The 56695-nt window shown below is 40.3% G+C and overlaps 2 protein-coding genes across 3 annotated transcripts; one reads left to right on the forward strand and one right to left on the reverse strand.

Annotated features, from left to right (window-relative positions):
• Positions 1 to 1610: 1610 nt before the first annotated feature.
• Positions 1611 to 16402, forward strand: LOC143294780 (S-phase kinase-associated protein 2-like). Its single transcript, XM_076606255.1, has 10 exons — positions 1611 to 1752; positions 2339 to 2678; positions 4557 to 4701; positions 5362 to 5470; positions 6290 to 6404; positions 7187 to 7239; positions 8187 to 8321; positions 9119 to 9217; positions 10293 to 10420; positions 11025 to 16402. The coding sequence occupies exons 1-10, from the start codon at positions 1679 to 1681 to the stop codon at positions 11372 to 11374; spliced, it is 1548 nt and encodes a 515-aa protein (XP_076462370.1). The 5' UTR covers positions 1611 to 1678; the 3' UTR covers positions 11375 to 16402.
• A 4324-nt stretch (positions 16403 to 20726) lies between these two features.
• LOC143294782 (protein KRI1 homolog) lies at positions 20727 to 47615 on the reverse strand. Of its 2 annotated transcripts, none has more exons than XM_076606257.1 (18): positions 47456 to 47615; positions 44690 to 44748; positions 43684 to 43783; positions 41860 to 42037; positions 41007 to 41096; positions 39113 to 39197; positions 38334 to 38426; positions 37188 to 37303; positions 32589 to 32691; positions 31742 to 31837; positions 30016 to 30183; positions 28664 to 28763; positions 27959 to 28092; positions 26559 to 26682; positions 25935 to 26068; positions 25304 to 25368; positions 23462 to 23563; positions 20727 to 22175 (listed from the first exon to the last, which is right to left on the reverse strand). In XM_076606257.1, exons 1-18 carry the CDS (start codon positions 47583 to 47585, stop codon positions 21407 to 21409), a joined length of 2646 nt encoding a protein of 881 aa, XP_076462372.1. In that variant the 5' UTR covers positions 47586 to 47615; the 3' UTR covers positions 20727 to 21406. The 2 variants fall into 2 exon arrangements, with proteins under 2 accessions (XP_076462372.1, XP_076462371.1); XM_076606256.1 differs by having other exon boundaries at positions 26559 to 26709.
• Positions 47616 to 56695: the final 9080 nt, after the last annotated feature.

A 56695-nucleotide genomic window follows, 5' to 3' on the forward strand; every position in this document is an offset into this window, starting at 1 on the left:
CAAGATCATACCCGGCGGGATACAGTGAACAACCCCGGCCACCCCCAGCGCCGAAAACGGAGCTGATTTGACTGACTGCGGCCTACATACGTGGCGGGGTTACAGTAAAAACGGTCATACACAAAAAAGCACACTCGTGTATAATTTACAGAGTAGAGTGAACGTGTGCTTGAGTTACGGCAGTCGCAGCCCAGGAATCGGAAGGAGAAGAACATGAGAAGAAGAAACTCAAATTACTCCCTTGCGGGATGTGCCGCGGGGACAAACCCGATGGCATTCGCAGTATGTGTAATAGGAGAAAGTTATGGACCGTGTAGCTAAGGCCACTGGAAGGCCTAAACACTCATTTTCAGTCAAGTTCAAGTTCGAGTTCAAGTAACGACTGACCGTCCACTCGTCACCTCCGTCCCACCCAGGCCCTGATGAGTCCCCACCCTGTCACTCCGTGATCATTTACTGTTTTCTGTTTCAGTGAAACCGGCCGCGGCCACAACTGATTGCCACGGTTAGTTGCCAGTCACTGGCACGGTCACTACTGTAATGCACCGCAGGACCAATTCAGTCAAGTGTTAACTTGACAAATGTGCACGGGCTCCCGCGGAGACAATTCTTCAACTGGGCCATGAACCGTTGAAGTTGCCACTGGCACTGAGTCAACACGATCAACACTTAGCCCTATAGCTGTTCGTCTGTATTAGTGCATCTCTGAATATATACTGATCAACGGCTGACTCCGACCGCGCCCCAGCCTCCATTCGGCTTCAGTGTAATGTTTTGTTTGCCGTTCAGTGCTTCCCACTTCACTGACTGACTGACTAGTTTGCTTCATTGCTTCAAGTTTTTCGTCTGGTGGAAACTTGATAGCTGAACTGACCTCAGTCCTCAGCTCGTACTAGTTGTTTCCGACGTGACAAGACTGATAACCCAAGACCTAAATATTCAAGTCAGTTGAAGCTGCCATATAGAACAAGTAGCCTACTGTGTAGTGTCCACCAGTTACACCCCACCCCCCACCTCCCCATTTATACGGTTCGCCTGCCGGGTTCAGTTTGGCGGCCGGGTAAAAACTCTCTCTCTCTCTCTCGGCTCTGTGTGTGTGTGTGTGTGTGTGTGTGTGTGTGTGTGTGTGTGTGTGTGTGTAAATTACTAGTAAATTACTCCTTGTAAACGCCCGGCCACTCAGCGACCGTCCGGGGACCAGTCCGGGACCCCACTGAGTCAGTCCGTCCAACTTTAGTTGACTTAAACAATCTTCAACAGTCTTAAACAATCCGAGTCAGTGATGATTCAGTTTGCTATTCAGATGTGATCGTCAGTGTTGCCAGTTTACACCGTAGAGGTTTTATTCTAACGAACAGAATCCGGCCGGCCGCGGTGGCCTCAGTCATGACGAGATATCGACTGATACTGCCACTCGGCTTTTCCCTTCAGATCAGAACCCTCAAATAGTGACAGAATAATCGACATTTGATTGTGGTCACTGTCCGGAGAGAAGAAAGGAAGGCCAAGGGGCAGACCAAGTGGGGGATAAAAAGCTTGAAGCTGCGCACGGCGCACACAAAGGCAAGGACCAAGATGACAACTGTACCAATACCGATTTGGGACGGGCCTACTTCCGATTCTGCGCCTATCGTGAACTCCCGCGAGTGAGAATGGCGATATTGTGGAGGCGCAAATTATGAACATGGGGAAAGCAAAAGGCTCTAAAAAATGGGCGAAGGAAGTTAGGAAGGAGAACAGACCTTATCACGGGTGTGTTGCATTATGCAGCTGTTCCTTCTGACTATTTAGATGGAACTTTTTGGCTTTATTTCACAAGTTTTGTTTTATTTTTGTGCCGAGGAATGAATTGACAAATTTGAACTGAACCGCTGAATGGCAGTTTTGACAACAACAAAAATTTCGTCAATATATTTTCTTTCGGTACTTTTTATGCTGAAGTGGAAGCGGACAGTTGCAAGTGAATAGTTACAGATAATACAGAATTACTCATCATATTTTATAGGCCTAATGATTGGGGCTTGTGATCTTATATCTGATCTAAGTCATTGGATGATTATTTAGTGAGGGTCTTTTTCCGGTTCCAGCAATTGATTTTATGTATGTGACTATGGTGAATACTAATTAGTACCTTTTAAATTGTTTACTTGAATGATTGTTTTGACTATTTGTTAAAGTAACTAACTGATTTTATTCTAGTTTGAAACTGTGTTAAGCAAGTACAAATGTTCCATCTGATGAGCCCTCAACATATAAGTGCTGTCTTTTCTTTGTTTCTCATCTCCCACAGAATCTCTCTGCACCCTCAGGGTGACTCTTAAGTTTGCTCTGTTTTCAGTGAGAGGACAAATGCACTCCAGCACCTACCAGGTCCTTCCCATTCCAGGTATGTTGTGGAGTGCCGTTTGGCAGATAGCTCTGAGGAGGAGGCAGGTCTGGTCTCTAGCTCAGATGATCTGCCATTGGCCTCCTGCCCTTCATGGACCCTGAACAGCAACAGCGTCACCAGCGATGAATATGGGGTGGTTCCTCTGCCAACAGAAGATAAGGGTTCTGTGGTTGTGAGCAAGGCTTCAAATGACAGGCCCGAAGCTGTGCCTTTGAGAACTCTGTCTGGGAATAAACAGTATTTGGTGACCCCAGCGCTGCCGACAAGAGCTGCTCCTGCTGCCCCAATGGTATGTAGCATCACTGGAACACAACTTAAATCTAAGTAAATTCATAAAACTTGGAAAGGGTGTGTAACTTTTGTTACATCTAAAACATACTTGTCAGTATGTTTGATTTGTTGCAAATCATTACCATTAGTGCGTGTGTGTGTGCGTGCGTGGTGTGTGCGTTTTTGCATGTTTTGGAGACATTGGACTGAAGTTGTGATTCATTGAGTATGTATTGTATCCTCCACATCTCAAAAGGGGCAAAAGGATTAAATTTCTTCAAATCTTTTGATGTGTTTGTGGTGATATCCACAATTTTTCCCCTCAAGAGTTAGTAGTGTTCACACGGTGTGGACGTTGACTCCATCAGTCACACAGAGTGGAGGTGAAGAAATGTGGATACTGCCGTGTTTGTTACTTGTATTGGATTTGTTGCTTTTTGTTTTGGGAGGATTTTGTCAGATTTTTTTTTTTTTTTTTTTTTTTTTTTTCAATTTTGCTTTCAGTTTCTCTCAAGGAGGCGTCACTGCATTCAGACAAATCCACATCTCGGCAGATGCCTGACCAGCATCATAACCCAATGCACTTAATCAGGCTTTCTTTGAGTGCGCACTTATATTTTTGTGTACCTATCAGAATGGATTTCTTCTACAGAACATTGCCAGAGGACAACACTCGTTGCCATGGATTTTTTTCAGTGCGCCAAGTGTGTGATCTCACAGGACCTCTGTTTATCATCTCTTCCAAATGACTAGACTCTCAATCTCAGTCTCAGTTGATTTTTAGTTGAACTTGGAGAAAAGGTGAGAGCATGATTCGAACCCACACCCTCAATGACCGTCTGTATTGGCAGCTGAGTGTCTTAACCATTCTTCCTTTGCTTACAGTTTATTGGCAGTCACATGTTGCATTATTATTAAGATCTTGTGTTTTTCTTCTTTTGTTTCTTTTTATGAACAAAATGACTACAGAATACTTAAAAAAAATAATATAATATAAAAACACGCACACGAACAAACACTACCCCTTGTAAATGGAAGAATATAGGATCCCCAAAAAGGGACATTTATTTCCAAACATTTCAAGCTTAGCAGTTAGCTCTTCATCAGTGGTGTGGCTGGTGACAGTAGGCTTGCGTCTTAGAATTGGCAAGGTTTGTGATGAAAATTAACTGTTGAGATGGAGTGGACACAGGGATAGACGAGGGAGAAATGGTCACAAGTGTGAGAGGGAAAGGTGTGCAGGATGAGGATCAGATGATATTCTTTTCCCATGAAAATAAGCATGGATACATAAAGAATAGCCATGACTTTCAGGACATCTTCAGTCTAATTACATTATGATTATTTGGGCCCAACTATGAAAGTCAGTAAGAAGTGCTCCAAAAGTAGAATAAACAAGGTGGCAAATAAACTTGTGTTTTTGTTGTTTTTTTAATTATTGTAATGAACTGAATTGTTTACAGTTGTTTGTCTAAGGAGCACTTCTATCCAGCTTTCATGATCAGGTCCAAAGTGGTTGGAATACGATTTAAAAGATTGATGTAGTTAAGTCCCAGAATCTTATTCTTAGCATCAGCAATCAGTATTGAGATCAGAAAGGTTTTTGTCCAGTGAATGCCCATTTCTTGTTATGTGATTTTAAATGTTCTGTCTGACAGCACTCTGATTCAGTTTCTAAGGAACGGCGCATTGATTTTACAGTCTTCAGGACATGATACTTTATCCCTCATGCCACAAGCAGCTGCTGGAGGGATACGTTTGTGGGTTAAGCCTGAATGTTTCTAAACTCTCATCAAGATGATATGAAAATATGAAGTATTTGACATGCACATGATTGAAAGCTATTTTTTGTGAAATACAAATGATGCACTTCAAGTTCATGTGATGTGATTTCCAGGCTCCTCGTGTGCTTGGCAACCGCCAGCGGGAGAACTGCTTCCAGAACATGCCAGACGAAGACTCTATGGCCAGTTTCTTTGGTCTGCTCACTCCACCTCGCAAAGATGATCTGTGCCACATCCCTCGCATTCCAGAAGTTCCGGGTGAGTCATGCTGTGGGGCATTGTGCGGCAAAGTCATCTATAGACATTTGCAGGGTTTTTGATGCATACTTTGCCTGGACAAAGCAATAGTAAATTAACTTATTTCTTGCTGTTCACAGCTTTTGAAAATAGGCGGTGTGGGGGGGATGCATTGTGTAGTGATGAACTTGAACTGTGTTTCAGAATCTTATGTTTTGTTCTGTTTGATGTAGGTTTTTGTCATAACTTTTTTCTTTTTATAAATAGTTTGAAGACTATTGAACATAGTTTGTCATGACAGAATAGATAAAAATTTGCCATGGTGTGAAAGCACCAAAATAAAAGTGTTCAGGGGCCAGTGTAAACATGTTCCTGTCAAAATAATACTTTATGTTCAATGCATATGATTAGTAATTCTTTCGTTGAAAATAACAGTTGTTTTTTTTCATCTTGTATGTAAAAGAATTGAAAAAATCAGACTCTGAATCAAATTCTGGACTTCATTTATTTTGATTGTCAGGTAACTTGATTGTCAGGAAGGCATAGGTTTCTATGAATAAAATGTTTATACTCACATGGTTTGAACATTTACTGCTCTTTTTTTTTTCTTTAATTACAAGGTAAGATTGTTTTCAAAAATGTTTAACTTAATTTGTTGACATTGTTGTCCTTTTCTTTCAGATTACTTTGAACATGTACCAGATGAAGTTATACTACACATATTTTACTTCCTGACACGACGGAACCTCGTGAGGTGCATGAGAGTGTGCAAAAAGTGGAGTCGAATTGCGTAAGTGTCACAGATATTTTGTAACTGTACAATTCTGAACAAAACTGTAGTCTTTGTGTTTGACTAAGAATTTAAGACTGGGTAATGACTCAGTAATATCTTAGTCATGAGGAGGTAGTTGTATGGATGTGATAAACAGTCTTGATGACTTCTTTTCTTTCAAATTTACATCAGATGATCAACACAGTATGGTTAAAACATGAAAAGAGAAAAGCAAACATCAATCTGTTAGTATTTGTGTTTAGGGGTGGGGAGAACCCGAGAAGTACCTTTTCTGTTACGCCCTTTGGCATGCAGGACAGCAATGAAGAACCACCATTCTTGTCTAAATGGTACCCTAGTATGCTTCAGGGTCTGGAGTTTTCCTTGAACTGTTCTGCGCCAGGTGTTCTTTGCCCTTCCTCTCTTGCGTCTACCTTCTGGAGCCCAGTGAAGGGCTGTCCGGGTGATGTGACCTTGCTCCCTTCACATATGTCCAATCCATTTTCACCACCCTCTCATGATGATGATCCCCATGTTCTCTTGACTGCGCTTGGCAAGTAGTAGTTGATTCAATACAGTTCTGGGACAGAAGATTCGCAGGATTCCTTGGGGTTTTGTAAGTTGGGTTGGGAAGATCTGGGTAATGCAACAAAAAATGTCACAATAGTTTCCCATCAAAAATTTAAATTAAAATTTTTGCATAAAGAAGAATCACTTATTGAGTTATTGGCAAACAACCACAACCAGCTTCATATAGTTGCTTATTATGCAAACGAAAATGTCATGAAAGCGACACATGTTCTAAAGAGTTGATCTGCCCATCTTGCGTTGACACAGGTGTGATGAGTTGTTGTGGAGGCGAGTGGACATTGGCCATCGGAAAGTGCATTCAAAGACAGTGGGGCTGCTTTTCAACAGAGGCACCACACATTTGAGATTGGCGAAAAGTGAGGTAAGGATGAATTTTCTGACAGCATTAACTTCTGTTTGCTTCTTGGTATGTCTTTGTTTCTTTCTTTTCCTTGACATGTTTAATCAAATTAATGGTTTAGTGGGGTCATTTTGAGTCATTGTTCACCATGTCATGGTAGATGTTTTATTATTTATACTGTAGAGGACCCTAGATAAAAAATGATTTCTTCCTTGGCTCATTTTTGTGTTGTGATCAGTATCTGTTATTTATCCATAAGGTGAGTATGCTGTTAAGTATTTTCCTTTTTCTTTTTTCTTTTTTTTTTACGACAGAATGAGAATAGCTTTTTTCCTAACATGCATTGTACCCAAACAGCATTTTTACTGTTTGGAAAGGTTACAGAGTTCTTTGTATGTATAGATCTATCAGTGAATAGTTTTTGCATATATCGGTTTATGCCTCTGTGTGTGTGTGTGTGTGTGTGTGTGTGCCCTTCTTCGCTCTGTTTCTCCCTCCCTCTCTCCCCCCCTCTCTCTCTCTCTCTCTCTCTCTCTCTCTGTCTCTCCTCCCCCCTCTGTCTCTTCCCTCCCCGTGTCTCTTCTGTCTCTCTCTCCCTCTCTCTCTCTCTCTCTCTCTCTCTCTCTGTCTTTCTTCCCCCCCTCCCACCAACACTGAGATATTCTACAGTACCAGCCCAATAATCAAGAAATCATGGATTGGTAAATCTGAGTACATTTTTTTTTTAAATTACATGAAAACTGACAGGAGGAATAAGTACTATAATCAAGCCTGTGTCTAAATTGTGGTTTGGTCTTTTACAGATCAAGGGAAATTTGATAGGAAATCTTAACAACAGCTTCAGTGAAGAGCCAAGGTAAGTTTGCATTGGATGTTGGTGTGGATTTCTGAGTTAATGGGAAATTTTTTTTTTTCTCCGTGAACAAAATGAAGTTGTATTGGAAGGAAGTCATAGTAGAGACAGATGTAAAGTTCCTACAAGTAATATGTTTCATGAGCCGAGAGATATTTAAACCTGTAGTATGGTTGTACAGTATTGAAAACTCATGCTGTTTTTTGCTCGATACACATTTATGCAAAATGATGTTAAAAATGTGACTGGATGCTGAAAGCTGAGCAACAGAATGTGACATATTTGAAATAGAAAATATCATTAACCTGCCATGGGTTCTCTTCACAGAATATATATATATATATCTTAGTTTTTTTTATCTATATATCTATCTCTCTCTCTCTCTCTATATATATATATATATATATATATAGGAATAACCTGTCAGTTTGAAAAGTTGCTTCTTTTTAACAGAAATGCTACTAAATTATTGTGACATTGTCATATTAGCATTGAAAACTCGCAACCATCTTACATTTTTGGTTCCTTTTTCATAAACTAAACACAGTGGATTGATGAGAGAACTCTGAAACTGTCAACCATTACACTTAAAGATGCTTTCTGTTTGTTTGTTTTTTGTTTGTTTTTTTTTGGGGGGGAGGGGGGGGTTAATTCAGTTTGGTTTTGTTTCACACTCGGTACTTTTTGTTTTTTTCTAATTTTTGTTTGTTATTCTTGTTTGTTTTGTTTTGTTTAACTCATTTTGTTTTTGTTTTGCATTACATTTATATTGAAATCATTAATTTCATGTGTCAGTTTTTTTGTGTTTTTTTTAGTGGATCATGTGAGATGTGGGAAGAAACGTCAGCATATGCACATTGTGTCAGTCATGTGCCCTTGATTCCTGTTGTTTGCGTTTCAGTTGTCACATCAGTTTTCTGCACATGTCTTTTGTGTGTGTATGTGTTCAGTGCGAGTCGCCTGCAGTACCTGGACCTGAGCATGGCTACTATTAGTGAGAAAGCGCTTGCCGACATTCTGTCCCATTGCCGACAGCTGAGGAAAGTCAGCCTGGAGCACGTGGGGGTCAACGAAACCATTCTGCAGTCAGTACACCCCCGCTGCCTGGTTTATTAGCTGGAGGGATGGAGGTTTTAGGTTAAAGCACCCTTCTGGCTAGTTTGTAACTGGAGGAATTTTTAGGTTAACACCCCACTGCCCAGTTACTAACTGCTGCCTAGTTATTAACCAGAGGGAATTTAGTTTATTAGTGCCCTTAGCTGGAGAGATGGCGGTTTAGGTTAAAACATTCTGCTGCCTAGTTATCGAATGGAGGGATTTTAGGTTATTGAAACACTTTGCTGTCTAGTTATCAACTGATGGGATTTTTAGGTTAAAACAGAGTTTCAAAAGAGTTGATCTGAAGATGCTTGGAATAAGGAAAGGCACTGGAGTGGTTATGTATAAGTGAAATGATGTTCAGAGTGAATTTATTGATGCATATTAAATTGATAATTGGTTAATGCAAATGAAATTGACTTAGTTTGCAGAGCTGCTCGGTCTGTCTCAGGTTTTTATTTAGCTTGTTTGAGTTGTTTTTATTGTCTGTCTTCTCTATATTTTGGGCAGATAGTGGAAGGAATTTCAGGGTGAACTGGGCATGTTTATCCACTTTCTCTTGTTGATTAAAACCAATTAACATTTTACTGAAACTGTCAAAGCAATGCAGTTAAAAATCAGGGTGGGTGTCATTATTTGACTTAAACATAGAGCTGTTATGGGTTCTGCAAGTGATAATATCAGAAAGGATTTGATGAGTTATATGTGTGGCATGTCTTTTCTTTCTTAAGTTTTTATATATTTAAAAAAAACAACAACAAAAAAACGTGTTGCGTGTATTCAGCCTGTTGTCGGAGAACCCTAAGCTGGATACACTGAATCTGGCCATGAGTCGGGGAGTAACCTCATCTGGACTGATGCCACTCTTCGCTCATTGCTCCAAGTAAGTTCATGATGTCTGTATGTCATTTCTGCACCCTTTTCTGTCAGAGATATTCCTTTGTGATTTGGTTGTTGGGAGGTGGTGGTGGTGGTGGTTTGTTTTTTTTTTGCCAGACATACATTCTGTTCTTACTTTGTGTGTGGTTTTGTACATTACAGAGCAGTCTACTGTTCAGTTTGAGTACAGTTTTATAACACTGAGATATGGTTGTTTAAACTATTGCTTGAAATACTACATGCATACTTCTATTTTTTAGATATGAAATCTGGTGACCACACAGTCGACCAGTTGTAATTACTAACCACTTTGGTTGGCTTATGTCGTGATGAAATGCCAACTTGTATTGATGACCTAAAGTTCTGATCATGTTGCATCACTTCAAGAAATAAAAGGGGGGAAATTATCCATTCAACATGAGTTGTCACCAACCAGAAAGAGAAAGTCTGTTCAAACCCACTCTGTAGTGATAGTATTGAAAGCAGGAGAGGTCCCTGTGACTGAATAGATGTGGTTCTGGTGATAGATAAGAAGCAATTTTGCTTTGTGGAAAAGACCATAAGTCAGGTGATAGTGGTTGGGAGAACACACACACCCAGCATCCCCATCACAACAGGAGGCTGGTGGTCGCATGAATGATGAATATGACTGAAGATCTCATGTGAGTCCAAATCATTTGTCCACAAAATATTAAATATGAAGTTTTTAGTATTTTAGTATTATTAAGAGTGAAATGCTGAACAGTCTTCATTTGAAACATGCATGCATGTCACTCAGTTGAAAGCAGTTGGTGAAGTTTTTGTGAGCATCTTGACTGTGAAGATAATTTCTCCTGTGTGAACATGGTAGTCAAAAAACACCTGTGTGTTCAGGAATTTATATTCATTTGAAACTTGTTCTTTGTTTTTTCCATCTAAAGACTGGACCTGTCACTGTGTCTGCCATGAACATGTTTATTGAAATACTTGACATTCTTTGATCTTACCAAATCAGGTTAACATCCTTTGATTATCTTACAAATCAGGTTATGAGTGTTTTATAGTTCCTTTCCATGATTGTGACTCTGATTGACTTTTAGGCTGACACAGCTGAATTTGGCGTGGACTGGCATGGCGCAGAAGACTGTCTCCTACGTGTGTGGGGCTGTTCCAGAAAATATTCTGCACCTCAATATCAGTGGATGTCGGGAGGTCATCTCTGATGAGGGTGAGTGTGTGCACATATACTTGTGTGTTCTTGTGCACACAGATGTAAATGTATCTGTGATTGTGTGCGTAGAGTTTAAACCCCATGTTTTTCTTGTTTCTAGAGGATTTAGATAAGTCCTTGAGAGAAAAAAGAACATTAAGTGCTGTTTTGCATTGTGTATCAATGTATGTGTCAACACATGTGCATGTGAGTGTGAAGTGATGGATGAATGTTCAACAGTTTGGACTTGGAACAGCACAGTATTTGAACATAGTTGACTTAGGCGGAGCATTGGAAGATGGTTGGTGTTAGTGTGCATGCTGTTTGAAAGTAAGCAGGTTTGTTCCCCCACTGTGATCAATATTATGGATCATGGAGTATTGCATTGCCTTTGTGCAGCTATTTTTGAATGGCCACTTTAATTACATATGATATACAATGTTTCTTTCAACCAGTGAAGCATTCAGCTTTTTGACAGGGACAGGTTTATGTAACATGTTACATGGTGTTTCTGATATTAAAAAAAAAAACAACCAAAAAAAACACCCACAGGGACATGTTTGTGTGACATGTAAAATGAAGTGTATAAGAGCAAGAAGAAGAAGAAAACCATTCTTTCCAGATGTGGAGCGCCTGTGCTCACGGTGCAAGTCTTTGGTAGAGCTGGACCTGAGCGACTCTCTGGGCCTGTCGGGCATGGCCGTGGCGTCCATCTGCACCCACCTGGCCCACGTGCAGCAGCTGTCGCTGAACCGCTGCTACAACATTCCGCCCACCTACTTCCACGAGCTGGGCTCCATGCCCAGCCTGCAGATGCTCAACGTGATCGGGATGCTCGCCCGGGGCTTCTTTGAGAACCTCAAGCAGGAGCTGCCCAAGATCCAGCTCAACACAACCCTCATCTCCACCATTGCCCGCCCCACCACAGGCCAGCGCCGCACCAGCATCTGGGAGCAGCGTGTGCGGGAGTAGCTAGCTGTGTGGCTCCAGTGGTCTGGTGGTGGTGGCCTGGGGGGAGGGACACACTCAGTATTTATTGCTCTCCAGCAGCTGGATTTGAAGGTCTCTGAAAGCCACAGGAAAAACTGATGGATGGGTTGTTCTCATGAAAATCGGGGTGGGTTTTTTGTTGTTGTTTGTTTGGGGTTTTTTAGCAATCAGGCACAGCAAAATTTTTAGGGTTGCAGAAGAGATTTAGGGTTTGCGATTTTATTTCATTTTTTAACTGAAGAGTTTTTAATTGTTGACTGTATTCTCGTCGTGTTGTCATTGAAAAGCAAATCCTCCTAACACAGCCTTCAGTCATGGGGCCTGCAAGCATGATCATGACGTTAAATTACCATGACAAAGATCTGGTAGCTGTAATACAGAGAGAGACTTCACAGACTTCGTGGAGCCAGTTGATGTGATTTGCATCAAGTTTTTAGCAAGTTCGTGTGTTGTGTGTCAACCCACCACTGAGATGCAATAGTTGAAAAATCTTCCAAACATGTGTGGGTGTTTTACCAGTAAACGTGAGTAACCCAGTTCAAGTCTTGGCTGTTGAGGCAAGTATGCAGTGTGCTGATGGTTTAAATAGTTGTGCTGTATTTCTTATAAATACAATATATATATATATTTTTTTTTATTAGATATAAGATAAAACAAAAGGAATTGAACAGCCAAAGTTTAGCATGGGGTCTTGCATTGAAATGGTCACAACTTTCGTCTCTTTCTGAAGATGACAAAATGAGATTATTGCTTGCATGAAGTTACTGTTCAGATCAGTATGGGGACAGTTTCAAGGCTGGGAATTATTTGATGCTATACAAAATGAACATGATGTTAAAAACCCAAAATAGACAAGTTCCATGCATGTAACTACCACCACACATGCACAGTCACTCATTCTGTCATGCATACATCACATCCACACTCACAGAGACGCACACTGCTTTGATCGAGGGTAGGAACTGGTATCTCATGATAATAGCAAATCACTAAAAACAACTTTCTTTGAACCTTGTCTGTAGCAGTACAAATTGAACTCGTTTTGTCAGAGAATTTGCTGTTGATTTTCAGCTCAAAAGATGAATTGATTGGGTTTACACCAAATTTCCCTACAAGCATGTAGCAAGAAGTGGGTTGCTAAATGTCAGTATGATTTGAGTATTAATACTTTCAATTAAGAAAAGTGATTGATCATCAACTTTTGATTGATTTATAGCCCTTGACTCTTCTTGAAGCAACATCAGCTTTTAACAGATTGGACAAGCCCATTTATCTTGATGAAACAACATATTTACTATAGTAACAATTATAATGCTGAATCTTTTAAAATGAGTAGATAATTTTACTGTACTTAATCTGTTGTAAGGAACAGTCCGGCTTTGCTCCACCCTAATGAACAAACGCTAAATATTTTTTCGCCAAACATTTTGTTGCATATTGATAAGAGGAATATGGTTTACAAATTAAAGTCACTAGCTTTTCATATAATCTGTCACATGCAAGACTAGCATATACTTTTGCTAGTAAAGTACACAGCATGCAAAAATTTCCATTGAAAACAAAAATAGTCAAAACCACCCCATGCATTATTAGATGGATAATAGATAGGACCATGTTGACAGCACCACTGGATGACAACAGACATCCACATGGCAGGTATGCAGGATATCGGGAAGCAAGACGAGTAACGTGACATTCATGGCGCGTTGTAGGTCTGGCTGGATCATGAGTTCATCTGCAGTTGTGTGAAACATTTATCACTGGGTCTGAATATGCATAGTATCTGTTATTTGTCAGGATGTTGACAAGTTACAGATAACGTGTGGATCATCTGCATGCTTTGACACCCTCTTGAATCTGAAGTTATCAGGATACTGTTTAAGCAGTGGTTAACAATACGCTTCGCTGTTTTTCGCAAACCGTGTTACTATTGTTCCACTGAGAAAACTTGTCTCTCCAGTAAACTGGGGGGGAAAAAAGGGGGTGATAATCAAAGGGTGTTTTAGTGTTATTATATTTTTCTTTGTGGTGCTCCAGTATTTAAAATTGTTTTTAAAGGTTGAAGTCCCCGTGTGTAGGGGTTGTGAATATGAGCATCCTATTTTACAAGAGAAAGAAATTGTACATAAAATTCAACTTGCGAACAAGCTAACACACACACTTAATGAACCAATGTTGACAGTCAGAAAATAATGAAACAATATAAACATTGAAGAAATAACAATTTATTATTTTAAGTCCTTTTTTATAAGTAGACAACCTGATTCCCAGTTATATATTGATTTATGTAAGGTGCATCTTCTGTTCTTTTAACTCACTCCGTATGTTGGAACGCTATTGCATTCCTGATGTAAGGTGCAGTTCCGGACAACGGAACGCAATAGCGGTTTCAACAATGAAAAAAACTTTCCACACTTTCCTCGTGAGGTAGCATAACAATTGCAGCTACACGGAGCATTGTGAAATTGTCAAGGGTCAAATGGAAAGTTTCATAGATTCCGTATTAATACAAGTGTCTGCGAGCAATTGACTCTGGTGCACCACATGACAAGCTAATCTGCATACGTATCGAAAATGGCATCACAGGCGAAACAAGTGGAAATTTTTGGAGCAAAATAGATAACAACAGCAGTTTTTACTGCTGCTGAAGTGATTGAAATGCTTCAAAATGAAGGTTCTGACATCGATGAGGATGATGAAGACGTTGATTAAAGTATCTGTAGTGAAGAAAACTACCAGCAAGAAAGTACTGACAATGACTCAGCTTCAGAGGGCAGTGAAGAGGGAGGGAGGTGGGCGTACATACGATGAAAGGAGAGGGGTTAAGTACAGCAAGTTTTATTCAGGTACTTTATATGTTTTGTATTTTTTGTTATTTTTTTCCCTAACCCTAACAAATGGGCTGTCTGTAGGGAAAAGCAAGGGAGAAAACTATCCATCCCCAGTGAGTTAACATTTGATGAGGTGTAACAGAACACAGATAGTTGCTTTTTTTTGTTTTGTTTTTGTATAGTGTTTACAATGATGATGTGACAGTCACAGATTATTTGCCACTGGTACTCCATGCAAAATGCCACCAGTATGTCTTCAGGGTTTGGCAAGCCTGTATAGAGCAGAAACACTTCTTGTTCTGGAACATCAATCAGATGCATAGACAAAAACAAAGAGAAAAAAAAATCAAGGCTTCTGCCAGCCTAACCATGAGTATTGACAAAGCATAATGTTTGGGCACATAAACATTTAAGGAATATTCACAGTACTGTGATCTGTTTTTAGCATTAGTTATGTTGATGAACCAAAAGTAAGTTTAATACAATTGTGAGCTGAATCAAAAGTTCATTTTAACATTACATTTGATCTTTCAAAACTGATTGAACCAAAACTTAAAATTAACAACAAACATCACATCATATACAAATTACAAGCTCTAATCTTGCATTGAAAAATGCATTGCCGACAATTTGTACAGTGTTCCTGTCAATAAGCTCATGTCCTTGAAAAATCAAATAATTAGATATTCAGACAAAAGTTCTACTTCAAATGTCATTGTCAATGGGTTGGGATTTTTTTGTGGTTTTTTTTTTTTTTTTTTTTTTACATATATACATGCAAAAAAAGATTAATATTCACTGGTAGAAAAATATTTTGCAAAGGAGCACACCATCATGCACTTTATTTTGCTGGTAGCATATACTGTTCAGGGCACACAGTAACATGAATGCAATGTGTGTTCCATCCAGTGGCACACTGACATGCAGGGGGAGCTTGACACACACTGAAAGATGAAACTAGGGAGTCTTCTATTTTCGCACAGTGTTCGTACAGTCATGGAAGTCTTGGTGGGAAAAAATACCTGACCATTTCCAGGGCTGATAAAGTCTTAAGAAGATATGTTTTCTCCTTCAGTGTCTGGAAAAATGTTGGAATTCTAATGATAAACCATGACCAGTTCCATTCAAAACACACACACACACACACACGGAAACAAAAAGTGAGGAAAATGATACCAGGATATCTGTCAATCTTTTTGTCAGTGGTGTTGTAAACAAATTGTTTGGCTTTTGTGTTTGGCATGGGAAATATGCAGTCTGGTTTGGAATAGGTCTGAAAAGCAGCATGGAATTTTGATTGGTCACACCTGCAGGAAGGAACCTTATTAACACATACTGAAAAATGTTACTGAGGAGTCTTCCGCTTTGGTGTCACTACTTCTGATTCCACATTAACAAAAGCAGTAGAGAGAGAGGGTATTGCGAAGGCCACTCTTAAAGATGCTTTGTTATCATGTTCAATGAAAACAAAAATTAACACAAAAATACACATGGTGTTACTGTTTGTTTCTGTATTCTGTGCATGTACTGTTGACCAAAAAAAAAAAAAAAAATTGCATGATAACGCTGAAAACATTGTGACGGAGGGACACTGATCTTCATCTTAAACCCTTGGTTTACACTGATACAGTAGAAAGCTGGTGCGTCATGAGAATGAATCCTGATGAAAAAATTTGCACCAGAACATGGTGTACATGAAAGTACAAAAGGAAAGAAACATTGGGAATGAAATGAATATCAGTAGACTTGTCACTAAAAAATAAATAAAGATTAGTTTTGATACAGCCAGATCCTGATGCAATATGAAAGCATCCATCGGTTTATATGAGAAATCGTTTTTGTAATGGGGTAGAGAGAGAACATGTAATTGTGTGTGTGTGTTTATGTGGGAAATGTGTCGAAGGGTACAGAGAGAATATGTAATTTGCATGTGGATGAAGTTCAAGAAAGAAGCAAAAGTAGTTAGCACATGTATTTGCTGATTGTTTAAGATCTGTGTATATGTGTTTCTTGTGTGTGTGTGATGTTTTTGATTTTTTTTTTTTTTTTTTTTTTTTTTTTTTTTTTTTTTTTTTTTTTTTTTACTGTTTTAGCTTTAGACAGCTGAAATGCTCAGGTATGTTGGTTGACATTACATGTATGTCTGTGCATTACTTTGATTGCGTGGAATTAAAGCTGCAGTGAATGTTACTACTAAAAACATGTTTGGTTGCCCAATGTTCATTTCAAGAAGAAAAAAAAGAGAGAGAGAGAGATGGTGGGTTGTGTTGAAACTGCAGTGTGTGTGTGTATATGTGTGTGCAAACAAGAACATGGGTTGAAGCAGAATCAGTTTTTGATACTTTTCCTAAACCCAGTATTCCACAAACAAGTGATCTGATTTTTTTTTCTTTTTTTGGGAGGGTTGGGGGGGGTGCTGCTGCTGTGTGTCAAATCAAATCAAATTATGGTGCTTAGAGCCTCGCCGACCACTTAGGCCATCTGCTGTGTGTCAGCTTTTCTTTGTTTTCAATGGGAGGCATGAGTGAAATTACAGGCATGAGAAAAAATATGTTCCTGTCCCTGGTTCATAGCAGGATGTACTGAACTAATACTTGCTGTTGAATCTCTTTAGTCTTCTTGTCAGCAGCTATTATTTTTGAAATTTCTTTTTGATTTCATAAAGTTTGAAAACATTTCAGATCCGCTCTGAGTCACCAGTAGACATTATTTCAAGTTATTGGGAAAATTATATGTTTATTTAAAATGCTGGTGCTGATATCCATGTTAGCATTGATAATTTGATGGGGGCTAAAAAAAAAACAACTTGCAGCAAACTTGATACAATCATGAGGTGCCCTGTTCCCACCTCACAATTCATGTACTGCCTCTTTTTTTTCTTCTTTTTTTTAAACTGTATCATGCAGTTCTTCCCAAACCACAAATGCCCTGGCTTTTGTCCAGTACCAGCAGTGGATGAAGAATTCATTTTTCATTTTGAGGCCACCTATCGGAGGAGCAACTGCTGGTGACTGTGATCGAACTGTAAAGTTGTCTGCAAAATGCAAGCTGTCAAGCTGGTTCCAAAGGGTATATTGTGTACCATTTGAATTTCTATTCCACTTGGCAAGTCTTTGCAATCCTGTCTGCAGCTGAAATGAACAAGTACGGTGACATTTTTCAAATTACCCCCTGCACCCCTACAGACAACCAGGACTTTCCACTTGGATGAACAGCCAGGATTCACCCTCAGATTGACCTGAGCCCTTGACACTAACACCCACACAGAATTAGTCTTAAATGAACAGCCACGACACGAACACCTGTACAGAATTCAACCTAGAATGAAGAGCCACAAGCCCTTAACACTAACACCCGACAGAATTCAGCCTTGAATGAACAGCCACAAGCCCTTGACACTTAACGCCCACAAATTCAGCCTTAAATGAACAAACACAAGTCCTTGACACCAACACCCACAAATTCAGCCTTAAATGAACAAACAAGTTCTTGACACCAACACCCACACAGAATTCAGCCTAACAAATGAGCAGCCACAAGTCCTTGACACCAACACCCCCACAGAATTCAGCCTAATAAATGAGCAGCCACAAGTCCTTGACACCAACACCCCCACAGAATTCAGTCTTAAATGAGCAGCTGCAAGCCCTTGACAATAACACCCACAAAGAATTCAGCCTTGAATGAAAAAAGTACTTGACCGAAACACCGGCACAGAATTCAGCCTTAAATGAACCGCCACAAGCCCTTGACACCAACACCCACAAAGAATTCAGCCTTGAACAAACACAAGTACTTGACCTAAACACTCCAAAATTCAGCCTTGAAGAGCAAAAAGCCCTTGACATCAACACCAACATGGAATTCAGCCTCAAGTGAACAGTCACAAGTCCTTGACACCAACACCCACACAGAATTCAGCCTCAAGTGAACAAACACAAGTACTTGACCTAAACACCTGCACAGAATTCAGCCTTGAATGAACAGCCACAAGCCCTTGACACTAACACCCACGCAGAATTCAGCCTTAAATGAACAGTCACAAGCCCTTGACACTAACACCCGCACAGAATTCAGTCTTAAGTGAACAATCACAAGCCCTTGACACTAACACCCACACAGAATTCAGCCTTAAGTGAACAGTCACAAGCCCTTGACACCAACACCCACACAGAATTCAGCCTTGAATGAACAAACAAGTCCTTGACACCAACACCCACACAGAATTCAGCCTTGAATGAACAGCCACAAGCCCTTGACCTTAACACACACACAATTCAGCCTTAAATGAAGAGTCACAAACCCTTGACACTAACACCCACACAGAATTCAGCCTTAAATGAACAGTCACAAGCCCTTGACACTAACACCCAAACAGAATTCAGCCTTAAATGAACAGTCACAAGCCCTTGACACTAACACCCACACAGAATTCAGCCTTAGATGAACAGTCACAAGCCCTTGACACTAACACCCACACAGAATTCAGCCTTAGATGAACAGTCACAAGCCCTTGACACTAACACCCACACAGAATTCAGCCTTAAATGAACAGTCACAAGCCATCGACACTAACACCCACAAAGAATTTGGCCTCGAATGAACAAACACAAGCCGTTGACACTGACACCCACACAGAATTCAGCCTTAAATGAACAGTCACAAGTCATTGACACCAACACCCACACAGAATTCAGCCTTGAATGAACAGTCACAAGCCCTTGACACTAACACCCACACAGAATTCAGCCTTGAATGAAAAAACATAAGTACTTGACCTAAACACCCACACAGAATTCAGCCTTAAATGAACCGTCACAAGTCCTGACACTAACATCCGCACAGAATTCAGCCTTAAATGAACAGTCACAAGCCATCGACACTGACACCCACACAGAATTCAGCCTCAAATGAACAGTCACAAACCCTTGACACCAACATCAGCATAGAATTCAGCCTTGAATGAACAGCCACAAGCCCTTGACCTTAACACACAGAATTTGGCCTTAAATGAAGAGCCAAAAGCCCTTGACACTAACACCCACACAGAATTCAGCCTTGAATGAACAGCCACAAGTCACAGAATTCTGCCTTAAACGAACAGCCAAAAATGTTTGTGAATGGCCCAAATGGTACACTGTATTTCCCCAAAAATAACACAGCTTATCATATTAAAATACAAAATTTTGTTAGGTTCACTGACATCAGTTAACCCCTCGACTTCTTGGTCCTTGGTAAAATGTGTCCAGTGTGGCATAAGATGGAATGTTAAGTGGTGTACTTTGTTAAGTGGTGTCATTGAGTTTTGCTGAATAAAAGTCAAAGGTAATGCAATTCACAGGAAGAAGTCCAGATCAAAAATGGAGATTGATATCCTGACCTGTGAGCTGGATTTTATTTCAGTGAGCTGATAGCCCTTTCCTGATACTGTGATAAACAGCAGTCACAGGGTTAATGTTATAAAGCACTTAGTTAAGAATTGAACAGACAGATGACTAGGAAGCTGTTCTCTGCTATGCGTCATTTTCCTTCATGCCATCACTGTATTTTATTGAGGTCTGTTAAAACTGAAGGGAAGGCCGAAACATGATTGGTTCAGTGTTAAGAGTTATAGACCCCATTTCTGAAGTGGTGTGTCCTTGGGGGAAAGCACATTCCTCCAATTTTCCTTACTCCACCCAGGTGTAAATGGGTACCTGACCAGTCCAGGAAGGTTAAACATCAAATGGAAAGAACTGGGTCTCACCTTCCAGTGCCGAGCCCTGGTGACATGTGAATATGAATTCACTGCCCTGCCCCTGTGGCCGTAAAAGGCTATGGGACATTTAACCTTTCTGATACTGATGAGTGAATACAGCAGTCCTTGTTTATGTCATTGCCCCAAGTTCAGATGAGATCAGATACCACTAAATTTCAGTCATTGCTCAGAGAGCTCAATCTATTGGTGTGACATATATGAATACATATAATCTTACAGTTCAATCCACTATATATTAGTAGCCAGTTTAAAATGGTACCATGAAATAAATTCACCAAAATTGTATTGTTAATGGAATTAAGACATTCTAAGAATTAGAACTGACATGAAAATCATGCATGTCAGTAGTGTAAGTCATTGAATGAAGTTGGATGATTACCATAGATTTTTTTTCTTAACAAATTTGTGCATCCAGTGAAAACACTGTGTTTTCCCCAACATGCAAAACACGACCATGCCATAATGATGGAAGCAGGTTTGCAGTATTGTTGAGAGAAGAAAAAAAGGAACAGAGTATTATGTGTCTCCATAATGAATACATGTTACTGTTATGAACATAGTTGTATGTGAGTACTGCATGTAATTGGCAAAGTATGGATTAAACGTAATTATATTGAGACAACTGTCTTCACATTTGTGGTGTGTGATCTGAATGGAAATATTTGACAACAGTCAGACCAATACTCCAAAACCATATCTAAGCACTGGAACAGTGACCATGATGACACACAACAGACATGTTTTTCATACATCGTTTATTTCATGGCTGCTTTTCCTCTTATTTTCAGCTCTTCAGATGTCTTTTTTACCCACCGACTATTACAAATAACGCTACAAAAACTCTGAAGTAAAACATGATAATTTGAAGCTAAAATGAGCTGTGGTAATTTGATATAATAAAGAGCTTTTCTCTATTGAATTCTAGTTCTACACAGTCCTCTCAATAGATGAGAGCAATATACAACTGGTAAAACCAACAATGATCAAACATGAGTTTTGTATTCTTATGATGACAAAGCACTTGTAAGAAACATGTACGTGATGTACAAAATTTTTCTTGGGGACAAAAATGACTTGTGCAGAACTCACTAAGGGAGGCATTAACACCACACAATATTATCATACATTCTATACAACACTGTGCCAAACAGGTTTTCATAAAATACACAAAAGCATGCATACACACAGTCATGCACTTGCACTCTTCACAAGTAACAGTATGCACCACATTCTTGTCGTCCGATATCCACACAGTAACTGTGCTGCTGACACAATGCTGTAAAGTATCACATAGTCCTAAACTCAGCACAAGTGTCTGTGAGTTCAATCATGTTCTGGAGGAAAAAAAAAAAGTGACTGCACTGTAAATACACTGCTGTAGCGAAGCGTCACACTGTCCACAACCCAGTACAAGTATATGAGCATTCAGTCTTGCTCTGACTTCAAGGGCACAATTCTGTCCTTGGTGTACTTGAATTTCCGGGGATCAATGTGAAAGGCTGCCAGTCGCGACTCCTGAATTCTGTCTTTGGCGATGTAGCCTCTGACTTTGGGTGTCCCATCACCCCCTTTCTTTTGCTTTTTCTTCCCTTTGAACTTTTTCTTCTCTCTCTTTTGGGGTGTCTGTGACTGATCCCCCTCTGCAGACTTCTGCTGCTTCTTGTTCTTCTTCTTTTTCTTACCTGTGTCTTGTCTGCCTGAACTTTCAGGTGATGCTTTCAACCCCTCCCTCTCCTCTTTCATTCCTACTTTTTGGTTGTCTGACTTGGTCTTCTTTTTCTTTTTCATTGTCTGAAGATGATCAGCATCATTTACCTTTCCTTCCTTCACTGCTAATTTCTTATTCTTCTTTTTCTTTTTCTTCTGTCCCTCATCTCCCTGACCTTTCACGTCAAGTGTCACATCTGTCCCCTCACTGCTCAACAACTGACTGCTGCCTGCTTTCAGCTTTTTCTTCTTTTTGGGAGAGGGAGCGGCGTCTTGGTCGGCTGGTTCACTGAGGATGGCTTTCCGTTTCTTTTTCTTTGGAGAGGGTCGGGAGTCATCATTGGTCTGCAGTCTGGTGCCAAAGTCTTCCTCTGCAGGTCGCTCCGATTCCGACATGTCATCAGAGTCACTGTCATGTTCAGCTGCTCGCTGGGCCAACCTCTGCTGGCGCAGCACACTGGGCCGGATGTCTTCATACTTGGATTCTCTGCAGCACACACACACACACACACACACACACACAGAGGGGCTGAGCATCTATTGGTCTTCAAGGAGTATCATGGGGAATTCCAAAGCTCATGTACAGACCTTCCAATCCAACGACCCAGTTTTTTTTGTTTTTTTAAAAATACGTTTGACTTTCTTTCCCTGTCATTTGTGAATATCTTACAAGCAAAAATTACCCTCTTTTTTTTTTGTAGGGAAAGGACGGAAGTGTGATATGGGATAAAAATATTGTAAATCATTTTAACAAACATGCTTGATATATTTTTGCTTTTAAGAAGAATTGTGCATTTTAAGAATACTACAGTGATATGGCATGAGAAAATGCAATCAGTTCTGCTGGCCAGCTCACCGGAAAGAGGCCATTTCAGGCTTAAATACCTGTCAGTTTTTATAACCTATCAAACAGAAACAGAATAATGATCAAAGGTCAATTCAAAGCAAAAAAAAAAAAAAAAACCACCTCTCAAAAGACCATTTCACCTGTGGCTTGTTCTGTCCAGTAAATTTTAAATCAAAGTAAGTTAAACAAAAAAGTATTTCCTTCAGAAACTGGGAAAGTTAAAAAGAATCCAGAGGGGCATCCCTGAACAAGGTCTTCATAGGGCTAGCTGTAAAACTGTGTGATATGCAGATCCCAGCAAGTCAATCACATGTTTTACACCGAGAGACTGGCTGCAGAGCATGGGAAATGGAAGTGGGTGGATGATTTTTTTCTGATTTTTTTCCAAGCCAGTATGTGATTACATTGTTGTGCACAGTCAAGACCCATTTGCTGTATTAGTGGACAGTTCATATTTTCAAACCACATGTCATTGCTCCAGTGCTGAACTCCACCAAAAGAAACATTTGCTTTCAATGTGAAGAGTGAGAAGATACTGTTGGTACTTGAAAGTAAAGTTATAGAGTGGCAGCAAGCGTTTGCCTGATTTAAAACCATCTGTGTTCAGTGGATGAGAGAAACAGATGCTAAAAAAAAAAAGATAAAAAAAATAAACAAAAATGTTTTTAACCTGAAATTTTCGCAGATTCCTAAAAATGTTTAAAATTTGTGCAGTTTTGGGAGCCATTTTGAATCAAAGATCTTACCTTCGGGTATGAATTACAAACCAGATTAAAAAATAAAAACAGTGCATCAGTTAAGTGTTTTATATTCACAAAATATAAGTCACATACTTGCATACACATACCCACACACACACACATACACGCATGCATGCATGTACGCATGAACACACACACACATACATGCACACAAAACAAACTTACTCATCCTCTATCTTCTTCAAGGACGGCATCACATTCAGCATCTTCCTCTGCATTTTGGTGGACTGGTACTTGCGCTGTTCATACTGCTCTTCTGATTCAGGTCTGCACATGCACAACATCAATTCATGAGTTAAGGGAGGACACGGCAGTGCACAAGAGACCAAAATGATGATTTTTCATGATTTGGGGTTTTGATGGATTTTGATTCTTGAACATCTCTTCTATCATATGCATACATTTTTCCAATGTAAAGATGTCTTTAACAATGAAAAAATTGCCTATAAAAATTGCTTGCTGAATCATGGAAGTGTTTATTTTGTTCAATTTTGATGCAAGTTGTCAAGTTTCTGGCCTTGACAACATACCTTTGACTTGCTCAATGATGAGTAAACTTCAACCATGAGACTTTGCATGATTGTTTTATAACATGTTATTGAAGTTTTGTCGTGAGTATGTATGAAAATATTCTCTGGGTTTTAATTCATAGCAGTTCCAATCGTTTTACCCATTGTAAATTTTGAGTATTTCGCAATACCCAAAGTTTCAAATTGAAGAAGCAACACAACCTCATGTGAAAATGAAGATAATGTCATTGTGTATCAAGTCCACATAACAAAAAATGTTTGCATGCACCACATGGACCACAAACCCGATTTCTTTGATATATTGTTTGGCGGCCATTTTGATTTGTTTCCAAAGCAACGGGTATTCACAGAAATCTAAGATAAGTTTTTCTGTGATCCACAAGTGATGATAAACCTAGTAGACAAAAAAAAAGAGAGATATTGTTGGAGAGAAAAAAAGTCATTATTTGACTGTAGTGTCTGGCCTTAAAGAACTGCATGAGAGCCAAGGCACATCGCAATCACCAAACACACAATAAAAGAACAAGCAAGTTACCAGAAGTTCAGTTTGTGCCAGTGTGACTTGACAGTTTCCATCCTGCCATCTAGATCGCTGTACACTTTTTCAGTGTCATTCTTTTTATGTTTAGTAACTTCATAAACCAACATTTTCAATGCATGACTATGGAATCATTCTACTGCATGCCTTTTGTGTCAACAGATAAGTGTGGTCAGTTGGAAAAAAGTGCGCTTGTTTGCGCGTGTGTTTATGTAAGTTTGTGCCTGCCTATGTGTGCGTATGTGTTAGGGTAGCTGTTAGATACACATGTATGTTAAAATGTATGTATGCAGTGTGTGTGTGTGTGTGTGTGTGTGTGTGTGTGTGTGTGTGTAGTCACATTTTGGTGCGTGTATGTAACATTGATGTAATGTTTTATGTTAACAAAAGCGTTTTTGTAAAGCACCTAGAGCAGATTTCTGGATAGTGTGCTATATAAGTATCCATTATTATTATTATTATTATTATACAATAACATCAGTCTGCATCCAGGGAAATGTGTTTTGGGTGAAAAAGTCTTGGGGCACATCTGGAATTTCGCTTGCTTTGATTAGCACGAACCTTGAACTTGTTTCCAAACACAGGACAATGAATACTGAGGAATGAATAAACAAAATGTTTTTTTAAAGACTCAAGACTGGTTTATTGTCTATACATGAGTCAAGAAATTCAGTATTCAACATTTGCAAAGAATAAAATCAAATTAAAATGAGCTAAAGCTGAGTAAGTCACAAGTAAGTCAACAAAGTATGTGCATTAAAATGTATTCACACAAACATGCAGTTCTCCTCCTCCTTCCCATCTCTGACCCACAAAACTCCTCCACGTCTCCCCCTCCCTTCCCTCAGAACCCTCTCCACCTCCACCCTCCCTCCCATCTCCCCCACACCCCCTTCACTGCACAAGGTCCCATACCAGCCACTGTGCATTGCCACTCACTTCTGTTCCACCACTGTTTTCATGGACACCCAGGCATTCAGCTCCCGAGCAGGCAGCCACAGTATCTGGAAAACAAAAAACAACATGGGGTAATTTAAACAAAACCAAGACATTCAAACGATCGCCATCAGTCAAAAAAACAAACAAAAAAAAAAAAAAAAAGAATGTTCTGAGAGAGCAAGATTGATACAGTAAATAATGTACATTAAACCAAGGTCCCATGTGCAGCATGCACTTAGCGTGAGTAAAAGAACCCATGGCAACTAAAGGGTTTTTCCTGGCTAAATTCTGAAGAAAAATCCACTTCGATAAAAAAAAAACAAATAGTAGGCAGAAAAAAAACACCAAAAAAATGGGTGGTGCTGTAGTGTAGCGACATGCTCTCCCTGGGGAGAGCAGCCCGAATTTCACACAGAGAAATGTTGTGACAAAAAAAGAGTAATACAATACAACACAACACAATACAACCAAATACAGTACAACACAATACAGTACAATACGATACAATATAAGACAATGCAATACGCTGTGACAAAAAAAAGAGTAATACAACACGACACAACACAACAGAACACAATACAATATGATACAATACAAGACAATGCAATACAATACAATACAATACACTGACCTCTCCGGGGTGCAGACCGTAGTTGTTGGGCACAACATTGCGGTAGTGGAAGCCATGCTCCTTGTAGTTCAGGCTGTAGTACTCCTGCACGTAGTCTTCCCACGGCGTCTCGCTGTTCTTGTACTTTCCACACACTGAAACCAACAGCACAGGCCGAGGAACTTATGTCAACATCATCAGGCTGTTAAAAAAACAAAACAAACAAACAAATAAATAAAAACCAACAAAACTTTTTCTCTTGAGTTTGTTGTGTGTTGCGCTGCTCCTACATTCACTTAAATGTGTGAGTGGCTTCCACATATCTACAGGTATCTATAAGTGGCCTTCTACATATATCTATAGGTGGGCTTTTACATATCTACACATATCTGCAAGTGGGTTCCTACTCAACATATCTGCAAGTAGGCTTTTATATATCTACAGGTATCTGCAAGTAGGCATCTACAAGAATCTACGAGTGGGCTTTTACATCCATGAGTGGACTTCTACTTATGTACAAACAGGTTTCTACACACTTGTCAGAACAACTTTGGCACTGGGAGCAACATCAGAACAAACTGTGATCAATCACAACAAAACACAATGAAACCAGGACAAGATGGCATCGCGGAGACCCGACCCCACCTTCTGAGAACAGGGGTTTCTCTGCGTCCAGAGCCTGCTGGAACTTGGACTTCCTCCTCCTGCGCCCTTTCTTGGAGGTCCGGGACATGTCTGGCAACCAGGATGGGTCAAAGCCTGCGTCGACCTGGTTTGTAAAGGGGACATGATTTCTCTGTTGACACACAGCTCCTTGTCTCAACGAACATGCAGTTTTCTCTCTCAAGTATTTGTTTGGTTTTTTTTTAGCCTCTGATTCTCCACTCATTGACAAATGCGCACACACACATGCACGTATGCACACAAACACACACATGTTCACTGCAATGTGATGAAGTCTACAACCGCAAAATGTCACTGGAGAGACTGAAGAGTAACCGTTGTAGGATAAAACATACACCAATTCATTCTCTTTCTCTCACAAAGAGTTTTCAACCCAAATCAAACCAAAGTCATTCGGATGAGACGATAAAACCAAGGTCCCATGTGCAGCATGCACTTAGCACATGTAAAAGAACCCACGGCAACAAAAGGGTTGTTCCTGGCAAAATTCTGTAGAAAAATACACTTCGAAAGGAAAAACAAATAAAACTGCATGCAGGAATAAAAATATTAAAAAATGGGTGGTGCTGTAGTGTAGCGACGCGCTCTCCCTAGGGAGAGCAGCCCGAATTTCACACAGAGAGATCTGTTGTGATAAAATTAAATACAAATACAAATACAAAGGCCCTAAAAGTAAACATCTGTCAACAATTACAACCTTAAGACTTATTCTCTTGCTTTCCACAGAAAACTTTGACTCCTTGACTTCCCCACTGACTTCAGACTCGTTCTCTTGCTTTCCACACTGACTTTAGACTCGTTCTCTTGCTTTCCCCACTGACTTTAGACTCGTTCTCTTGCTTTCCCCACTGACTTTAGACTCGTTCCCTTGCTTTCCCCACTGACTTTAGACTCGTTCCCTTGCTTTCCCCACTGACTTTAGACTCGTTCCCTTGCTTTCCCCACTGAAAGTCTCATTCCCTTGCTTTCCCCACTGACTTTAGACTCATTCCCTTGCTTTCCCCGCTGACTTTAGACTCATTCTCTTGCTTTCCCCACTGACTTTAGACTCATTCCCTTGCTTTCCCCGCTGACTTTAGACTCGTTCTCTTGCTTTCCCCACTGACTTTAGACTCATTCCCTTGCTTTCCCCGCTGACTTTAGACTCGTTCTCTTGCTTTCCACACTGACTTTAGACTCATTCTCTTGTTTCCACACTGATTTTAGACTCATTCTCTTGCTTTCCACACTGACTTTAGACTCATTCTCTTGTTTCCAAAACTAACCTCAGACTTATTCGCTTGCTTTCTACTCTGACTTTGTACTCAATGCCCTGCTTTCAACACTGATCACTGACTCGTTCTCTCGCTTTCCACACAGACCTTTGAGTCATTCTCTTGCTTTTCCTGCAGTCTGTCATTGCCAGAGGTCCCTTCTTCTTCCTCTTCTTCCTCCTCCTCCTCTTCCTCCTGCGCAGTGTCTGCCATGGACTTGTTCCCCTCTTCAAAGATGTCCTCTGCAACCACCAACGCTTGACATCAGGGACACGAAATGCATACACGCCGATTTGAACCAACTCCCTCTGTGGATCACACACTCTTCTGCTTTCACTTTGTTCAGGGAAGTGTACAAGTCTTTCCCTGAATACACACCTGATCAAATTACTGTAGAACACCACTGAGCCATTTCATAGTTCTCGCTGTAGTCTTCCCCTTAGTAAGTGAGTGAGTGTGAGTTAGTGTGTGAGTAAGTGAGCTGGCGTGCGTGCATGCGTGTGTGGTGTGGTGCGGTGTAGTGTAGTGTAGTGTAGTGTAGTGTGTGTGTGTGTGTGTGTGTGTGTGTGTGTGTGTGTGTGTGTGTGCGCGTGTGTGCGTGTGTGTGCGTATGTGCGCGCGCACGCATGCATGTATTCTTACAGATAAACAAACATGGCAGTTGTAGTATATAAAAGTAAAAGCTTAGGAGCAAAAAAAATACGCAGTTTAAAACTGAAAAACACTTTTTATGGGGGTGGAGTGGGGTGGGGAGGGGGTGTTTGCATATCTGGTCCTTCATCTACTGGTAAGGCAGGCCGTATAAGGACTCACCATAACTGTCAAGGCTGATGACATCTTCCAGATCAGCCATATCTGGCTTTTCTTCATCGTCATCTTCGTCATCCTCTTCATTCATTTTGTCAAACTTTTCCTGAAAAAATAACAATACACTGTGATTAGCATGCATGCCTCTGTGTCTGTGTCGAGTCAAGTCAAAATGATCTTTTTTGAGGGTAAGTGTGTGTGTGGGGGGAGAGGGGTGTTGTGTGTGAGTGTATGTGCATATGTATGTGTGTGTGTATGCGCGCGCGTGCGTGTTCCAACAGATGTGACCAAACAAAATTTGACACTTTTCCCAAAATGAAAAAAAGAATCATATGCAACATTGGGAAAGAGGAAGACATCAGTACAGATCCCAGTATCAATGTTCCATTTTCAGTTGTTGTTTTCCTTCTTCTCAATATTGCTTGTCTTTCAAATGCATTAAGCCTCAACAGTGAATTTCTGTACCAGAGTATATAGACAATAAATCAAGTCTTGAGTCTCTTTGCTATATAGTACCGGTCAAGGATTTATTAAAATTCCAAGACTTTTCCAGTCCTGAAAATGGTTCTCTCACTCATCATTGTTCCAAGACTTTTAACTCACTTGGGACGGTGAATTTTCTCCCTTGCTTTTCCCCACAGATGGTCCATTTGTTAGGGTTAGAAAAAATTAAAAAAAATCACAAAAAATACAAAACATAAAGTAAATGAATGAAACTCGCTGTACTTGACCCACTGACCACTCTCCTCTCACCGTGTGTACACCCACCTCCCTCTCTCTTCACTGTCCTCCTAATCTTGAGTCACTGTCAGTACCTTCTTGCTGGTAGCTTTCTTTTCTCCAGATACTTTATTCAAAGTCTTCATCATCCTTGTCAGTGTTGGAACCTTCAGTTTGAAGCATTTCAATCGCTTCAGCAGCAGTAAAAGCCACTGTCGTGATCTATTTTGCTCAAAAAATTTCCATTTGTATCACCTGCGACGCCATTTTCGATACATATGCAGATTAGCTTGTCATGTGGGGCGCCCAAGTCAATGGGTCGCCGGCAAGTGTGTTGTTACGGAATCTCAAGATGAAACTTTCCATTCAACATTTCATTCAATACGTTTGTAATGCACGGTGTAGTTACGGTTGTTATGCTACCTCATGAGGAAAACATGGAAAAAATTTTTTAATTGTCAAAACTGCTATAGCGTTCCGTTGTCTGGAACTGTGCCTTACATTTATAGCGTTCCATCGTCCAGAGGGAGTTAAAGACTTCCTTGACTCTGTGCAAAACCCTGGTAAGGATTCTGAAGGAATCAGTCAAAGTCAAGTCAAGTCAAGTCAAGTGCAGACACACGGTCAGATCAGCTCACCTGCATCATCTTATCATAGAGCTTGGGGTCAAAGTCCCCCTTCAGTTCGTCCTGGGTAAAGTCCACACCCGAGGGGCACTCCTTCATCAGCAGCCGCAGCCGGCTCTCCAGTTCCTTCTGCTTCAGCTTCTTCAGGCGACGGATCTCCTCACGCCGCTCGGCCATCGCCTGGAAACCACCGGCTATACGTACAGCGCATGCGCGTTTGTGAGTGCAGCATGTGTGTGACTGTGCGAGCAGGTGTGTGTGCGCGCACACACAAGTGTGAGTTCTTGTGTGCTTTGTGTGCGAGTGACGAGTTATTACAGAGTGCTTTGCGAGGTTTGACAGCACTACATAAATGCATCATTATTATTATTATTATCATTATTATTATTGAATTTCCTTTATTATTATTATCATTATTGTTGAATCTTCTTTTCTTTAATTTACAGAAAGGATGGGATCATGAACTGTATTTGTTTGTCTATATCTCTCTGTCTTTTCACAGTTTTTCACAGTTGCTGATGATGGGGTTGTTTATTTGTTTTTCGTTCTGTTTGACAGGATGGGAGGTGTTGGTGGTTAGGGGGCTGAGGGCAAGGATATGAGGGTAAAGAAAAGGGGGTACTAGACAGTGGAATGGTTAACTACACAGTTTTCTGAATCTTTGGAACTTCACCACATTTTTTCTTCTTCTTCTTGCTCTCGGTATTAAAAGCCTCAGAAACAAGAAAGCCCCACGCCTCATGATTCCTGAGACAGGCCAGAAAATAGACAACAAGCAGAACAATGAAAGGCAGAGAATGTAGGTATGAAGCAAAAACTTTTACTTTTGAGTTCCATCCAAATTTGGTCATGCCAGGTTCAAATTTTTAGCATACCTTTCAGCTGGACCAATTCGCTACAAAGAGTCCAGGAGGAAAAGTATATTTTATAGTAATAATTTCGAGTATTTCTTTTTGTCACAAACACACACACACACACACACTCCATTAACACACTGTACCGCCCCCACCACCCATCTATTAAAAAACTCTGAGTGTTATGCGACCTCTCTCTACACATTACCCTCAGGTCTAGATATCATGTCTGCCTTACACATTTTGATGAGTCCCAGTTGAATCAAACAAGATGCTAACCACCTCAAATAGTATCAGTATCAGTAGCTCAAGGAGGCATCACTGCATTCGGTCAAATCCATATATGCTACGACACATCTGCCAAGCAGATGCCTGACCAGCAGTGTAACCCAACACACTTAGGCCTTGAGAAAAAAAAAATGTTTTAATAAAAAAATAATAATAAATAAAATAAAATAAAAAAATAAAAAATAAATTAATAAAAAAATTTTTAAAAAGAAAAGAAAAATACATAAAAATACTACTACTAATAATAATAATATTTATAAGGTGCAAAATCTTGATGAAGTCAACTCTATGTGCACAACAACAACAACAACAAAAAATCTTGATGAAGTCAACAACTCTATGTGCACAAAAAAAAAAGAAAAAAAAAAGAAAGAAAAGACCTCACATAAATGCACAAAACACCCCACCCCACCAAAAAAAAAAAAAAAAAAAGTTTTAATTTTAAAAAAAAGTAAAAATTAAAAAAAATAAAAATAAAATGAAAGTATCTACCTTATAAAAGAAGCATAGAAGCATGAATAAGCAAATAAGGAGAGAAAAAAAACAGGTAGAACACTTCACTCAGGAGGGAAAACACCATGTGTACAGATACTGACCATCTTTTTCCTTTCCTGGACTTCTTTTCGCTTCTCTGCCCTCTTGTTCACCTCTTGGCGCACTGAGTCCTCTGGGTTTCGCTTGTACTGCTTGATCTGTGTGCGACATAAACAGAAATTAGGATACTTGCGTTTGTCCGTTTCCTCTGCATCCTTCTCTTCAAACAAAATGCCCATCATAGCTTTTGTTCTGTGTAAATGGTCAGGTGTATGTCTGAACAGCATCTGTACCAGCGTATGCTTGTGTCTCTAATAAGGCCAGAAAATATGTATATATAAAAACGAATCTAAAAAAGATTTGATGCATACCATCTGTACAAATGCATGCATCCATCTATTTTTGGTATCATGCATGCTGGCCTGCGAGTTCACCCACACACCCAAATGAACGAAAACATGCATGTATGATGTGAACACACGCACACAAGCACACGCACGCACGCACACACACACACACACACATGCAAATATACTGACATGTTCGCTACAAACAGTACAAACATCTTCATACCACTGTTACTAATATTAGTATGCAAAACTTAAAAGACTTTCCATGATCAACTCAAAAGAGATGGATCCAACTGTCCAAAGCAACATAACATCATCCCACCACAACTCATACACACTCAAGTACACACACACACACACACACACAATCATACACACACACAGAGCAAAATAAAATCATCCCACCACAGCTCACAAACAATCAAGTCCACCCACACACACACACACACACAAACACAAATGCAGAGGTGCAATAATTTCAGTTCTCACACTGTCTCCTCCCTAACTCTCTCCCTCTCTTCTTCATTCAATCTACTGTTTTTTTACTTAGTGAACTTACAAAATTCTTGTCTGGCTCTTCAAAGCGGAAATTGTAGGTGTGCTCAAACTCTTCCTCGTCATCCTCCATCTGTTTGAGCTCAGACTCCTCCTCTATCAGATCTCTGAAACAACCATCAACCACTGACAGTGAGCTGTCATGCAGGGTTTCCATAAATGTGAACAAAAAATTTTCCATACTTTTTCCAGACCAGAACTAAAAATTATCCAAACCAAACACACAACCCAACAGTATAAACATTTTGCCTGCTACACTGATGACGAAAATGAATGACAGATATCACTGTATCAGTGAGTTCAAATTTCATCTTTTTTTGGTTTGTTTGTAAGGTCTTCGTGAAATGATACTGGTCAAGGGTTTCACTAGAATTTAAAAACTTTTCCAGACCCTGAACGGCAAAACATACTCTTCTGACACTTTTCCCAGCCCAGGAAATGGTTCTCTAATTTTTCCAAAACTTTTCCCAGCCCTGGAAGTCTGGAAGTGGTTCTTTAATTTTTCCAAAACTTTTCCCAGCCCTGGAAGTCTGGAAGTGGTTCTCTAATCTTTCCAAAACTTTTCCCAGCCCTGGAAGTCTGGAAGTGGTTCTTTAATTTTTCCAAAACTTTTCTCAGCCCTGGAAATGGTTCTCTCATTTTTCCAACACTTTTCCAGCCTACCACAACTCTGCAGAAACCCTGACTGTGCTGATCTACTGCCATCTCCAACAACTCATACAGGACTAAGAGGGACTTGAAAGTATGTGAGGGACTTGGAAGTATGTTGTATCACACTGTGCTACACAGCACAGTTAAGTTTAGCAGGATTCTGTTTTCAATGGCATAGCTGTCAACCTTCCAGACCCAAAATTAGGAATCCTGTCAGGGAATGGGTTTGGGAGGGGGGAAGCGTGGCATGAACTGATAAACGAAAACTGTTCCTTACACTGTGAAGTTAGGCGCTGATAAACCCTTTTTTTTTTCCCGCTGATTTGCTGCCCACGTCATATCTACTTTCACTGCTTGACGCCATGTTGGTAAAACAACATTGGTGCCCTGCGCGTGCTAAAATGTGGAAAAATTCCTAAAAATTAGGAACGGTTGGCAGCTGTGCATTGTGCATTGTGATGAACTATATATTCTGTGCCTTACTGAGGGTCTAGGAGCTGCTGAAGACCCCCCCAACCCTCCCCCCACCCTCCACACACACACCCCGGCCCCCTGGTTTGGTTCAGGGGTAATGCAATGAGTGCTGTGTTAATTTGTGCTGCTCTGTGCTGTATCATTGCTGTGAGTCTGTGGCGTACTGTAAGTTGTGCTTGCAACGCACTGTCATATTGTATTGTGTTGTGTAATACTGTAATGCACTGTACTGTTCTGTGTTGCCTTCATTTGTGCTGGGCAGTTCCATGCATACAAGACCGTGTTCTTCTGTCCCCCACAGTGCTGTGTCATGATGCGCTGTACTGGACATCTTGGGGGTCCCAGGGATTCTTCTACTTTATAATTCTAGAGGTTCCGAGACTACCTTCAGAGGGTCACTCTAATGCTGCGCACTCTGTTCAAATCTGCATTGCTACATGCGTTTTAAGGCAGGCAAAGCTTCTATACATAATCGTCTAGGTTTCTTGGCCAAGAAGCGGTGAAGGGAAAGAAGGGAAAGCACTCTTTGTAACAAATAATCCAAGCATGAGACCGAAGCTCCCATATAGGAATTTCACCCTTTTTTTTTTAAATTTGTTTTACAAATACTTCAGAATGTCTCAGACTTGAAGAACCTGCAGTGCATCCATTCCACTTTCAAAGCATCAGGGACGCATATTTATGTGTCATCAGAATATCCCCCCCTCTTTTTTTTCTTTTTTTTTTACCTGCCCCATCATCTATCGTTTCAGTAGCATTACTTCCATGCTGCTCATTCAGATTTCCCAGTTACACAGCCACACGCCGGTACATCTGTCTTGTTGCAGTCCTGGTGTTAGCAGTCTACAGGGAACTATCATGGTTAGGTCGCCAGGAGGCCACACACCAGAGGAGACTGTGCACTGCTGCAGAGTCACTTCAGTGGTGTTCCCTAGTGCCTATTCTCATTTAACCTACAAAGGACACCACCTACTAAGCCCCCTACTGACGACAATAATTGCTTAGTCACAAGGCCAGACTGAGTGAGCATCTCCCCCAGAGTGAAGACCAGTACATCTGTCTTGTTGCAGTCCTGGTGTTGGCAGTCTACAGGGAACTATCATGGTTAGGTCGCCAGGAGGCCACACACCAGAGGAGACTGTGCACTGCTGCAGAATCACTTCAGTGGTGTTCCCTTGTGCCTATTCTCATTTAACCTACAAAGGACACCACCTACTAAGCCCCCTACTGATGACAATAATTGCTTAGTCACAAGGCCAGACTGAGTGAGCATCTCCCCCAGAGTGAAGACCGTCACCACATTCCTCCAACAAGAGTCCCCCATGAATCTGCCAATATCGAAGACCTTGAAAGGACACAACCCAAGCACGGAAGTGGGGGGGGGGGGGGGGGGGGGGGGGGGGGGGGGGGATCGACACTGGGATCACTATGACAGCAGGGCATGAAAGGCCACAGAACTCAGGGCCCATCTTTTCATATAGAGATGATGAAGGTGGAGGATGATAAGTGACATCAGAAGCCTTGATAATGACAATAATAATGTACATTTGCATAGCATTTAGCCTGCGGCTCTAAGGGCCTTTAACCTTTCCCGTACGTCGTGGGTGTGAAATCACCCAGACAAGTGTTTTTGCTCTGTAACTCAAGTAATATTGAAGCCACTTCCACATAATTTCATGACTTTGTCCATAATATAGTTTACTACATATCCACTGAACATTATTTTCTTTTATACATAAACAAAGAAGTTATTAATCAATTAATGTCCCAGTACGTCGTGGGTGTGACGACACCCATACTCCCAAAGAATAAACCTTGCACGCCGTACGTCGTGGGTGTGGAGCCACCCATGCAAAGCTTGCGTGCCACGCGTTGTCGACGTGACGTCACTTGGGCTCGCTACAGAGAGAGATCAGAGTGACCTTGTCTTTTGTTGATCGTATCCCGGTTCAAGTCTGCGGTAAGTTTTACTCTAAAGTTGTAACTAATTTCAGAAAACAATATTTATTGCACTAGATATCTTCAACAATATTGAATGAACTGTTTTTCTTGTAGAGAATGATCGGGAGCAACTGATTGATAGCTTTTTATCTAGTTGGAATTAAAGTGCCTTTCTAAGAACTGGATATTTTTGTAAGTCTGAAATCAATTGATCTAAAACACACACACACACACACACACACACACACACACACACTGCACACACACACACACACTGTCTCTTTGTCTCTCTCTATGTCTGTTGCTCTTTACGTCCGTCTGTCTGTCTCTCTCAAACATGCAATAACATTCACATGTAAACACGCAGATACACGCACATTCATGCAGCCGCCTGTGCATAGCTATACAGTCTGCTATTTGCCTCGAGCAGCACCGCGCGTGGGCTAAAAAATATCAGCACTGGCTAGGGATAGCCTTGACCGAAAGAGGATGGGCGTGTAGCCGCTAAAAAAAAACAACAAACCAACAACAAAAACAACACACACACACACACACACACACACACACACAAAAAAAAAAAACCCGTTTTTTGTAAGTAACAACACTCTCTTCTCACGGGCAAAACTTATTCACAATGCGCCTGGTCAAGCACTGGAGTAAATAGCCTACACGCACAAGTGGAAACTGCGCATGCAAGTCTGCTGAAGAAAAGTCAAATTTGCTTTACGGACAGGTGTGGGTTACTGTGCACCCACGACGTACGGCAAGGTCTTATTTCTTCAGTGAAACCATGGGTGCCTACACACCCACGACGTACAGCGAAGGGTTAGTTCGTACACAGAAACCATGGGTGCCTGCACACCCACGACGTACAGCGAAGGGTTAGTTCGTACACAGAAACCATGGGTGCCTGCACACCCACGACGTACAGCGAGGGGTCATTCCTTCTTAGAAACCATGGGTTTCTGCACACCCACGATGTACGGCGCGCAAAATTTTAGGCGACGTATGGGAAAGGTTAACAATACACCTATCATAAATAAGAAACAGGAAATATAAAAGGTGAGAGCCCCCATAAATGCATAGAGATTTTTATAATCTAATAGTGCGCAAAGCTTATTAAAGAATAATTAAACGAGTTTTGTATTTTAATTTTTGAAAGTATGTGTCAACAGGATTTAAAAAAATATTCACTGTGTCTGCCGGTCGATTGTGATCGTGCCTTAATTTTAGCTAGATCGCCCGATCGAATCAAGTAGTTTTGTGACCTGTTGTGATTCATCATCGGACGCAAAACGAGAGCGCCAAGGAATTGATAGACAGAAAATACGAAAAAAAACTTAGCCGTATGCACAGCACAGGAGCAGGAGTCAGAATGGCTGCCGGAAAAACGCGGGTAGTAGTTTGCACAGGACAGGAATCAGACCCCTGCCGGAGTCTGCACTAGCGGGTCACGGTTAAGTATGCATAGTTAAAAAGATGATTAGATACAAACTTGATAATCATGCATGCAAGCTCCTCACAGGCAGACACATACTCATCACTATCCTCTGGCTTTTCCTTGAGGGCGCCCCTGCAGATAAGCGTGTTCCACACCACCTTTTTCGCTTCTGCGTCATCGTCTGACTGAGAGTAGAAGTTCCGCAAAGGTGCCTGAAAAAAACACAGCAACAAAAAACACAGCTTATCTTTCCATTGCTGGAAATTATTAAAAAGTGCTATTAGAAATATATCTTTTTGTTCAAATTTGCCATTTCATTTTTTTTGCTTTTTGTAATGACAGAAAGGCTGTGTGTGTGTGTGTGTGTGTGTGTGTGTGTGTGTGTGTGTTTATGTGTCTTTGTGTGTGTGTGTGTGTGTGTGTGTGTTTATGTGTCTTTGTGTGTGTGTGTGTGTGTGTGTGTGTTTATGTGTCTTTGTGTGTGTGTTTATGTGTCTTTGTGTGTGTGTGTGTCTGTGTGTGTGCGTGTATGTATTGTGCTGTATGTGGAGTGCGTGCATGTGTGCATGCGCGCATGCGTGTGTGTGTGTGTTTGGGTGAAAGCTTTCTGTTTTTGTGTTATTGGCACAGGAGTGTGAGTGAGTGTATAAAGTGTATGAGCATGTGTGCATGTTTACATACGCATGTGATGGGGGAAAAAGGGGATCTGTCTGTGTGTGTGTGTGTGTGCAAGTAAAAGAGTAGAAAGGAGGAAAAGAAGTGCACCCACACATAAAAATATGACCCGAAATGTGCGTACAAAATGGCGGGCGCAATAGCCGAATGGTTAAAGCGTTGGACTTTCAATCTGAGGGTCCCAGGTTTGAATCACGGTGACGGCACCTGGTGGGTAAAGGGTGGAGATTTTAACAATCTCCCAGGTCAACATATGTGCAGACCTGCTAGTGCCTGAACCCCCTTCGTGTGTATACGCAAGCAGAAGATCAAATACGCACGTTAAAGATCCTGTAATCCATGTCAGCGTTTGGTGGGTTATAGAAACAAGAACATACCCAGCATGCACACCCCCAAAAGCAGAGTATGGCTGCCTACATGGCAGGTTAAAAGCGGTCATACACATAAAAGCCCACTCATGTATATACAAGTGAACGTGGGAGTTGCAGCCCATGAACACAGAAGAAGAAGAAGAAGTGCATATAAAATATGTGCTTGTCCATGTGTACACAAAGACCAGGGACTCACCAGTTCCTTTACAATCTGTTTGTCTCCTGATTTCAAGTCTTCTGCGTCCTTCTGCCCTTTCAGAAACTGCAGATACTCCTCCTCCTCTTTCTCCTGCACAAAACACACACACACACACACACACACATATTTACATATTCCTGGGACACAACTCCCATTTCAATCACTGCCAAGTTTTTTTTTTATATAATTAAAATTTGTGCCAATTAGCATTCTGGAGTGCAAAATGTATTTGCAAATAGACAAACACAAATTTCTTTTTTTTTCCCCTTCTTTTTTTAGGTTTCAAACCCTTTTTAATATCCAGAATAAAAACTTAATATCAAGTATGTGTTGAAGAAAAAAAAATCAAACAAGTAAACAACAAAAACCACCAAACACAATTTTCTGTTAAGAATGTGGTTTACCACAACTAGTCTTTTTCCCCTTCCCAAATGCCAAATCTAACAACTTCCATCCACACACACACACGCACACACACACACACACACACGCACGCACAAGCACACACACACATGCAGGTATGCATGCACAGACACAGTGTGTGCATGTACGTACAAGCAAGCACAGACACATTTTCTGAAGGTGATGTTGAAATAGGTCACGCCTATCCAAACTCACAAATGTACATAAACTGAACATAAACTTTGATGCACCAAAGACCAGACTGGCAGAGGTCTCATTTAACATTTACGTTTTGTCTTTTCTTTCTCACTCTGGTGTAAAAATCCATATTTCACTTTTTCTTTCTCACTCTGATGCAGCTCTAATGTCTTTACCTTTTCCTTGTCACTCTTGATGCGACGGGTGAGGATGTCCTGATCTTCGTCATCTGAGCTCGTGTCGGCCATGGCCTTCGAGATGCTGAAAACAGAAATCAAACATATATATATTATATATAAGCATATACATGTCATGTACACATTATCTGAATAGATCAGTCTGACCACTATGCACAGACACAACTAACAGTCATAGATACCACAGTAATTTGTACACATTATCATAATATACCTGAAAATGTGCATGAGTTTGTAATAAATATGACAATGATTGAATTCAGTGAATCACATTTTTAAATCATTATCTAGCTGTTGTTTTTGGTGTAATAAAAGGAGGTCCCAAATAATAACAAGCAGAAGAGTTTGAGGAAGAGTATCAATCGCTGTTATCCACTTTGCAGTTTCATTCGTACATGTTCAGTCATTTTTTTTTTCCATATATGCAAAGACTACTCACTCAGCTACTGATAAAACTGGTAAAACAAGTCCAACAAACAAGTTCAAATGATACCTAAAACTGTTGCCATTTTGGCCTTATTGCCTTATTCAAAGGAAGAGTGATGCACAGATATTATGTCACTCTCACCCAGCCCCCCTCTTAGTTTCATGCCAATAAGTACTGATCGTGTAAAATACAGACACATGAAAATACAGCATAAGAGAAGGATACTGTTAAAACAAATGGACAGATTAGTAGCATATGCATGCACACAGCAGCTGACAACAATATCTATAAGACATCTCTCACTTTCTCTTTGTTTACCTCTTGTAGATTTGAGATTATGTGTCTGACAGCAATGTCTATAAGACATCTGTCATTCTCTTAGTTTACCTCTCATAGATTTTAGATAAATGTCTGACATCAATATCTATAAGACATCCGTCACTTTCTCTTTGTTTACCTCTTGTAGATTTGAGATTATGTGTCTGACAGCAATATCTATAAGACAGCTGTCAATTTCTCTTTGTTTACCTCTTGTAGATTTCAGATTATGTGTCTGACAGCAATATCTATAAGACATCTGTCACTTTCTCTTTGTTTACCTCTTGTAGGTTTCAGATATATATGTCTGACAGCAATATCTATAAGACAGCTGTCACTTTCTCTTAGTTTACCTCTTGTAGGTTTCAGATATATATGTCTGACAACAATATCTATAAGACATCTGTCAATTTCTCTTTGTTTACCTCTTGTAGATTTTAGATTATGTGTCTGACAGCAATATCTATTAGACATCTGTCAATTTCTCTTTGTTTACCTCTTGTAGATTTCAGATTATGTGTCTGCAGCAATATCTATTAGACATCTGTCATTCTCTTAGTTTACCTCTCATAGATTTTAGATAAATGTCTGACATCAATATCTATAAGACATCTGTCACTTTCTCTTTGTTTACCTCTTGTAGATTTGAGATTATGTGTCTGACAGCAATATCTATAAGACAGCTGTCAATTTCTCTTTGTTTACCTCTTGTAGATTTGAGGTTATGTGTCTGACAGCAATATCTATAAGACATCTGTCAATTTCTCTTCGTTGACATCCTGTAGATTTCAGATTATGTGTCTGACAGCAATATCTGTAAGACATCTGTCACTTTCTCTTTGTTTACCTCTTGTAGGTTTCAGATATATATGTCTGACAACAATATCTATAAGACAACTGTCAATTTCTCTTTGTTTACCTCTTACAGATTTCAGATTATGTGTCTGACAGCAATATCTATTAGACATCTGTCACTTTCTTTTTGTTTACCTCTTGTAGATTTCAGATATATACGTCTGACAGCAATATCTATAAGACATCTGTCACTTTCTCGAAGTTTACCCTCTTCCAGATTTCAGATATATGTAGTGGTGTTGTTGTTTTTTTATTCAATGTAGTATAACCCACCTCTTTCTGATGGCCTCCTGCTCTTCATGGTAGCTGCGGCCTTGGTTCTGTTCCGTCCCGTCCTCTTCATCCTCACTCTCGCTCACCATTCTGCAACAACAGCAATCATCAGCCAACTTTCTACACAACATCTTTACTGCTTCCGCTTTCCCTTCCCAAACCTCTACAGTGTTTTAGGCACACTGCACTGACAAAGTACATGATGACTCAAATGCTGCTTTTGTATAAAATCTATAATACATTCAGCAATATGTTATCTTGAAGAAATTTAATTTTTTTAAACACACACACATACACACACAAAACCCCACTGAAGACTAATTCAGTTTTTCATGGTTTAAACTGGATAGACAACTCTTGAAAAACAGAGCTACTGGAAAGACTATTTCACATTTGGGTGCTTCTTCTTTGCTCTTTTTCCTGTTCAAATGAATTCTAATTTAAGCAGCTATTTCAAAGTCATTCCTTCCTTCTTTATTTTACTAGTAAAATAATGAACGTCACAACAGCATACATTATATGAGTGCAGTCAAAGTTTGATTTCCACATGTTTTTTGGTGTGTTTTTTTAATGAAATGACCAGAAATGACCATACAATTATTTTCTCCCAATTTTTCAACACACTTCAATCTTACATCCTTCATTTATCTAGAAAAAAATAAAAATAAAATAAAATAAATAAAAAAGAAATCTTCTTCAGCACTGAAATAACCCTTTGCAGTCACCTGGGCTAAAACCTGCATGATTTGATTTAGTGTTATTCTTACAGACTATTCATTGCATCTGTGTCATGCTTTAATTTACAACATGAATGGTAACAAAAAAAAACCCAAAACAACAACCCCTTACTGACCCATCTCTTTCAGTGATGATTCTTCTTTCATGATCCCTTATAGTCAGGGGTCCATCGTCTTTCTTCTTTTTCTTCTTGGAGACGGCCTCCTTTTCCGTTTCTTCTGACTCCGAAGAGTCTCTGTCACTGTCACCCCCTTCCTCCTCCTCCTCTTCTTTGTCCTCTTCTTCAGCTTCATCTGTTAAAAAAAAAAAAAAAATCACACACACACACACACACACACACGCATGAACCAGAAAACCTTGGAATATGAACTGTGCATAATGCACACAATGTCAGCACTGAGCAAACTGCTGCCTTATAGTTAAACATCACAGAGGAAATAGACCACTGACAGTTTGCTGCCATCCTATCTACCGTAAACTTCGGTCTATAAGCCGCCACTTTTTCTCCCAGCTTCAACCTCTGCGGCTAATACAATGATGCAGCTTATTTGAGGATTTTAACGATCCCGGGAGTGTCACTTTCTTGTCTAAGCTTCCCTTCAAGTTCAACTCACCAAAATCATGATTTCTGTCCATGAATTTTTGGATGAGCTTCAGCTTAGTGTGCTAACTGTTCACGATTTAAAAATCAAATCCGCACACATTAAAGCCTTCAGATCAGCATTCATGTCTACTCTGCTCAAGTGCACACCCTCATTATGCCGAAAACGTGACGAAATGCGTAATTGAAGGCGATCCACCTAGCAGATGACAGTGCAAGCGACTAACCAGCAGCGACCTCCACCTTGCATTCATGTTCATTAAGTGAAAGTGAGGCTGAAGTCAGTAACAAAATGGCGAAGAAAGCTGCCCTGTGTCTCTTCAACTTGGACACTGAAGATGAAGATTTCAGTGGATTCAGTGAGCAGGACGACGCTGAATAAATTTCACTATCCCTAAATTATGGATCTTATTTTCATTGTGTTTATTTTTTGTGTGTGTGTGGCACTAACAGTATTTTCGCTTGCTTTTTTGTGTGTTGTTTCCGCTTGTGTTTATTTCATAACCTACAGTATTGACAGCTTTTCTGTAGTATCGGTATGTGTTCCGGTACCGGTAATAAGTGCTAAGCCAGTGTGGCTTATGTGTGTATGAAGTTCAATTTTTTTCAAAATTTAGCTTATATACCAGTGCGCTCAATAGACCGAACTTTACTGTAATTAATAAAAACTGGGTAAAAAGAAAAAATAATTAAAAAAAAAAAAGATGCCAGATTGTCACTGAATACTTCCAGACTCAGTTTCATCAACCAGCAGGGTGAGATGATGATTTTTAACAAAAAAACAATGATTATAATAATAATAAGACTAATGAAATATTCATAATAATAATGACAAAGAAAGGAAAAGGAAAAATACAAGTTTCTTCTCTTCTTTTTTTTTTTCTTTTTCTAATGCCTTACAGTTGTACTTAAATGGCTTTTCAGGAATTGACACCTTACTATTGCCATAGAATAAAATACCACAGCCCCCCCCCCACACACACACACACACATACACACACACTACAGAACATACAGAAACATGTAAATGCAAATTCCACTGAGAACAGTAGATTACACTGTATTAAAAACATATTTGAATATTCAAATAGATACCTTTTTTAAAAAGTAGGAGATCATGAAGTGGACAGGTTCTACTGATAAAATTAAGGGTCAGCACCCACACACACATATAAATTCATAAAATCAATTACGGGGATGCATAGATGAACCCACCCACACACAGTGACACACACACACACACACACACACACACACACACACACACACACATATATATATATGTACACACACACACACAAACTAGCATCGAAGATCATGACAGACAACAAATCTCACCTCTGACAAACTGCACCTCTTTGTCATAGATGTCCCTGTCTTTGAACTTAACCGCAGAGTAGACACGCAGCCATTCCTTGTCAAACTCCGAATTCCAGTTCTGGAAACAAAGCACATCACACATTAACTGTGCTCCTCCTTTATGAAACATGACAACTAAACTCATGTCACTGGTTATATGTATATTATATATGTATCTTGTACAATTTTTCTTAACCCTCAAAACCCATGTCACAATAAAATTATATAGTTCAGATACTGATACTGAAGTACATTTTCACATTCAAGGAAAACTGCTATTTAATAATCTTTCACCCCCTTCCCCTCTCTCGGTCTCTCTCAGTCTGAAACATATCTGTAAAAGCAGAACACTTTCTAGTTTCTTTGATGAAAAGAACAAATAAACAAGCAAAGAACTTAACAAGTGAACAAAAAAATAACTCCACTCCAAAAACTGAACTGAATGATTTAAATTGCTGTCAACTAATCATTCGAATCAATGGAACACCAAACTTACATTCACACAGTAATTGTTGTCATTTCCTAACACAATAAGAGTAATACATTGTGCAACACTGTTGAAAATACCACTGGTCCAATACTAGGCTGAACAGAAATTCTTGGAACAGTTGTTCTCAGACTTTTTTTTTCTTTCTTTCTTTCTTTTTTTTTTTTTAACACAAAAATCACATTTGACATGCTGTTATACACAGAGGCCTCCATTTATGTCATTTTACAATGCAACTTAATGTCACAATGTAATGAGTGAAACACAACCTGCCCCTTCCTTTCCCTCCCTATGAGTATACCCTATCTTACAGAAAATAAGACCACTGCACTGATTTTTCCATTCCGCTTTCAGTTATAAGAGGCATTGATCTCTCTAAAATTTTACATTAAAAAATTTACAGTAGCTTTTTGTTTATCACAAAATTCCAACACAGCAGTCACCAATTTCGAAGAACAACTCATATGACTTGAAAGTATTTAGTTCATAAATACATACCACTTCCTCTTCATCTTCAGAAGTACTGCTGTCTGACACATCTCCATACTTTTCCTTCACTGAAAATAGAGTTATAAAAACATTCAAAATAATGGCAACAAAAGAATGGTAAGATAACATACTTAGGACACCACCTGCTAAGCCCCCTACTAACGACAATAATGGCTTAGTCACAGAGCCAGACTGAGTGAGCGTCCCTCCCAGAGTGGAGACCGCCACCACATCCCTCAAACAACAGCCCCCCATGAGGTCACCATGACAGCAGGGCATAAAAGGCCACAGACTTTGAGACTGTTTTGTTTATACTGATGATGATGAAGGAGGAGGAGAATGACAATGATGATGTTATGGTGGTCCATTTTGGTTTGGAACAGTGTGACAAGGCTGTACTCTACACTTCCTGTCATAATGATATCCCGGCATTAACCAGGCTCGAGAGATACAGACACTTACAGTGTTGGTCAGGTAATTGGAGCAACACACCCAAAGATGCATTCATGAAGTGGATGATACTTGACTGTGTGGTCCTAGTCTCCCCATTTAACTTTAAGCCCATAGCACACTCAACTCTGGGCAGAAGCTGGCCACGGGCTGAAAAACCCACCTCTGCTGGGATTCGAACCCATGTCCTCCCACTGTCCCAGCCATCAGTCAGCAACACTAACCACTACGCCACAGCGGCTGGTGAATTTGATTTTAAAAAGGAAGAATGGAGTAGGTCTCAAAGTCCAAGTGATGAGGGTGAAAATTGTTGTATAAATCATTACATGTGATGTGTAGAAACTAGCGGAGGGGACCAATGAAACCAGGCATGAGTGGATGTCTATGTTTACATTACTTTGTAAATTTTATTACTAGCAAATTTCTATGCAGTCGAGTGACCCAGTAATCTACATCAAGAATGTTGTGACAGACAAGAGAGACACTGTGAAGCATGAAGTGTTGTTGACAGTGACGTACTAGTTTTTGGAACTTTGTATTTTGACAGAATGTTAAAGAAAGGCACTTTTGGTGCAGGGAAGAAGGAAGGAAGGATGTCACTGAACACTTTTAAGACTCAGTATCAGCAACCAGCATGGTGAGACAATTGAGTGTGAACAGTGTTGATATGCCTTTCCTTTACATACAGCGAGCCAACAACAGTGGACAGGCAGTAAACCCAGGAAAGGTTAAAAGAAGCAACTCAGCAAGCAAACAAAAACAACAACAAAATGCACATACAAAACAACCCATAAGTCACAGCAACTTTATTATCTCCAAAGAGATATTTGCACATGGTCATGCACATCTGAGTGTTTTTAATAGGCAAGAAAAAAGAGAATGTTACTGAACACATTTAGACTCAATATCATCAACCAGAATTATGAGACAGTGAGTATGTACAGTGATAATATACCTTTCCTTTACATTCAGCCAGCCAATGGCAGTGGACATGCAGTAAACCCAGGAAAGGATTTGTAAGAGAAAACAAAAACACTGTGTCCTTTGCACAACAGGCTGCCTGGGTAGAGCTGACTGACAGCTGCCTTTTACAGGTTTTAGATACTCATCATTTCTTTTCTGTATCATTCAGTCAGGCTTTCAGTTTCAGTCATGCACACACAGGTGAGGTGGGAAACCATGACTCAGTTCAGTTCAGTTACTCAAGGAGTCACTGCACTCTGACAAATCCACATAAGCTACACCACATCTGCTAAGCAGATACCTGACCAGCAGCATAACCCAGCACACTTGAAAAAAGTGCATTATACATAAACAAATAAAATTTAAATGGATACATCTAAATACAGAAATAAATAAAAATAAATAAATAACATAAAAAGTAAGCAGACAGATAATGAAATACAATAAAATGCAGGAAAAAATAAATATATAAAAAGATAACACTGACAATAAACAAATAAATTTAATTTCATAAACATACAGACATGCGCACACACATATGCACAATGATATTCAACAAATATGCACATGAGCCCTGACACGTAAACATACACACACACACACACACACACACACACACACACCATTTCCCACATTACCCTGCACCCCTCTCCCCACCTACACACATGGGAAACCACAATGACATTGGATTGTACAAAATCTTCTGAAAGCACTAGTAAAAGCTAAACTACAAAATTTGTTTCAAATATGTGTCAAAGCATGTGAACTGATACATATACCTTACACGACAAAAAAAATTTAAAAGTTGGGGCGGGGGCTGGGGGTAGGGGGTGGGGGTGAACAGGTCTTCAGAGCCTACCCTAGGTTTGTGTGAAACTTAAACATAAAAGAAACATTTGCAACCAAACAATGAAACATGCACACACTGACATCAGTGTGCAAATACACACAACACACACACTGCACATGTGAACTCACAGACACCAAGCCCTAACCAACAACTGCCAAACTTATGCCCCACCCCAACTAAACAGAGATAATCAAATGAGTAAACAAGATAGATCATGTGTATTTAATACATCTATTTTTCTGTTTTTGTTTAAGTTTAAACAAGAAGTGTATGGTAACAGGACATCTTTTTCAAATGCAAAGGATTATTGTGACGTCATGATTATTCAAACCCATTAAGCTACATCTTTAAAATTAAGATTACATCCTATAGTGTATCATCTAATCAATCTTTAGTACCACATCATCGGTGCAGTGACTCGATAAAATTATGTGGATTGATGTCCGTAACCATGTGAGAATCAGAAAGCGAGCCAGTCTCTGAATCGGTGAATTTCGTGAGCAAATACTTACGTTTCTGAAGTTCTTCCTTTTCCTTCCAAGCTGAATACCTCTCTGCGTATTCTTTATTAATCGTAAGTTGACAGTTTTCTGGATCAGAATCCTCCTCATCAGATTCAAACAGTTTCAGTTTAGAATCCATGCTTGTTGTTGGAAAACGTACCCTCGTGGAAACTACCGGAAACGGAAATGATTAATAAATAGTAAAGAGTGGTAACTCTTTCCATTCAAAAGGTACATAACTTTAAGTCAATGTTGCTTGATGCTACCGATTCAGCTAGCTGGTCAACTTCAGGTTCCAGAGCAAAATCCAGACACTTCCTCAAAAAGGAAGCGCCGGGCTTATCCCGAAACCGATCATTTGACATGTGCACACAGCAGCAATGACAGAAGAAATGTGCAAACACAAATTAGCTTTTATTCAAGACTGGCATAGCCTCTATAATTAATCTTGAATAGGCAACACAGAGCATTTATCTGTTTATCCCGTGCATTCAGGATTAAAGAGGACTGAAGACAACCCAGCTACACACACACACACACATATACCAAGAGTACGCGTGCACACACATACACATACAGATATCTGGCACATTTACAAAATAATGGAATTATCTCTTTGTTCAATGGCATTCAAGTAGTCTGCAAGAGTTGCATCACTGATAAAACATGGTTTGTTTCTCTTGGCTTGTCTTGATTACCGTTTTCACAGTCTTGTCTCCCGGCGGATTGTTTGGTTTTTTTCTATGTTGTTGTTGTTGTTTACATCAGTGGCATCACTAACACACACACACGCACACGCACACACACACACCTCTCTCAATATATATATATATATATATCTAGAAAGAGAGAGAGAATATATAGATATATACATATGTATATATATAGAGAGAGAGAATCTTATCATCTTATACTGTGTTAATATTATGGTGTTAATGTTGATGAATCTGTTTCCATTGAATGGTTAAACTGCGTTTTTCTGTGCACTATTTTTTTGGTAGCCAATAAACCCGTCAATAATATCTTTTTGTATATTTAATAAGGTATTCTTGTAATTGTATCTTGTACATACATGTATCTCTCTCACAAAATATACATTTTTGGAAGTCATAACTTTTACACACACATACTGATGGTGAGAGGTGTTCTGCAGTCACTTTGAGATACTCCCACTCCAGTGTTATGTAAAGCAGTTGACAGAGCAAGTCGAAGATTGTTAGTGAGGAAGAGAAACAAAATGTTCTTCACATACATTCACACACACACACACACACACACACACACACACACACACACACACACACACACACACACACACACACACACACACACACACACACACACATATTAAATTTATAAAGAGAGCAAAGCTTTTTTTTTTTTCATTTGAACTAATTCCTTTACAAAGTAATTGGACAACCACATATTAGGAAAGACGCAACAAATAAAATGGACAGACCTTTTATTTGAAATAAATTTTAGCATGTATTTTGATAAAGTAATGGGCCATTCATGACAGACAGAAAATGAAGGAAACTTTTGTTTGAAATATAGATAATTCTTCACCGAGTAAATCCAGCAACAGAACAAAAGTGACAAGGTTTCTATTTGAAATCACTCTTTTACCAAGTATCAAAACCCAATTATTAGGACAGTCAAAAGAAACAAAATGTTGCTGACAGCCCAGCCAACTGCACAGAGCCATTTTAGGGCTGAACATCCTCATGTTCTTAAAACCGAGTTGCAGGAAACTAAAAATAATGTTGAAAGGTCAACGAAAACCACCTTTGAAACTGAACAGATGGAGTGCCAAGAATTTGCCGATATGTTCCATACACTGCTTTGATCCAAGTTCCATCCCAGAATTGAAATTACAGTGAGCCATACACTGATGCTACATCAGAATGAGATGGGTCCTTTCCGTGTGAAGGAAGCATTCAAGTATCTAAATGATATGTGTGTGTTTTTAATACAAAAGCAGGCATTAAGTATTGGGAAACTGGGTCCACATTTTATGCTATCATATGTTTGTTTAAAGGAAAATACTTTGATACAAAAAACAAGCATTAAGTATTAACAAGGATATAACATGCACATTGCAGTATCCAGACACATTACATGGTTAGCAGGGGTGTCTTTCTCTTCAGTTAGGTAAGCAAAAATACATCAAAAGTACAACTTCTAGATCCATCAGAGCAAATGTCAACTGGGATCATTGAATGTGTACGACTGGTCATTGTATGTGTGGTGTAAGTCGACACTTAAGCATTCCATGCCCATTATATAATATACTGAATGACTGATTCTCATGTACTGCTTGTGTTTTACATTACAAAATTCTCTTTGGGGATAATAAAATATTCAGCCCCAACATACTTGATTTATCTTATTTCTTAATGCTTTACAATGGCAATGCACATATTTGCAGTTATTGTGCTTCAGGGAAAACAGTTGTCAAGCTCATTTCGATTTGGTCAGCAGTAGTTGTACTGATAATAGCAATCAGGCTATCACTTTAAAAAATGTAAACAGTACACCTTGAAAATAGTGTCTTTGACTCAGAACACTTCTTTCTTATGAAAACAATAATAAAAGATAAATTTGAATAAAGTTATATATCAACTGCATAACTTATATAAAAATATATCAATCCAGTCACTGAGAGACATGAATAAAAATATGAGTGCTTCAAAATGGGGTTTAAACAATTTCAGATATCTTTCATTTGCATAATTGAATAATCAAGCCAAAAATGAAAGTTTAAATCATATTTTGTAACCAGGGTTGTTGGTTTTTTTGGGTTTTTTTGTTTTTTTGTTGTTGTTGTTTTTTTAAGGTATACACCTTTACATTTGTAAGCCCGGATGAGAAAGGAGGAGGGTTGGGCGTGGGGCTAGCAACCCCACCCCGTTAAAAACAAAGCTTGCTACAGAAACGCCAACAACAGACCAAAAGATTACTGCCCTGGGAGAGGAAGGGTTCTCACCAAGAGGATGTATGACGCCATGTGGTGAAAGCCGTGAGTCTACGGAAGCCACAAGGCCGACCCCCCTTTTATCGACCAGGACCATCAACGTCGGAACATGGAATGTGAGGACCATGTATGAGACGGGAAAAACAACACAAGTAGCAGCAGAGATGAAAAGCTACAACCTCACACTGCTTGGAATCAGTGAGACCCGTTGGACACAGTCAGGACAAAGGAGACTGCTCACTGGAGAGATGTTGCTTTATTCTGGCCACGAAGAAGACAATGCTCCACACACAGAAGGCGTAGCGCTCATGTTGTCAAGACCTGCGCAGCGAGCCCTGATAGGATGGGAAGCACACGGATCAAGAATCATCGCAGCATCCTTTAGGACTAAGAAGAAGAAGATCAAGATGAACATCATCCAGTGTTATGCGCCAACCAATGACGGCGATGAAGAAGCCAAAGATCAATTCTACGACAGACTGCTGAACGTCATCGCCAAGTACCCAGAAAAAGATATAAACATCCTCATGGGTGACTTCAATGCCAAGATCGGACAAGACAACACGGGATGTGAGGAAGTGATGGGAAGACGCGGATTAGGAGAGATGAACGAGAATGGCGAGAGATTTGCAGACTTCTGTGCTATCAACAATCTGGTTATCGGTGGCAGCATTTTCCCCCACAAAAGAGTACACAAGGCCACCTGGGTATCTCCAAATCATGTGACTGAGAACCAGATCGACCATATCTGCATGGCTAAGAAATTCAGGAGATCTCTACAGGATGTAAGGGTGAAAAGAGGAGCAGACGTTGCATCTGACCACCACCTTTTGGTAGCCAGGCTGAAGCTAAAGCTAAAGAAGAACTGGATGGAAGCAACAACAAAGAGGCAGAAGTACAACATCAGCCTGCTGAAAGACACAAAGATAAACGAAGAATTCAAGCTGTCCCTCACCAACAAGTACCAAGTACTACAAGAACTGCTTGAAGAAGAGACTGACATCGAGAGCCAGTGGCAGAAAGTGAAGGAGACACTGACGTCAACTTGTCAGGAAGTAGTGGGCCCCAAGAGACACCAACAGAAGGAATGGATATCGGCAGTCACACTGGGCAAGATCGAGAAGAGAAAGCAGAAGAAAGCAGCAGTAAACAACAGCCGGACAAGAGCAGCAAAGGCCAAGGCACAAGCAGACTTCACAGAAGCCAACAGAGAAGTCAAGAGGAGCGCAAGAACAGACAAGCGCAAGTACATCGACAGCCTGGCAGAGGAAGCCGAGGAAGCAGCAGCCAGTAACAACATGAAGCTGCTGTATGACACCACTAAGAAACTCTCAGGGAAGTACAGCAGACCTGAGCGACCAGTCAAGGACAAGAAAGGAAACACCATCCTGGGAACAGAGGGACAACTGAACAGATGGGCAGAGCACTTTGAAGAACTCCTGAACAGACCCATCCCTTCAAACCCCCCGGACATCGACCCTGCTTATAGAGACCTAGACATCAGCTGTGAGCAACCAACCAGGGAGGAGATCAGGAAAGCCATCAAAATGCTGAGGAATGGCAAGGCAGCAGGACCGGACAACATCCCAGCAGAAGCACTCAAGGCAGATCTGGAGACCACAGTAGAGATGCTGTACCCTCTCTTTGAGAAGATTTGGGAAGAGGAGGAAGTACCATCAGACTGGAAGGAGGGCTGCCTCATCAAGCTACCCAAGAAAGGAGACCCCAGCAACTGTGCCAACTATAGAGGGATAACGCTTCTGTCAGTGCCAGGAAAAGTCTTTAACAGGATCCTCCTCGAGAGAATTAAAAGTGCAGTCGACCCTCTCCTCCGAGACCAGCAGGCCGGCTTCCGCCAGAACAGATCATGCGTAGATCAGATTGCCACCTTGCGCATCATCGTTGAGCAATCTTTAGAGTGGAACTCGTCTTTATACATCAACTTTGTTGATTATGAGAAAGCATTTGACAGTGTGGACCGCAACACCCTCTGGAAACTGCTTCGCCACTATGGAGTGCCAACGAAACTGGTCAACTTGATCAAGAACTCCTACGAAAGAATGACCTCCCGGGTGGTCCATGGAGGACAACTCACAAACAGCTTCGAGGTGAAGACCGGAGTCAGACAAGGCTGTCTCCTGTCGCCTTTCCTCTTCCTCCTGACGATCGATTGGACCATGAAGACATCAACAGCATACAGAAGAAATGGAATCCAGTGGACACTGTGGGACCAACTAGATGATCTCGACTTTGCAGACGACCTGGCCCTGCTTTCCCACAGCCGCCAACAAATGCAGGACAAGACTACAGAAATAGCAGCCACCTCATTACAAGTTGGCCTCAAGATCCATGAAGGCAAAACCAAGATTCTCAAGATCAACGCAGCGAGTGAGGACCCAGTCACACTAAACGGGAATGAGCTGGAAGAAGTGGAGGCATTCACGTACCTGGGTAGCATCATCAACACGCAGGGCGGCACAGACGCAGACGTCAGAGCAAGAATTGGCAAGGTGAGGGCAGCGTACTTGCAGCTGAAGAACATCTGGAGCTCCAAGGTGGTGTCGACTCGCACAAAGATCAGGCTGTTCAACTCCAACGTCAAGTCAGTCCTACTGTATGGAGCGGAGACATGGAGGACAACAAAGACCACCATCAAGAAAGTGCAGACCTTCATCAACAGCTGCCTGAGAAGAATTCTTCAGATCCACTGGCCCGACACCATCAGCAACGCAGACCTGTGGCAACGTACCAACCAGCTGCCAGCCGAGAATGAAATCCGGCGCAGGAGATGGGGATGGATCGGGCACACCCTGAGGAAGCCAGCCAGCAACATCACAAGGCAGGCACTATCATGGAACCCCCAAGGAAAACGAAAAAGAGGAAGGCCAAGAAACACCTGGCGACGTGACCTTGAGGCAGAAACCAAGAGGATGGGATATACCTGGAGACAGCTGGAGAGAATAGCCCAGGACAGAGGACTCTGGCGGACTGTTGTCGGCGGCCTATGCTCCAGGGGGAGTGATGGGCCTAAGTAAGTAAGTAACTTGTAGACAGTGAAGACAGCTGAAGCATTTAACACAGTATTTGTGAGCTTCTTCAGACACCAGGGTTTGGATAATCTGAAACACAGATTACTCCATCACACACTATGGACTCAAAACAACAGTTTATATATGCAGCAAACAGAATATGTCAGACAATCCACACCTTTTTTTCGGGGAGAGGGGAGTGTGTGAGAGAAATATTGCCTGTGTTGAGAGAGTACCGACTCCAAGTGAATGCAAAAACTGCTTAAACATTTAATAATGATAATAGTATATTTCTATTGCCCCTTTCATTAAAATACAATAATGCTTAAGGCACATCATGTGAGTAAAATATAGCAGAAGAAAAACATTTTACATAAAAATCACAGCCACATGTAAAAACCTCCAAAACAATCCCATACGAATAACATAGTTGATCACCCCTACCAAACAGTAAACTAGAACAACCATTATTACCCACGCAAAATAATACCAATCATGCATGGACAGACAAATGCGTGCACACATATGCACACACACATGCATGAGCGCTATATCTGTATGTATGTGTATAAAAGCATGTCTCCCCCCCAGCCCCCACCCTCACCCTGTCCCCCCAACACATACTTATTTATCAAAATATGAAAACTTATGCCAGGTAAGGTACACTGCATGTTTTCAACAGTTACCAAGAAGATTGTATTGACGTGAGAACAGATTTTGCTGCAGGGTGAACAGCACTGTTTGGATGAATCTATGAATGACAGCAGACCTGCCTTAATTAAGCTGGTCCACAAAACCTATTGATGGTATCTATCATTATCTGTATGGTATCTTAAAAGCTACAGTGTATGTGTTGTCTGCAGTTAGCTTACACATCACTCAGTGAAAGCCTCTGCTAAAATCAAGCACGTGTTGTATGTGCTCTGTGTCAGCCATTATGAATGTTGGTAGATATTTTACATTGTCATTTCCCCTTAAGTGTTCAATAAGTCTGTTATTGAAATTTTTATTAAATTTCTATGACATTGTCTTCACAAAGATTTTGAACAAAACTGGCGTCTCTTAAATTGTCTTTCCTGGTAAGAATAAAGTTTAAAAGTGCCAAGCAAGACAAGGTCTAATTTCCATTGTGTAGTTCTTGTCTTCCCACTAGATTCCGAACAGGCAGTTTATGCAAGTAAAGCCAAAGCCATGATCACCTGTGTCCAACATCTGCAGCTCCACAACAGAGAAACCTCAAATCCTCTGAGATGTGAGGTCACCAGGAAATGGAAAGAGCAGCATCTTTTGTGATGTCAGGCGTGGCTATATAACACAACAGCTGCTCAATGTTCTCGATTCCACCTGACAGCCTCAGCATTGATTCTTGTACTTTGACCTCCCTCACCAAACATCTGCACACCACGAGGAGTACACTGACAGAGATTGATGTTAACAGGACTGAGATTTTTATTCTGGAACGAGTGACATTTCTAATGTCATTTGAGAACTGTCTAAAAATTTATATCTGATTTCCTCAGAACTGTTAGTATTTTCAAAGACATGGCTTGTGCAATATTCTCTTGTATGTGGTCTGAATTTTATTTTTATTTATTCATTTTTTTTAGTCACAAGACAGTTCTGAGTGCTTGATGGGAAATTAAACCAACATTAAGTATCTCTACTGCTAATGTATGAATGCAATCTGCTGCAATAAGCATGTGCACAAAAAGCATTAGGCTCATGCTGACTTAATCACACTAGTTACCTGTATGTTCACCAAAAGCAGCAGTCCTGCACAAGAGGAACCAGGTGTGAAGTCACCTGGACTGGTCAGCCAGTCAGTGTTTCTTGTGTCCAGACCTTGACCCTCGTCTGCCATCTGCACATCAAGAGCTACATGCAGTCAGACTGGGGTACATACAGGAATACCAACTTTTTTTCAAGACCAGTTCAGATCCATTCAGCCAGCAGGCGCAACAGCTGAGTGGTTAAAGTGTTGGACTTTCAATCTGAGGGTCCCAGGTTCGAATATCGGTAACGGCGCCTGGTGGGTAAAGGGTGGAGATTTTTCCAATCTCCCATGTCAACATATGTGCAGACCTGCTTGTGCCTGATCGAATCCCTTTTGTGTGTATGCGCAAGGAATTTTTGTTTAATGTCCCGTCACACATATCGGTGATTGAAGAATGCAATGTATACGCAAGCAGAAGATCAAATACACACGATAAAGATCCTGTAATCCATGTCAACATGGAAACAAGAACATACCCAGCATGCACACCTCTGAAAACAGAGTATGCTGCTTACATGGAAGGGTACAAATGGGTCATACACATAAAAGCCCACTTGTGCACATACAAGTTAACGTGGGAATTGCAGCCCATAAACAAAAAAGAAGAAGATCCATTCAGCCGACAGCCAGTCAACAGAACAGGGCCATAGTTTACTTGCACAATGTCAAAACAGTACTCCTGTCATGTCATTTCAAGATGTTTATCAGGACAATATACCACTTGGCTCTGGTCACCAGCATGGCTCTGGTCTCCTTGCCTTTACCATCCACTGGGTCGTATGTCATTTTGTCTGATCTTGACTTGCGCTTCACTTCTAAAGCTGCAGTACTTCCACTATTGAGATCTTGTTACTGAGCAAGGCTGCATTGACACTTGAATGCCATGGTTTATCTCACCAATCAGCAGTCTCGACTCAAAACACACAGGGACACACACACACACACACACACAAGAGATTCAAGTTTCAAGATTTAATTAACCTTTGACACCTGTTGGTGCATGGCCGGGATTTCAGAAAATCACACAATCATGAACTCAACTAGGACTATCATAACATGTGCATCAATTAAGGTAAAATGAAGGTAAACATTCCTTCTTCTGCATGAACATATCCTATGTACATCAAGTTGCACATCTTTATGAATTTACTAAGTCCAAGGAGAATCTGTTTGTTTGCAGAAAAAAAATGTACAAAAAGAAATTACTACAGACTTTGGACATAATATGTTCATTGGGTAACATTTTTTCAACAAATTTTAGAAAAAAAAAAGTTTGAAAACTCCATAACAGAATGAAATTCTTCACCAACAGTTTTCATGTCACATATTTTGCAAACACAATATTCAGTGTCATATAATTGAATTTCCATTCAACTGCCCTGTAAGCAACGAGTATTACATCTGAATTTGATTAACGAAATTATGTTTGCAGTAGGCAATTGACCAGTATATTTTTCTCTCATAATTTCCTT

This window comes from Babylonia areolata, chromosome 20, assembly GCF_041734735.1.
Source record: "Babylonia areolata isolate BAREFJ2019XMU chromosome 20, ASM4173473v1, whole genome shotgun sequence".
Taxonomy (NCBI): Eukaryota; Metazoa; Mollusca; class Gastropoda; order Neogastropoda; family Buccinidae; genus Babylonia; species Babylonia areolata.

Bases quoted from the DNA above. Each gene is read 5' to 3' on its own strand.
- LOC143294780 (XM_076606255.1), top strand. From the start codon at position 1,679: ATGAACATGGGGAAAGCAAAAGGCTCTAAAAAATGGGCGAAGGAAGTT. The intron at 6,405-7,186 runs GTAAGGATGAAT...GGTCTTTTACAG, and splicing joins TGAGATTGGCGAAAAGTGAG to ATCAAGGGAAATTTGATAGG. The intron at 9,218-10,292 runs GTAAGTTCATGA...ATTGACTTTTAG, and splicing joins CTCTTCGCTCATTGCTCCAA to GCTGACACAGCTGAATTTGG.
- LOC143294782 (XM_076606256.1), bottom strand. From the start codon at position 47,585: ATGGATTCTAAACTGAAACTGTTTGAATCTGATGAGGAGGATTCTGAT. The intron at 38,427-39,112 runs GTAAAGACATTA...TGTTTTGTGCAG, and splicing joins TCAAGAGTGACAAGGAAAAG to GAGAAAGAGGAGGAGGAGTA. The intron at 31,838-32,588 runs GTAAGTTCACTA...TGTCGCACACAG, and splicing joins AAGAGCCAGACAAGAATTTT to ATCAAGCAGTACAAGCGAAA.